The 72,089-nt window shown below is 47.2% G+C and overlaps 1 long non-coding RNA gene and 1 pseudogene across 1 annotated transcript; both read left to right on the plus strand.

The window, feature by feature from the left end:
• Positions 1-9,978: 9,978 nt before the first annotated feature.
• LOC144768304 (uncharacterized) lies at positions 9,979-29,282 on the plus strand. Its single transcript, XR_013598526.1, has 3 exons — positions 9,979-10,089; positions 26,484-26,753; positions 28,255-29,282. It is a non-coding gene; the product is annotated as an uncharacterized LOC144768304 (long non-coding RNA).
• Positions 29,283-42,035: 12,753 nt separating this feature from the next.
• Positions 42,036-44,974, plus strand: LOC144768309 (large ribosomal subunit protein uL30-like; annotated as a pseudogene).
• Positions 44,975-72,089: the final 27,115 nt, after the last annotated feature.

The raw sequence follows: 72,089 nt of genomic DNA on the forward strand, positions 1-72,089 counted from the left end.
ACATCCTACCACCAGAGGGCATCCATGGCCTACCTGACATACAAGAGCCTGGTGAGTACACAACCAATATACCCAATATCGTGTCGCAATATACACACACATCACCGTTAAGGGGACAGTGAAACCATGCACTGATAGCAAAGGCCCAGTAAACAAAAGTCAATCAGCCCAAGAAGTGTATGTTAGTCAGACAAACACAATAATGGCCACATCATAGTGATTTGTAACTGTGATATGACATGTACAAACCTACCAACAAATAGGGCAAGGCAGTGGCAATAATCTGAGTTAACACTGTCAGACATCCCTGTCACCACAACCAATATCTCACAGTGAAGCTGACTGACAGGAAGGAATAGTGGGTATGCTTGTGAAGTGTGTGTATACCAAAGCATGATGGTGTTGTTGTGACAGATAATGCACCCCCTCACAATTGCACCATCAACACCTCCCTGAACAACGCTCACCTCAGAGGGGTTGGAAATGGGCTGGCAAGTACTCTGGGAGTGGGCTCTGTTGTGGGCAGCACAAAGCCCTGCTGGGAATTGGCCACCACCAAACAACAGAACTCCACTGTCAGCCACCTTGTCAGCACAGGCACACCCCCTCACAGGGACGCAGAGTCAGAAGGAGAGAAGTGAGGGCATGCTGGGAAGGGGGTGTAGCCAAGAGCATGCTGGGACTTGCAGTCACTCACAATACCCACCCACCCAAATGGCCCAGCAAGCTCACACTGAACCATGCTCACCTCACAGGGGGCGTGGGGGATGGGGGAGTCTGACAAGAACTCTGTGACTGGGCACTGTTGTGGGGAATACAAAGCTCCACTGGGAATTGGCCACCAACAAACACCAGGACTCCACTGTCAGCCATCTTGTCAACACAGGCACACTCCCTCACAGGGAAGCAGAGTCATAAGGAGGGAAGTGAGGGGATGCTGGGAAGGGGGTGTAGCCAGGAGCATGCTGGGACTTGCAGTCACTCACAAACCTCCACAACCTACATGGCCCAGCATGCCCACACAGCACCATGCTCACCTCAGAGGGGCTGGAAATGGGATGGCAAGTACTCTGGGACTGGGCTATGTTGTGGACAGCACAAGGCCCTGCTGGGAATTGGCCACCACCAAACAACAGAACTCCACTGTCAGCCATCTTGTCAGCACAGGCACACATCCTCACTGGGAAGCAGAGTCAAATGTTAACAGGGATCACACTCCTGTGTCAGCCACCTGATGGCCCTTGAGTAACAATTAAACTAACTAAACTGATAACTTTATTTCGGTCAGTGACCATAAAAGCACAGGTAAAATATGTACATACAATAAAATACATAAATAATTAAGAACCAGTAGTTAAAACATAATTAAACAGTCAGTTATCAAGAAAGTGATCTTCATTAGAGTTAATATTTCAGTTAATCAAGGTGGACCTTCTCCGCCACATGCCGTGCAAAAAGCGGGAGACCGAAAACAAAATTACGGGAGAAGTATCATATTTTAAAATTCTAACAGCTTGAGCACAATGTTTTGGTCCCAGATTCCTGCATAATGGTACCAGCCAGGCTCTCCGAATTGTGCTATAAGCGGGGCAGAAAAACAAAACATGGGCAATGTCTTCTTTGCTATTATTACAGACTGGGCAAGTTCCCTCCTCTGACCTGCCCATTTGCAGGTCAATGACCCAAGCGGCAGGCTGCCATGCCTGAGTTGTGTATATAGTTTTCTTGCTAAGGGAGGTTCAATTTGGTCCGAGAATTCCTCCCTTCTGGGCACAAGTTTCACCTGCAAAAATTCCAAGGACATCCTGCCCATACTTGGCAGGCGTTGCAGCAAACTAAGGTTATAGTGCCTCAGACGGGCCAACAGCTCAGTTCTCCGCACCACAAGGCAACTCTCCGCCGGGGACTCCCATATTTGGGGCATTCCTATTCGATGGGCAGTAGATTTAATGTGGAGCAGCCATGGTACTTTCTTACTCTTCAACGACCCCCAGACAGCAGCGAACTCAGCTCTGTAGTCCGCAAGCTCAGGTACTGTCCAGAGCCTTCTCCAATACAGGAGGGGTCGGGCCGCTACTAGTTCAGAGATGGGCTCCACGCCTAAGTCGAGTATCAAGGGTAAGAGCGGGGTATTATGGGGTAGACCAATCGTATTTCTCATAAAGGCCCGTTCAACCCTAAGGAGGCTGATTGTGCTTGAATGTCCCCAAAGTTCAGCACCGTAGGTTACAGCAGGTCTAGCTTGAGCATTGTAAATTTCAAGCACTGGGGAGACTGGCTTAAAATGCGTTATTCGGTGGAACTTACCAATGCCCCCTGATATCTGTGCGAGCTTTAGGGTAGATTTGGCTACCTGGGGGCCCCAGCCAAAATCCTCAGTCAAAGTGACCCCCAGGTATACAAAAGTTCTCACCCTTTCGAGCGGGGTACCGTTTAACGTAGGGCTAGGGCGGGTGCGTTTCAGGGGACCGAAGATCATAAATTTTGTTTTTTCTAAATTAATCTCGAGTCCCCGCGAGGCGCAGAATGAAACGAACCCGTCCAAAACCCTCTGGATGCCTGTTGATGTTCGCGACAACAATAAGGTGTTGTCTGCGAACATCAGAGCAGGCACCCTCCCTGACGCCAACCAGGGGGCGTCGTTATCCCTGACTCTATTTAGTTCCCCCACCAAACCGTTTATATAGAGACTAAAGAGCGTGGGTGCCAGGGCGCAGCCCTGGCGTACGCCTCTAGATACTGGGAAACGTGGGGATAGTTCCCCGTTCTTCCCGCACCTCACCCGGGCATAGTTCCCTTCGTGTAACCGCTTCAGGACATCCAGAAGGTAGAGAGGAAGGCCAAGATCTTTTAAGACCCTCCAAAGACTCTCCCTCGGCACAAGGTCGAAAGCGGCCCGCAAGTCAACGAAGACCAAGTAGAGGCTGCCACCCTCAATACCTATGGTCTTCCAATAGAGGACCTGCAGCCTGAAAAGTTGGTCCATGGTTGAAATCCCAGATCTAAAGCCAGCCTGAAGGGTAGTCATTACTTCCTGTTCCTCCGCCTATCCCAGTATTCTATCCAGGAGTATCCGGCCCATCAGTTTCTGGGCAGTGTCCAGGAGACTTATGGGTCTATAATTTGACGGCTCAAGAGGGGACCCCTTCTTAAAAATTGGGACAATTTCGGCCCCCGCCCATGTGTCAGGTATCTTTGCCCCCAGTAAGACTGCGTTAAATAGTACGGTTAAGTATGGAGCCCAGATCTTTGGCTGGGAACGGAAGAGATCACCTGGTACCCTGTCGAGGCCTGGCGCTTTATTAGGAAGTTGTCTAATAATCGCAGTCTCCACCTCCTTGGCCGAGATACTCTCACCTCTTCTCATGGCCATTCTCATCTCAATGTCCCTGTGTTCTAGCTGGTATCCCGTGCCCGAGGCCCCCCGCAGTCGACACTCGTGCGGGGGGTCTTGGCCAGGAGAATTCCAGGAGGAACCTTCAGGCTCTGGAATCCCAGACCTATCTAGATGGTCACTATGTCCGATCACAGGGCCAGTGTAGAGTGCAGAGAAATGCGCCTCCCACATTGAGGGGGGTATATTTGGTAGAAGGGTCCCCCCACCAGCGTCTGTACCAGAATTTACTAATGCCCAGAATAGTTTAGCATCTTTAGTCGCAAGGGCACCTATGAGTTCTTCCCACCTATCTTCTTCCCACTCTCTTTTACCCCTAATCAGCTCCTTTTTGTAGATTTGTCTAGCTGCCCTAATATTCTCTCTATCTTTAACCTTAATCGCCGCAAGGAGCTCCTTTTTCGAGTTCCTACACGCATCGTTGAACATGGGGTGTGTTTTTGGGACATACTTCTTAATTCTACTTATCGGGTAGAACACATCCCCTAGTGCCTCAACCAGCTGTTTGTGCGTATCTAGCGCCTGCTGCCAACTAGGCGAGACACCCATCTGCTCTATAAAAGGGATAGCGAGTTGGTAGATTTTGGCAAGCTTCGAAGTTGAGTCAACAAGGTGGGGCCACTTGACCCTCCTTCTATTGTTGGTCAGCATAAGAGGAAGTGTAACAATGACCATGTACATGGAAATCCGTACATGAGCTGGGTATGTGCACACATCAACATGCACATTGAAAGGCTTCATGTTGGCAGGACAATGTGCTACCACAACATCAATCTCTGGCTGTGACAACTGAAGACAATGCAGTGTTCAGGCATGCATCTTGACGTCACGTTGCAAATGTCAAGTATATCAAACATTGTTACAAAGATCAAGGAGGGGTAAATGGTCTACTCCTCCTGTGCAACCTGGTTCATAACTGATTGTGTTGCCTCCATTGAAAGCCTCACATATGTACGCATGCGTATTGCATGATATCATGCTTTTCCGCGGTGCACAGACATAATATCGACTCCAAAATATCGTTTGGACAGAATATCGAGTTTTAAATATCGTTTGGAGAAAATATCGACAGGACAGAATATCGACAGCCAAAATATCGTTTTTAAGGTAAGTGAAGTAATATCGACTGTAAATAATATAGAAAGTGAAAATATCCAAGTATATAATCTAGATAGTAAAAAATATCGTTTTTTAAATAATATGTAATTATTTATAGTGTTTTTATGTTATAATATGTGTGAAAAGTGTCATTTTATGTTATAATTATTTTTAATTAATGATTTTTTTTAATTATTGTGTAATTTTATTCTGTAGCGGGTTGTGGGTTTATAGGGGAATAGGGTGGGAAGTAATTTAATTATAATTAATTAAATATGTAAATTTATTAATTGGTAGTAATAATTAATTAATTGGTAATTAAATAATATATGTTAATTATTTAAAATTTAATTGGTAATTAATTTAATTTAATTTATTAATTGCTAATTATGTAAATTAAAATAATGTATTTCCTGTAGCAGGTTGTGGGTTTATAGGGGAATAGGGTGGGAAGTAATTTAATTATAATTAATTAAATATGTAAATTTATTAATTGGTAGTAATAATTGATTAATTGGTAATTAAATAATATATGTTAATTATTTAAAATTTAATTGGTAACTAATTTAATTTAATTTATTAATTGCTAATTATGTAAATTAAAATAATGTATTTCCTGTAGCGGGTTGTGGGTTTATAGGGGAATAGGGTGGGAAGTAATTTAATTATAATTAATTAAATATGTAAATTTATTAATTGGTAGTAATAATTAATTAATTGGTAATTAAATAATATATGTTAATTATTTAAAATTTAATTGGTAATTAATTTAATTTAATTTATTAATTGCTAATTATGTAAATTAAAATAATGTATTTCCTGTAGCGGGTTGTGGGTTTATAGGGGAATTGGGTGGGAAGTAATTTAATTATTATTTATTAAATATGTAAATGTATTAATTGGTAGTAATATTTAATTAATTGGTAATTAAATAATATTTGTTGATTAATTAAAATGTAATTGGTAATTAATTTAATTTAATTGATTAATTGCTAATTATGTTAAATTAAAGGGGTATTTTTAGGGTTCAGGGTCAGTTTTTAGTTTTTGGGTAAAGGGGTATTTTTAGGGTTCAGGGTCAGTTTTTAGTTTTTGGGTAAAGGGGTATTTTTAGGGTTCAGGGTCAGTTTTTAGTTTTTGGGTAAAGGGGTATTTTTAGGGTTCAGGGTCAGTTTTTAGTTTTTGGGTAAAGGGGTATTTTTAGGGTTCAGGGTCAGTTTTGGGTTTTTGGGTAAAGGGGTATTTTTAGGGTTCAGGGTCAGTTTTTAGTTTTTGGGTAAAGGGGTATTTTTAGGGTTCAGGGTCAGTTTTTAGTTTTTGGGTAAAGGGGTATTTTTAGGGTTCAGGGTCAGTTTTGGGTTTTTGGGTAAAGGGTTTTTTTAGGGTTCAGGGTCAGTTTTGGGTTTTTGGGGTACAGGGGTACAGTGTAAAAATAAAGTAAAATTAAATTTACATTAATTTAATTTAATGAAATTAAATTAAATTATATTTAAATAATTTTAAATAATTTAAATAAAAAAAATTATTATATACTTACCAATACTTACGTTGTAATGGTAGTGCGTTGTAAAAGTTGCGTTGTAACGTCATATATCCACTGTTGCACTCTTTGCAGTGAGAATAGTAATTTTTACTCTTTTGTATTTGTACGTTAATAATATTGGCTATTATTTAATTAAATTTTGTTACTATATATATATATGTTTTAAGAAATATGATTAAAAAAATATTATTTTTTTACTTTCATTAATTATTTAATTATTAAAAGGTATTTAAGTATTGTTAATTATATTTTAGTAATTAATTTTTTATATTAATGTAATTAAACATTGTTTTTATTAAAGTCGATATTTTTTACAACTATATTTTTGTAAACGATATTTTGTACTCGATATTGGTGTACTTACCTGTTTGTACATACAAACTCGATATTTTGGTTGTAGATATTTTTTCCTCGATATTTTGGGTTGTCGATATTTTGGCAGTCGATATTATTTCAGTGATCCCTTTTCCGCATCAGTGTGCTGTAGCAGCAGCATCATTGGCTCCCCCTTGTTGCAAATATGCTGTTCCTCTACCTGGAGGTAACCTGGCTGGTTCCCCAGTAGTGCCCAGAGGACAAAACTGAGAGTGTGTGTTTGTGCTCAAGTGCTGTGAGTCAAAAACACACACAACACCCAAAGGCAAAATTAAAATTTTGAACATTGTGATGTATGAAGTTACAAACAAAGGTGTTGTGTGTGTGGATCCAGCTACTGATCCACCGCACCAGGGTTGGTCAACATGTAGCAGCCCCATGTCATCCTAGAGCTAATATCTCCTCTGGACACTACTGGGAAAGCAGCCAGTCTGCCTCCAGGTGGAGGCCCATCATATTTGCAGTAAAGGTGAACCAAAGTAAATGCAGCAACAGTACACTGAGGCGGCAATCCAAGAAGCACGGCCCCATTCCTGTATACGTATAGGAGTGAATTTACTAAGGAATGAAATCATGTACATACCATGGCTGCACAGGATGAGTGATCCCTTGCCCCCTCCTTCATTGCTAGTACTACCCATTACAAGATGAATGTATCAGTACCTCTTCCTCCCTCCCTGTTCCAACCATTGATGTCTCTGTAGGAGAGTAGGGTCTGCTTCCTATAGTCACCCCCACTTTTTGCTTTGCTTTACTGGTTTTCGACTTAGATATAGCTGTGGGCCTGCTAATCAGACCCACAGCACAGAAGCACTCTCTCTAAATTTACATCATGTACTCTAGGTACATCCATAATTGGGAATTGGTTCGCCTTGTCAGCCCCTGTAGAAGTGTACCCTAGGTACTAAGGGCATAGGTGTAACCAAGGCCTACCAGGGGCTGCAGCATTTATTATGCCACCCCTGGCTGGCCACTCAAATAGACACAACTGGCTGATCACTCAGCTGGGGCAAGGTCGTGTAATCACCCCTTGCTTAGGTATAGTATTCCTATACCTACTTATATATAGACACATAGTAACCTGTGAGTCACTCCTATGGCAGGCCTTAACAATCCTGGAGGCAGATTGCTTGGTTATGTGTGAGATGGTGCTCTAGCATGAGCTGAGCCTGTCTGCAGCTTTCGGAACCATGTCCTTATAGCTGTTCTATGATATCGCCATACCATATACCCTTAAGTGCATTATAATCCTCGCGGTTAATGCTAACTTTGGTTTGGCTTTATCCAAACATGTCGTGTAAGGTGTCATACGCTTTGGAATACTACTCCCTCGCCAATTCTGGTGACGGAGGTAGCATTCCACCCTTCTAGAGGGAGAACACATGTTGTTGCTGACTATCCCGATTAAAATTAACCAGAGCCCCAGCGTAACAAAATGGACGCTGCTGCCACCGACACAAGTCTGACCTCCTGCTGCTGGGAGTCCTTCCAGTCACGGAGGTTTGGACAATAGGTTTCCTGCCTGGGGAGGTGCGAGCACCACCCCAGACAGGACTTTGTGTATTGGGACAGGGAGGGATGAATAGAATGAGACACTGCCTGGGGCACACTAGGTGCTCCTTGCATACCCCAGTTCAAACCGGTTGCTGGGGCACTCCAGCCCCAGCTCTGGCGTGAAACTGGACAAAGGTAAGGGGGTGTAACCACCCCCCTTCCTGGCCCCACCCTTCCTGGTCCCACCCATAGGAGGGACCTAGAAAGTAATCCAGCCCCTTTTAGTTGTATAAAGGTAGGAGATGAGTCCTGAGACTTTAGATTAATCCTGAATCTAAACGTGACACGAAACTCTGGACCTTCGACATTTTGCTGAAGCTGAAGACTGAAGAATCTCCCTTGTGGCCAAGGAGTGACCACCCTGGGCAACCAGGCACCATCCAGCAAATCAACGGCTTGCTTTGTCGACGTTCCCGCCGGAACCCGAGCACAGAGCCTGACAAGACCCAGACCTCTCTAAGACCTCTCTTCACGACTGCAGCATAGCTGAGATCCGTGGAGGCGACGAGACACGTGGGACCGGACATCTTGGAAAGCCTGCAACTTGCTAACTGTGCAGCTCCTGAGGCATCCTCGAAGCTGTGCACTGGGGATGGAGAAACCCCGAACCCGAGCTCCACCTGCACCGAAGACCAGCCCTCCACACTCCACGAGTTCTGCGTGGGGCCCTTCTGCTTGTGTTCTGCTCGATGCATTGTCTGGTTGGTAGCCTGTTGGCTAGTAGCCTCTGTCACGACAATCCTTTTTATCCACCTCGCTGGTCTGGTTGCTCCAGACTGGCCCTTGCTTCCCTGCAAAGGAGAAGCACCTCCGACCTTGCTGGTCTGCACCAGAAGCCTTTGTTGTATCCTGCGTGGGTTGCCTTTGCCAAGGCTTGTTGACTCCAATCCGGCAGTCGACCCCTTCATCTGCGAGAACCTTCGTGGGACAGCTCCTCTCCAGCACCTGGTCGTCGTCGACGCCTCCTGGTCCGCGTGGGTGCAAAGACTAGCTTCAAGACAGCACCTGATTGCTCCTCGACATCGTCTGGTTCCATCCTGGTTCCACCCGGTCACTGGCTAGTGACTCAGACTCTGTCCCCTCTGCTTTCAGGTCTTCTTCATCCTCTATTCACCCTTGGATCCACCCGGACATCTTCCTCCTGGTCGCCTGCAGCATCTTATCTTCAGGTCTCCATAGGATCCAACGACGAAACCCGACACATCTTCACACCTATGCACCCGCCGTCTGTGGGTGAGGTAACGCGAGTACTTCGGTGCTCCCAAGGATATTGACTAGCCAAGTGTCTAAGTCTCTAGTTGTTTCCTCCTAGCTAAACTGGAAGTGTCCTAAATCCGTCCAAATCTAACTTCTAAGTTCCCATTGACTTTGTATTGAATCCCGTGTGTGTGTAAAGACACTGCACGCGCCGCCTGTGGGCCTCCCACTTCTAAACTATTGTTAAGACAGTGTAGCCCCAGCGATTCCCTAGGCCCTAGGCCTTTCCTTTTCTCGTGTTGTGGTACTTATACCACTTTCTTAATATATGGTTTGCTTAGCCCCTAGGGCCTAACCGTAAATTGTGCAACTTAACATATAATAACTAAGTGTCTTGTTATGTGCTTTGGCCTCTGACCTCATAAAGAGTTCAGAGGAGTGTGTGAGAAATAAATACATATATATTTTATATATATCCTATGTGGTGTCCTTTAATTAGATATTCAAGGGGTTACATATGGTAAAACACCTGGCTTTACACGCCCTCTAGAGTCTTTTAGCCTAAGACTGTTCTGTCCACGCTACCACTAGGAAAGCTGGTCTAGCGGCATCATTTTATGCATTGAAATTGTTTTGTTTTAAGTTATGCACAGCAAGCCATTTGTCAGCCAGATTAACACTCCTTAGGTATTTCACACCTTTTTTGTTTATTTTATTTCACCTCCGTTCTTTCCAACATGGCCACCAGTTTCCCTTAGACGTTTAGTCCGTTTTTTGTATCGACGCCCCGGGATGCACACCACTTCCGGGTTTCTATCAAGTTCAAATATCAACCCTGCGTTAGCGTTCTCCACCGCAGGAGAAGCCCCTGAATTTCGTTCCTCCGGGCACACGAATCCATTTAGACGACACGTTTTTTCGTCATGAAGTAAGTTATGATAGTCTACCTGTCCTATCCTGCAGAGAAATACCCGGTATGTTTTTCTTTCAAGTTTTTTTATAATTGTTATTCACACATCATTAGGATCCCATTAGCTTTTCTGCTGAGCATGTTATTCTCGTAAAAACGTAATGACTATGACTTGTTGATTCATTATGTTTATTAGCGTTTTTTTAAGTGTGTTACTTTCACCAACAGAGCTCCTGGAAAAAGGGCTACGCCCGAAATGCATTGGAGCAGTTGTATTTTCACAGAAGAATCATGTTTGAGAAAAAATGAGTTAATATTGATCAATTGAATTTATTTTCAACAATAAAGAGCACGCTAAGAACTGAACATTTGAACTTTACTTAATTATATTTGGAGTCAGTCTGTTGTAGACGAACCACTACAGAGTGCTTATTCAACAGGGACGCATTAACGTAGTTTTTGCGCTAATCCACTGACTTACAACCATCACCATAAGGGTTGTTTGGACTGGTGCAAGGTGATCACTAGAATAGTGAGCATCATATACCAGGCCGACTTCTCACATTGGTGTGCAGCGGTTGAGATTAGAGCTTGCTGTTGTTTTACCACTTGTAATCTTGAGATATCATTTGAAAGATCACATAGGTACCTATAGGTACATATAAAAACAAGTCTTAGTATACATACGTTCTACTGAACTTAGCTGTTGTAGAGCAAAGGGCCTAGCACACCCTGACTACAACTCCTAGAAAGGTTCTGTAGGAAAACAAATATTGTAGGTAGGTGCAACACCACACCTCACTAGAAACCATGTCTCAGACAGTGAACCCCAGTGGCAGATCCCTTGAGGACTGCTTCGAAATATGAAGCCTTAGCTTTCCAAGAATTGAGACAACTATGTACTTCTAGAAGGCTAAAACAGGGTTCAAACCCTACCCTCAGATTCCTGGTTGAGCTCTTAGAAGAGTATGATGCTCAACAAATACCTAACTCAGGTGCTTCAGGTAGTGGAGATGAAGTTCTTCCCTCCACAGATGATACTATTGAACCAGAGGAAGAAGAGGAGGTAGTGGAGGAAGATTCTGAGGTAAACAGCCAGGTCCCAGTCAGAAGCCTTAGCCAGGCTAACCTAAGCATACATGGGAGTCAGTATGGGCCACCTCCATACAGACCCCCAAGTGGGCTTAACCAGAGGCAGAGGAGAGGAAGATCCCACTCAAGGGAATCTCTCCAATCTCAAGCTTCAAATGGCTCTCATGGCCCTGCTCAGAGAGAGATGACCTCTCCTCAGAGAAGAGAACATGAAGCCAGAATGAGAGAGGCTGCTCTGAGGATTGAGAGGCAAGAATTTGAAGTTGCCTTGGCCAAAGAGAAGCTTGCTCGTGCTAGAGAGCACAGAGAGAGTGGGTTAGAACCCACTGGTGGCAGCAATATCACTAAGGATAAAGATAGGTCCTATGAGAATAGAAACCTAAGCAAGATTGTGCCCCCTACAAAGAAGGGGATGACATCCACAAATGGATAACTGCTTTGGAGAGGGCCTGCAAAGTGCAGCAGGTACCCCAAAGTCAGTGGGCAGCAATCTTATGGCTCTCCTTTTCAGAAAAAGGTAGAGACAAGCTCCTCACAGTTAGTGATGGGGATGCTAACAACTACTCTGTCCTGAAGAGTGCTCTGATTGATGGGTTTGGCCTAAACACTGAACAATATAGGTTGTTGTTCAGGGATACCCAGAAGACACAGACTCAGGACTGGACTTATTTTGTTGATTGTGCCACTAAAGAGCAAATACTTAATAATTGTCAAAACCAGTTACTGCATCAACACCTGGTTGACTCTGATCTGGCCTCTCCCCAAGAATTGGGAAAGAAGGCAGACAAATGGGTCAACCAGGATTAAGCAGAAAAACCAGAACCAGGGAAGTGATCCGAAAAAGGCAGACCAGAAGGGTAATGAGCAGAAACCAACGGTCAAGAAGTCTTCACCAGGCCCCCAAAAGGCACAGGGGGAGGGTGGCTCCAAAACGAACAAACAGAAACAAGAAGGCCCAAAGAAGCCTTGGTGTGGATACTGTAAATCAGTCTCTCACTCGTTTAGTGAGTGCACCAAGAAGGGCACAGCACCAACCACCATTGCCCCTAAGGCAACTGTTCTCCCTAGTCCAGCTGTTAGTGGTGGTTCCCAGCAAAAGGGTGTAGTAGGGTTGACCCTGGGAACTGAGGTGGACTCTGGCCTAGTCAGAGTACCAACTCAGGCTGTTCTTGTCTGTGATGGGGACATAGCAATGTCCTCTACTGTAAGTCCCAGTAATCTGAGCAAGTACAGGCAGACACATTTTATTAATGACAAGATGGCTCAGGCCTACAGGGACACATGTGCCAGTGTCACCATGGTGACACCTAACTTTGTGGACTCTGACCAGATCATACTAGGTGAGACCTACCTAGTGACCAACGCTAGCAATGCCACTACCTCCCATAGTATGGCAGTTGTTAACTTCTCCTGGGGAGGGGTAACTGGCCTCAAAAGAGTTATGGTGAGTTCAGACCTTCCAGTAGAGTGTCTGTTAGGAAATGATCTTGAAACCTCAGTCTGGTCTGAGGTGGAGTATAGGACCCATGCAGAAATGCTGGGAATATCAGTGCATGTCCTTGCTGTGACCAGGTCACAGGCCAAAAAGTGCTTACCTGAACAGGTGCTGGATCTTGGAACAATATACCAGACACCACCCAAGAGAAAGAGCAAGAGGGTTAAGGCAGTGCCTTCCCCCTTGCCTCAGGTTGAGGATTAGCCCTCCCAGGAGGATGATTCTGAGAACCAAGAGGGAACTGTCGTAGAAGAGCTTGAGCCTGATCAGGTTGAGTTTCTTGGGACAGGGGGAGCTTCAAGGGCAGATCTGAGGCAGGCACAATTAGACAGTTCCTCTCTTGAACCCCTCAGACAGCAACCTGCTGCTGAGGCTACTGGGAATGCACAAGGTACCCATAAAGTGTATTGGGATGATGGGCTCCTTTATTCAGAGGCTAGATACCTCCAAGCCTGGAGCTTCCAGGAGGTTGGTTATACCTCTGCAATTTAGGGGCTTCCTTCTTACCTTGGCCCATGATATTCCCTTAGCAGGACACCTGGGCCAGAACAAGACTTGGGACAGACTTGTCCCTCACTTTCACTGGCCCCACATGTCAGAAGATACCAAGGAGTTTTGTCGCTCCTGTGTTGCCTGCCAAGCCAGTGGCAAATCAGGTGGCACAACAAAGGCCCCCCTCATACCACTACCTGTGGTGGGGGTACCCTTTGGAAGAGTGGGGATAGACATTGTAGGACCAATGGACCCCCAAACAGCTTCTGGGCACAGATTTATACTGGTGGTAGTGGATCATGCCACCAGGTATCCAGAAGCTATTCCCCTGAGGACCACAACAGCTCCTGTTGTGGCTAGGGCCCTACTTGGAGTTTTCTCCAGAGTGGGGTTTCCAAAGGAGGTTGCCTCTGACAGAGGTGCCAATTTCATGTCAGGATATTTGACTGCAATGTCGAAGGAGTGTGGTGTCAACTATAAGTTTACCACCCCCTATCACCCACAGTGTAATGGGCTTGTGAAGAGATTCAACAAGATCCTCAAAAGGATGATAAAAGGGTTACCAGAAAAGCTGAGGCGAAGATGGGACATCCTTTTACCCTGCCTTCTGTTTGCTTACAGAGAGGTCCCACAAAAGGGGGTTGGCTACAGCCCTTTTGAGCTTTTGTTTGGGCATCCTGTAAGGAGGCCCCTATGTCTTGTGAAGTAAGGATGGGAGTTACCTAAGCCTAAGCACGACATAGTGGACTATGTACTTGGTCTCCGCTCCAGGATGGCTGAGTATATGGAGAAGGCTTCTAAAAACCGTGAGGCTAGCCAAGAACTTCAGAAAGCTTGGCATGACCAAAAGGCTGTGCTGACTGTGTACCAGCCAGGACAGAAAGTGTGGGTGTTGGAGCCAGTGGCCCCAGCAGCACTCGAGGACAAATGGTCTGGGCCCCATACAATAGTTGAACAGAAGTCACCTACTTGGTGGACCTTGGGATTCCCAGAAGCCCCCGCAGGGTGCTTCATGTCAACAGACTCAAAGCATTTGTCAACAGGGCAGACATGGGCTTGCTCATGGCTACAGATGAGGGGCAGGAGGAAGAGAGTGACCCTCTCCCAGACCTGCTTACTCAGAACCCTAATGATGGTTCAGTAGATGGTGTGGTCTTTGCTGACAGCCTCTCTGAACATCAGCAACAGGACTGCAGACAAGTTCTTCAGTCCTTCAGACATCTGTTTTCCCTGACCCCAAGTCAGACAAGCTGGTGCACCCAGGAGGTGGACACTGGTGACAGTCTGCCTGTCAAGAGTAAAATCTACAGGTAACCTGACCATGTCATGGACTGCATTAGACAATGAGAAAATGGAAAGTCGCACAGCTAAGTTCAATGTAAAGATTAACATATGTGGATTCACTGTTTTATAGTTCGTGAGGTATGCTGCCCAGGAGGAGTCTCTTGTCTGGGACGTCCAGTAAACTATGAAATCGTGCTACCAATTGGAAATTAGAAGCATCCCCTGGCGCTCCACTCTCTGATAAATTCAAATAGATTCAAAGAAAAGTTCATACAATGTTTTGATTCAACGGAATCATATTTTATGCATAGATTCAAGTTGTCAAGTATTTCATTCAGATTGTAAAGTTCATTGGGTAATGTTCAAAATCACAAACAACACATTTTCACGTCCGATGCATTTCGGGCTACTTGCCCTTCATCCGGGACAACAGCTAGAAGCAAGACAAAAAATACTATTCAAATCGCTGTGAATATCATCTATACTGCAAAACATTTACATTTCATGTCGTGTGTATAACTAAAACTGCAAAAAGTGCCCGTGAACGTAGTGCTCTCCCCTGATGTGCGAGCATGCAAGACTTAAACGGAACCATCATAAACTCACGTGTTGTTCACTACGATCTCACTCGAACTTTGCGAATGATGCTGGGGGTTAAGCAAGGATACAGATAAATATACAATTTGAGCTGAGAGGTTATAACAAAAGACTTGACTGCCCTGGTTTAGTTAACTTACTTTATGTACGCATAGCGTCTCCTGTGTGTGTCGAGCGAATTCTGGATCACGTCTGGCGCGAAGCAGTTCAAAAAATGGTAGCCATTCATGTCAAGTATAAGATACCTGTGTGTATGCAATTTCAAGTAAGACATAGCGTGATTGGGTGAAGTGCCGATCATGTGATCGGAAGTCCACCAATCGGTGGTAAACATTGTGAAATATAAACAAAAAGACGTGTAGATCGATTGCAAAGGTAAATACACATTAAAGTAAACACATGATGATTAAAATGTACTTGGATGCACAGATCAGCCGCCAATAAATTCCAACAACGGAAAAAGGTCATAAAGAGTTATAGTCATTATTATAGATAACATGCAAATTCGATGCGGTCATTGAGACCGTTCGGTTTACTGGAGTTCAGTAAATAAATCCAATGATTCTCTCTTTGAAGGAGAAAGCGGTTATTGTCTCTGCCTTCAAACTTTTCAACAATTTCAAGAACCACGTACTGAAGTTGAGAGATGTTGTGGTTCGCTTCAGAAAAATTAGTCGCTACTGTAGATTTCAAGTTTTTGGTTCTTATGTTCGACTTGTGCTCGTTGAGTCTGATTTTTATTTTGCGTTCGGTCTTGCCGACATATACTTTGCCGCACGGGCATTTCAACATGTATATCAAATTGGATGTATCGCAGGTCGCATTCACTTTCAATTTAATTTTGTAACCCTTCATTGGATGAACTATTTGGTTTCCTCTCATTATGTTGTTGCAGTTGCCACATTGCAAACAAGGGAGGGTTCCACGATATTGTTTGGAATCAACTGTAGTAGATTTCAGCATTTCCCCAAAATTTCTATTTCTGGTGAAAGCAAAAATAGGAGGATTATCAAAGGCCTGTTTGAAGTCAGGTTCTGCTTTGAGGATATTCCAGTGATTCTTAATGATTTTTTTGAAGTTGAAACTCGCAGTGGAGTATTTAGACACTACTGTCATTCTAGCTAACTGAGGTTTATGTTTGATAGTCAGTAGATCACTTCTTCGTAGAACTTCTACTTTCTGTTCGGCTTCATTAATTAAGGTCTCTGGATACCCTCTTGTACGAAATCTTTCGCCCATCTCTCTGATGGTGATTTTTGCTTTTTCTGAGTTTGATGTAATGCGTTTTACCCGCTATCATTTGGGATAGCGGTAGGTGTCTTTTGGTGCATTAAAACTTCCAGAATGCAGTATGATGAAATCGCAAAAAGCACGGAAGCAAGAGCTGAAATATTCGCTTTTGATGAAGAGGAAGCTTCCAGAATCTATTCACTCATTGGAGAACAGATCAACCCCACTTCTTCCAATAAAACTAAGGAACAAAACCTCAAACAGTTATTATATTTATCTAAAAGACACGTTAATCAGAAACTGCATGCCAATACATTGATCAAATATCATAAACTTCAACGCATACCGAGGGGACTGCGCATTGCCTTAAAACCTTCTTTTTGTAAGAATTCACAAAAGTTTCGAGACAAATGGTATGCCGTGTTGAACAAGTGCTCTCTTGATCTTATATTACTAATTATAGAAGAACTTTCTGGTATCTTAAACGAACTAAAAAAGGAGATAGAAGAAACCACAGAAGAACTTTCATCTATGCTAACAAGGGAGGAACTTGATACTCTTTTGAAGGATGTCAAAGAACAGATTGACGAACACACGCAAGACATAAACGAAAGAAAAATCCGTAAGTTTAGGCGTGACACACTCGACTACAAGTTAGGCGAGGTGTACACATGGGCGGATGTTTACGCCCAAAGATGCAGAAATCGCCCCTACACTCCCTACACGGACACTTCCTCCTCAGGAAGTGATATGTCGAATAAACCATCTTCTACCAGAATGCAACCACCCAAAAAGGGTCCCATTAACCTTCAAGGTGAATCACAGAGAGAGGGTATGCCATCAACATCCAACACTTCTAATGTTTCGGAAGTGCCTTTTTTAGAATGCGGTTTACAAGAAACCGAAGACTCAAGAGGGGAAAAAGAAGGGCCTCACACAAGAAGTGTGACCTCCAAAGAAAAGGAGAAAGTAACTACCAAGGAGAAGGAGAAGAAAAAACAGACGAACAGAAACAACTAGTCATTAACATCTCAAATTACAGGCTAAAAGAGGAGGAACTAAGATTACTTCAAAAAGGAACATCTTTTGTCCCTACGACCAGGACCAACGCTTTAGAATTGGAAATTAGTTTCTTTAAACTAATGCGCAAATTAAGATTGCGACATTTCTTCAACAACATGTCCACAAAACCGATGATACAGAACCAGATCAACTCAGAGGTTTAAGACCCAAAAGTACCTTCATGGCGCCCATGAGCCATAAGACGCTCGATCTTTTTAAAAGATTGGTCAGACAGGATCTTTTGAAAATCAACTGCCAAAAGAAACGTCAAAACAACGTTACCAACAAAGATCTTGGTATCCTGAAAAGACTATCAACTAACAAAGACATTGTTTGCACCAAAGCCGACAAGGGGGGCGGATTAGTCATCATGAACACCACCATGTACAAACAGAAAATACAAGAACACATCAGTGACAAGAATACTTATGCACTTCTCGAGTGCAATCCCACCAATGAATATTTGTCGATACTCACAGATCTTGTCAACAAAGCAACAAATGAGGGTACCATCAATGAAAGAACAAGCAAATTTCTAAAGACTACACACCCAAAGAGTCCTTCATTTTACATGATGCCAAAAGTCCACAAGAACTTATTTGACCCTCCACTCCGTCCAATTGTATCAACAAGAAACAGTTTACACGAACCGATCGGCCAGTTCATTGATCGGTTAATGCAACCAACGGCACAAAACATGGTGACATATATCCGAGATACCACGGATTTCTTATCAAAGCTAAACGCTCTGGAATTGAACGATCAAGAACAATTGGTACTCTGCACCGCAGACGTTAAGTCACTATACACGTCGATCCCTCACGGATTGGGCATTGAAGCTATGGAAGAGGCTATACTTACCACTGACTATGATCCAAAACTACAAGCTTTCCTTATGGATTGACCATTTTCACGCTGTACCACAGTTACTTCAAGTACGACAACACCTGGTATCAACAACTGATTGGAACAAGCATGGGCAATAGCGCAGCACCGGTATATGCGAACCTGTTCATGAAATCATATGAAACACAACACATTTTAAAGGATCCACGTTGGACAGAGAATCTCAAAATGTTCGTACGTTACATCGACGAGGTTTTTATCTTATGGAAAACTCGACGGACTCATTAGAACAGGCATTAATGGAACTAAACAGGAAAGAGGAAAGGATACAATTCACTTGGGAGATCTCTACAGAGTCTATTACTTTCTTAGACGTACGAGTGAATCTACTTGAAAATAAAATCGAAACTGAAATGTTCCGGAAAGACACTGACAGGAACAATACCCTTCATTACTATAGTTTCCATCAAGAATCTTTAAAAAGACACCTACCGCTATCTCAAATGATGCGGGTAAAACGCATTACATCAAACTCAGAAAAAGCAAAAATCACCATCAGAGAGATGGGCGAAAGATTTTGTACAAGAGGGTATCCAGAGACCTTAATTAATGAAGCCGAACAGAAAGTAGAAGTTCTACGAAGAAGTGATCTACTGACTATCAAACATAAACCTCAGTTAGATAGAATGACAGTAGTGTCTAAATACTCCACTGCGAGTTTCAACTTCAAAAAAATCATTAAGAATCACTGGAATATCCTCAAAGCAGAACCTGACTTCAAACAGGCCTTTGATAATCCTCCTATTTTTGCTTTCACCAGAAATAGAAATTTTGGGGAAATGCTGAAATCTACTACAGTTGATTCCAAACAATATCGTGGAACCCGCCCTTGTTTGCAATGTGGCAACTGCAACAACATAATGAGAGGAAACCAAATAGTTCATCCAATGAAGGGTTACAAAATTAAATTGAAAGTGAATGCGACCTGCGATACATCCAATTTGATATACATGTTGAAATGCCCGTGCGGCAAAGTATATGTCGGCAAGACCGAACGCAAAATAAAAATCAGACTCAACGAGCACAAGTCGAACATAAGAACTAAAAACTTGAAATCTACAGTAGCGACTCATTTTTCTGAAGCGAACCACAACATCTCTCAACTTCAGTACGTGGTTCTTGAAATTGTTGAAAAGTTACAAGGCAGAGACAATAACCGCTTTCTCCTTCAAAGAGAGAATCATTGGATTTATTTACTGAACTCCAGTAAACCGAACGGTCTCAATGACCGCATCGAATTTGCATGTTATCTATAATAATGACTATAACTCTTTATGACCTTTTTCCGTTGTTGGAATTTATTGGCGGCTGATCTGTGCATCCAAGTACATTTTAATCATCATGTGTTTACTTTAATGTGTATTTACCTTTGCAATCGATCTACACGTCTTTTTGTTTATATTTCACAATGTTTACCACCGATTGGTGGACATCCGATCACATGATCGGCACTTCACCCAATCACGCTATGTCTTACTTGAAATAGCATACTCACAGGTATCTTATACTTGACATGAATGGCTACCATTTTTTTAACTGCTTCGTGCCGACGTGATCCAGAATTCGCTCGACACACACAGGAGACGCTATGCGTACATAAAGTAAGTTAACTAAACCAGGGCAGTCAAGTCTTTTGTAATAACCTCTCAGCTCAAATTGTATATTTATCTGTATCCTTGCTTAACCCCCAGCATCATTCGCAAAGTTCGAGTGAGATCGTAGTGAACAACATGTGAGTTTATGATGGTTCCATTTAAGTCTTGCATGCTCGCACATCAGGGGAGAGCACTACGTTCACGGGCACTTTTTGCAGTTTTAGTTATACACACGACATGAAATGTAAATGTTTTGCAGTATAGATGATATTCACAGCGATTTGAATAGTATTTTTTGTCTTGCTTCTAGCTGTTGTCCCGGATGAAGGGCAAGTAGCCCGAAATGCATCGGACGTGAAAATGTGTTGTTTGTGATTTTGAACATTACCCAATGAACTTTACAATCTGAATGAAATACTTGACAACTTGAATCTATGCATAAAATATGATTCAGTTGAATCAAAACATTGTATGAACTTTTCTTTGAATCTATTTGAATTTATCAGAGAGTGGAGCGCCAGGGGATGCTTCTAATTTCCAATTGGTAGCACGATTTCATAGGGACTGCATTAGGACAGAGGTCCAAAAGATGTTGGAGCTGGGAGTTATTGAGCCCTCAGAGAGCCCTTGGGCCAGTCCAGTAGTCCTGGTGCCAAAACCTCACACCCAAGATGGTAAGAGACAGATGAGGTTTTGTGTGGACTACAGAGGTCTCAATGCTGTCACTAGGACAGATGTCCACCCCATCCCCAGGGCAGATGAGCTCATTGATAGATTGGCTTCTGCCAAGTTCTTGAGCACATTTGACCTGACAGCAGGCTACTGGCAACCCGATTAGCTGAGGATGCAAAAGCCAAGACAGCATTTTCGACCCCAGGAGGAAATTATCAATTTGTGGTAATGCCATTTGGTTTGAAGAATACACCTGCCACTTTCCAAAGGCTGGTTAATCACGTTCTCACAGGACTGGAAGACTATTGTGCAGCTTATCTAGATTGTATTGCTGTCTTTAGCTCCACCTGGGAGGATCACCTGGTCCACCTGAGGAATGTTTTAGAGGCCCTGCAAAAGGCAGGCCTCACTATCTAGGCTACCAAGTGCCAGATAGGGCAGAGCAAGGCTGTGTATCTGGGCCACCTGGTAGGTGGGGGTCAGGTTCAGCCACTGGAGAGCAAGATCCAGACCATCAGAGACTGGACTCCTCCAACCACCCAGACACAGGTCAGAGCTTTCTTGGGCCTGTCTGGGTACTACAGGAAGTTTGTTAAAAACTAAGGGTCCATTGTGACACCACTGAATGATTTAACTTCTAAAAAGATGCCAAAGAAAGTTCAGTGGACAGTTAGCTGTCAAAAGGCATTTGATGACCTGAAGCAGGCCATGTGTACTGCACCTATTCTGAAAAGTCCAGATTACTCCAAAGAGTTCATAGTCCAAACAGATGATTCTGAGTTGGGTGTGAGAGCTGTACTTTCACAACTGAATATAGATGGTCAAGACCAGCCCGTTGCCTTCAGAAGCAGAAGGCTGACCCCTAGGGAGAAACGTTGGTCAGCTATAGAGAGGGAGGCCTTTGCTGTGGTTTGGGCCCTGAAGAAGCTGAGGCCATACTTGTTTGGCACTCACTTCAAGATTCAGACCGACCACAAGCCCCTCCTATGGCTAAATCCGATGAAGGGTGAAAACCCCAAACTTCTTAGGTGGTCCATTTCCCTACAGGGGATGGACTTTACAGTGGAACATAGACCTGGGACTGACCATGCAAACGCAGATGGACTCTCCAGATATTTCCACTTAGAACATGAAGACACTTCCAGTATACCACGGCGAAAAGATCCTCAAATTAACAGCTTTTGCTGATGATATTGCGATATATACAACAGACATAAATAAGGCAATACCTGAAATAATTGAAGAAGCGACAAAATTCGGCAATGTATCAGGATACAAATTGAATGTGAGCAAAACACAAATTATTGCTAATTATCCTCCAGAAGAACCTATATATGATATATGCCAAAATGCTACTTATTTAGGAATTAAATTAGCTGCCAATGTTGAGAGCATATTAAATATGAATTATGAATCTTCATTAAAAGAAATTGCTTTAACTCTCAAAAAGTGGCATAAGATTCCACTCAGCTTAGTAGGGCGACTTAATTTGATAAAAATGAAGATACTACCTAAAATACTCTATCTATTTAGGGCTATACCTTTACAACCTAATAAACTTTTTTTTTTAAACTAGATGGCATATGTAGCAGTTTCTTATGGGGGTTTAAGAAAGCTCGTAGGGCTATAAAATTTCTGGAATTACCAATAGCAAAAGGCGGTCTCACTTTTCCTGATTTTAATTTGTACTTTTTAGCAACTTTCTTTCGTCGAATAAGAAGCTTAATGAAAAACGAAAGTCCTCTATTTTTCCATCAATACATGTTGGGGCCAGATAGTAACCAATTCTTGTTTCGCGTGCACGATCCGAACTATTTCAAGCGCGTTAAATTTAAGACGGCTAAACATATTAAAAAAATTTGGGATCAAATCTTGTCTATTGATAAAAGCACCATTTTTAATGCTGAACTTAGACTCTGGAACAATCCAGGTCTTCCTGGTATTTTTTCAGACAGGACAGGAAACCGCTGGATCAGACACGGTATTAATACACTGGGAGATCTCTATGATTCTAAAGGAATTTTAGATTTTGAAAGACTGAAACTAACAAATGGTCTAACAAACGATATGTACTTTAAATACATGCAAATAAGAGACTTCTTCGTTTGTAAAATGAAAATAACTGAAATAACTCAGTCGGACGTATTAGCCTGTCTATATTCAGAAAAAAACAAATCATTAATTAGCTTGGGCTATCAACATCTAGCTAACGGCAAGTGTGACGACACAATCAAAATTGCAACTAAATGGTCTGGTAGACTTAATATGGAAATTAATCCTACACAGATTGCAGCGGCATTATCCCACATAAACACTATAGTACACTCTTCCAATCTTAGACTACAACTCTATAGAACAATCACACAATTATACTACACACCACAAAGAATATCCACTTGGACTCAGGGGAATTCAGCAACTGATAAAAATAAATGTCCAAAATGCGATCTATACGCAGCCGGATTAGAACATATGCTGTTTTCTTGCCCGAAATTATCTATATATTGGAAAGGGATAATGGAGGTCTTAAAACATAAACAAATCACAACTCCGGTGCTTTCTGCATACTTTGTCCTTTTAGATATCCAAGAAACTAACTGTTTGAATAAGGACCTTTTAACTATACTTTTTGCATGTGCTAGATTAGTTATAGCTAGAACATGGATATCTAAGGATCCTCCTAATGTTTCAGAATGGTGCGCTCTGGTCAGCGAAATAAGAATCATGGAACTTACATTAGCGAAACATAGAGGCCCAAAAGCTTTTAAGAAAAAGGAAAAGATATGGAAACACTTTTTTGAACCTTAAAATGTTTCTTATCTGTGACTATCTACTGTGACTATCTACTGTTAAGTCTAGCACAATATACAACTATTTAATATGTACAGTATAGCTTCCCCTTTTGTTTTGTTTTCTCTTTTTTCTGTTGCTCTTTTGATAGCTAAAGATTTACTTTATATTCTGGTATACTATTGATATGTGAACTGAAGTGTTATTTTTTTCTCTTCTTGCAATAATAAATATATTTGAAAATGAGAACATGAAGACACAACTGGTCAAGGTTAGTCTAATCTCCCTAACTTGGGGTGGGGTGTTGTATAGAAGAGTAGGGTCTGCTTCCTATGGTCACCCCCACTTTTTGCTTTGCTTTACTAGTTTTCGACTTAGATATGGCTGTGGGCCTGCTAATCAGACCCACAGCACACATGCACTCTCTCTAAATGTACATCATGTACTCTAGGTACATCCACAATTGGGAATTGGTTCACCTTGTCAGCCCCTGTAGAAGTGTACCCTAGGTACTCAGGCCGTAGGTGTAACCAAGGCATACCAGGGGCTGCAGCATGTATTATGCCACCCCTGGCTGGCCACTCAAATAGACACAACTGGCTGATCACTCAGCTGGGGCAAGGTCGTGTAATCACCCCTTGCTTAGGTATAGTATTCCTATACCTACTTATATATAGACACAAAGTAACCTGTAAGTCACTCCTATGGCAGGCCTTAACAATCCTGGAGTCAGAGTGCTTGGTTATGTGTGAGATGGTGCTCTAGCATGAGCTGAGCCTGTCTGCAGCTTTCGGAACCATGTCCTTATAGCTGTTCTATGATATCGCCATAACATATACTCTTAAGTGCATTATAATCCTTGCGGTTAATGCTAACTTTGGTTTGGCTTTATCCAAACATGTCGTGTAAGGTGTCATACGCTTTGGAATAGTACCCCCTCGCCAATTCTGGTGACGGGGGTAGCATTCCACCCTTCTAGAGGGAGAAGACATGTTGTTGCTGACTATCCCAGTTAAAATTAACCAGAGCCCCAGCGTCACAAAATGGACGCTGCTGCCACCGACACAAGTCTGACCTCCTGCTGCTGGGAGTCCTTCCAGTCACGGAGGTTTGGACAATAGGTTTCCTGCCTGACAGGACTTTGTGTATTGGGACAGGGAGGGCTGAATAGGATGAGACAATGCCTGGGGCACACTAGGTGCTCCTTGCATACCCCAGTTCAAACCGGTTGCTGGGGCACTCCAGGCCCAGCTCTGTAGCGAAACTGGACAAAGGAAAGGGGGTGTAACCACCCCCCTTCCTGGTCTCACCCACACGAGGGACCTAGAAAGTAATCCAGCCCCTTTTAGTTGTATAAAGGTAGGAGCTGAGTCCTGAGACTTTAGATTAATCCTGAATCAAAACATGATACGAAGCTCTGGACCTTCAACATTCTGCTGAAGCTGAAGCTGAAGACTAAACAATCTCCCTTGTGGCCAAGGAGTGACCACCCTGGGCAACCAGGCACCATCCACCAAATCAACGGCTTGCTTTGTCGACGTTCCCACCGGAACCCGAGCACAGAGTCTGACAAGACCCAGACTTCCAGACCTCTCTGAGACCTCTCTTCACGACTGCAGCATAGCTGAGATCCGTGGAGGCGACGAGACACGTGGGACCGGACATTGAGGAAAGCCTGCAACTTGCTAACTGTGCAGCTCCTGAGGCATCCTCAAAGCTGTGCACTCGGGATTGAGAAACCCCGAACCCGAGCTCCACCTGCACCGAAGACCAGCCCTCCACACTCCACGAGTTCTGCGTGGGGCCCTTCTGCTTGTGTTCTGCTCGATGCGTGTTCCGGTTGCTGGCCCGTTGTCTAGTAGCCTCTGTGATGACAATCCTTTTTATCCACCTCGCTGGTCTAGTTGCTCCAGACTGGCCCTTGCTTCCCTGCAAAGGTGAAGCACCTCAGAGCTTGCTGGTCTGCACCAGAAGCCTTTGTTGTATCCTGCAAGGGTTGCCTTTGCCAATGCTTGTTGACTCCAATCCGGCAGTTGACCCCTCTATCTGCGAGAACCTTCAAGGGACAGCTCCTCTCCAGCACCTGGTCGTCGTCGACGCCTCCTGGTCCGCGTGACTGCAAAGACAAGCTTCAAGACAGCACCTGATTGCTCCTCGACATCGTCTGGTTCCACTCGGTCACTGGCTAGTGACTCAGACTCTGTCCCCTCTGCTTTCAGGTCTTCTTCATCCTCGATCCACCCGGACATCTTCCTCCTGGTCGCCTGCAGCATCTTTTCTTTAGGTCTCCATAGGATCCAACGACGAAACCCGACACATCTTCACACCTATGCACCCGCCGTCTGCGGGTGAGGTAACGCGAGTACTTCGGTGCTCCCAAGAGTATTGACTATCCAAGTGTCTAAGTCTCTAGTTGGTTCCTCCTAGCTACACCGGAAGTGTCCTAAATCCTTCTAAATCTAACTTCTAAGTTCCCATTGACTTTGCATTGAATCCCGCGTGTGTGTAAAGACACTGCACGCGCCGCCTGTGGGCCTCCCACTTCTAAACTATTGTTAAGACAGTGTAGCCCCAGCGATTCCCTAGGCTCTAGGCCTTTCCTTTTCTCGTGACGTGGTACTTATACCACTTTCTTAATATATGGTTTGCTTTGCCCCTAGGGCCTAACACTACATGCTACATGCTACCGACCACTTTCCCAAATCCACTGCTGCTGCTGCCTGTGCTTCCTCTGGGTTCTGCAATGGCACGTATTTTGGAGAGGGCCCCAACATTCACTGAGGAGGAGAACCAGGCCCTGCTGGATGGGGTCCTCCTAGAATACAGCAAGCTGTGTGGGAAACCAGGGGAGCAGGTGATTGTGCAGTCCACTGCCTATCATTTTATGCAAGTTGTATGATTAAAAGTAATAGAAGTGTGCACAGCAGTGTGAGGCATATGCACTGAGTACTTTCAGCTACCTATTTAAGTGGGTGCATGTGATGAACAGGTGTCCTGCTGCAGTGGTGCAGGAGTGCTAGCCTTAAATTTATAGCCAGTTTTGCCATGTCAGACCTACAGCACAAATGCACATTCATATGGGCCCACTACCTGTGTACCTCTTTTAGCTTTGTGATGACTACATGTATTCTTAACTGTATGCAGCACAATTATGTGGAATGTGTGGTAATGTCCTCTTCACTTTGTCATCCTCACAGGTTGATGCCCAGCAGAAGCAAGAAATCTGGCTGACCATCGCCCGGGCAGTGTGATCAGTGGGGGTCTACAAGTGTGGATCCACAACTGCCAGAAGAGATGGCAGGACCTACGTGGCTGGACCCGGAGGATTGCGAGGGTCCAGCTGAAGCTGTCGCCTCCTCACCGTAGGGGCGGACACCTGACCCTGACCCCCCACAGGCTCAGGATTCTGGCGGTGGACTTCCTGGACATGGATGGGCAACTGAAGGCCAGACAGCAGCAAGGAGGGGGTAAGTCCATGCCTGATCTGTGAACATGTCTGATGTGCAATTTGCAGTCTTTTGGCCTGGTCATACTCCCACATTACGTTGGTCTTGGACTCATGTCCCTCAATTGTGTCAGTCACACTCCTCATCTGTTCCACACTTGTGGCCCCTACAGTCTGTGACTTTTTTTAACTTGGGCACTGTGTCCCTTCATTCAGCTATGCGGAGGGTCCTGCACAGCATATGTTACTGGGACTCTGATGTGTGCATTGTGGGTGGGTCTATTCTTTGCACTATACCTGGTCTCCGACATGTGTCCTGTGTGTGCCTTTCATAGGTGTTCAAATTGCTGGTCTGGGTCACAACATGTGTGATGGGGTTCTTAAAACATGCACAAGCATCAGGTGAGTCCATGTAATGTCCTCAGGAGTATGTTTAGGAAGTATGTCACACTTGCCCAGACACCAGCCTACTGTCCAGGCCAATACACTGTTTTAGGTTTACCTGGTCAGTCATGCCCACTCCACAGTATTGGGAGAGTCCGTACTCACACTCACGTGTATGGACCAATTGATTGTGCTTCCTGAAATGTGCCATCAGGTGTCTGACACAATGTCATTGTGTTGTGGCTTCCTTTTTGTGACAACTGGTGTGTTGAGGATTTTAGTGTCAGCAGGACATCTGAGTTGTGACAATGGTGATCATACCTGTGCAACATATAGGGGTGTGGTCAGTTGAATGTGCACAATGCTGTATTCAAGAGTGACTTTCACGCAGCTGTGTGCCATTGTCAGCAGACTGTGAGGTGCTCATATGTAGTTGTGTTTGCAGTCACTCATACGTCAGATTTGAGTGATGTAGGTTCATCATAGTCCAAGAACAGTGTGTGGCAGGGGACAGAGTGGTGCACTTGTCAGCTGCAGAGTTTGGTATGGGCCTGCCCTATGAATGTGACGCAGTGCAGACTGAAGTTGTCCGTATGCATTGCCCCATGACATGTAACAGTGAAGACTGACTTACCATGCATGTCCGAGCCAGGGCATTGACTTGAGAAGAGGGATCCTGCATTGGAGTCAGAGGTGCTCCATGCACCCCATTGTGTCATTAACTTTCAGGACGTAAGGACATCATTGTGTGTTGTGCTGCTAGGCATCACAAGATTGTGAAATGTGAGTCTGGGCATATATTCATCCAGACCCCTGTACTGAGTGATTGGCATGCGATGTGATGTATGTCAATAGTACTGTACTTCTACATGCTCAACAACTGTGTATGTGGTGCATGTGTGCACTTTCGGGTATTATCAGCCAGCATGCAACAGACATATGGGTACAGGTCCAGGAGGGATTTGTGTGCCATGGTTGATGTTCAGACTGGCTACTGCTCTATGTACACCTATGTGTGCATTTTGAGCACATATCAGCTAAGGATGCCAGTGCATGGCCTGTGAAGTGGTGTATTTACAGTATTGTGTGCAGTAAGTGCAGGCAACTAATGTGGTTGTTCTTTTCCTACTTATATGCAGATACATCCAAGGGCACAGGAGACAGCGCCACGGAACAGGAGAAGCCGCAGAGCCAGCCTGGGCCAGCGACTGAGGAGTCTGAGGGACCCAGTGGAATGGAGGATGAGGGGAGCCACACCGAGGATTCCTCAGTGCTATCCACCTCAGCTGAAGGCCACAGCAGCTCGGCGGATGACTCCCTTGTGGGGCAGGTGTCAGCAGCCAGGAAACAACGGATAGTGAGGCTCTCCCCACCAACGCCACCACCACCCTCCCTACGGCTCCCATCCCAGAGGTCCGTGGCAGCTCCCATGTTCGGGAGCATGTCTACTTCCTGCCAGGCACCGCAACCCATGCCCCTCTGTATGTATGTATCTATCAGAAATCCTGAGTGTGGAGTCTGAGGACCTACTTAAACAGATCCATGTAGGGCAGACATTAATGCTGAGTGTCCTCCATGCACACACCGATCTGTTGACACAACTGGTATCGTTCATGGAGGGCATCTCATCTGGCATGTCTGCCCTAAAGAGGACCAATCAGTCCATGGCCTCCTCACTGATGGCAGCAGTATCCCTCCTACAGCAGTCCCTGACCCCTTCAGCCTCAGTCCAAACAACTAATACTAGCACCCTACCTGTCCCCAGCACACACACACCTGCTTGGTCACACAAACACACAGACACAGACAGCACACAATCACCCAAAAATAAGTCTAAAAGTGCACACAAGCTAAGTCAGGGGACTGATACCACACACACAGGGGATGGGTCGCATACACACACAGGCATCCACAAACACTCCGCAGTCCTCAGATTCCTCTCCCTCCAAGAGCCCTTCCCTTGCCTCACCTGCAACCCCATCTCCTAAGAAGCTCTTCCTGTGTGACCTAGGCCTCTTCCCCTCAGATCCAGCTGATCCTGACTACAGGGGGAAGGGGAAGTCCACACACACAGAGAAGAGTGCCCCTCACACCCGGACACCCTCCCCTAAGCGCATGCAGACTGAGGCCCCCAACCGCAAGTCACCCCATACCCAGGAGAGCAAGACCCCACCCCCACCCCCACCCCCCAGCTCCAATGCAAAGTCTCCTTCCTCCATCCCCCAGGTCAGCACACCACAGATTCCCCCGCCACTCACTGTCCCAGGTTCCCCCACCCACAGATACATCATCCCCGAAATGCTCAGGCCCTCCCCAACTCCCACTTGCTCTTCCACTGACACCACCACCAGTCTGTCTGTTGCTGCAACTACTGTGGGGAGTGTGTCCCACCCAGCTGTCCTGCCAACCTCACCTGTACCCCTTTCCACTCCCATGGTGTTAGGCACTGCAGTGGAGTCCACACCCACCCAGTCTGACATGGGCCCTGCAGTGGGGACCATGTCCACTACACCTGACCTGCCCACTGCAGTGGTTCCAGCATCCACCCAATCAGATTTGTGCCCCACAGTTGTGACGGCACAACCCATGTGAGACCCCTCCACTGCAGCTGCCACTGACTCTCCTGCACCCAGCACCCCTTCACAACCTCCTTCTGCTGAGCCCTGATCCTGTCCCTGCGGTGCCTGGCCTGGCCCATGTATGCCCCTCAGAGTGGATTTCCCCAGTCCTTATCAGTGCAGGCAAGCAATGGGTGACAGGTGTCACTCACACCATCATTGGACTTTGGATTTTCAAAAGGACATTGGACTACATTTCATTGTTGATTTTCCCTTCCAGATGGCAGATTGCTGATTAAAGCATTTTTTGTTCTCCTTGTGCATTTGCTTGAGCTGTAGATTTTGTTGATGCTGTTTAGCCTGACCTTGGTGTGATGATGCAGGATTTACAAATGTCTGTTACTGAGGTGTTGATGTGGTGTACTACATGTGGCCCATGAGATGTGTTTCATGTTCAGGTTGGTATCCATGTCATCGTTTGCAGCTGAGTGGGTGTGTCATGATTAACTAATTTAGCACAGGGATGGTAACATTTTATTGGCATGGCCACATCTGTGGCTTGCACCCATGCACATATGATGTGCTTCACAATGTCCAATTTGACAGTTTCCCTGACTGTTGTGCCATCTCCACTGTACATGCAGGTGTGGGCATCATTGGTGTAAAGTCAACTGTGACCTCCTGTGCAACTTGGTACACATATGTATTGTCTATGTGCATGTGTCCTAAGGGGCAATACCGTACCCAGGCATATGTCACCGGTGCCTACATTGGGTGGTAGATGAAGGTTGACTGTACAGGTTTTGTGCTGACATGCCCAGGAATCATACATACTGTTTGGCATGTGCTGCTATTTCCATGATGACACCTACCTTGTTTTCACTATGATGATGGGTGATTTTCACCCTTTGCCACAATGCTCAACTTTAGTTGCAGTTTGTGTCCACACATTTTACATTGGATGTACACACTGATGGGGTTTTTTCACACACTGGTCCAGTGTTATTTCAAAGCTTGACTTGTGTAGCCCACACTCTGGTGTTGTTCACACATGTGATGGTAGTTACTTTGTGTGTCATGAATCAAAATCACTGTTGGGGGAATTTGTTAGGCACCAAACACTGTTGGCATGATGTTGTTGTGAAATGTATTTGGCTGACATGCCTGTGGTTGATGTTTGACAATGTGTGTCGCATCATCCTCCCTATGGGTGGGGGTGTCAATATTGTCTGCCACGCTGAGGCAGTATTGATAGGTAACATGCCCCTGAGGGTGAGGTGGCATCAGTGATAGGCAACATGACACATATGGGTGGGGTGGCATCAGTGATAGGCAACATGACACATTTGGGTGGAGTGGCAGTGGGGGTGGGTAACATGCCCCTATGGGTGGGGTGGCATCAGTGATAGGCAACATGACACATACAGGTGGGGTGGCATCAGTGATAGGCAACATGACACATATGGGTGGGGTGGCATCAGTGATAGGCAACATGACACATATGGGTGGGGTGGCATCAGTGATAGGCAACATGACACATATGGGTGGGGTGGCATTGGGGGTGGGTAACATGCCCCTATGGGTGAGGTGGCATCAGTGATAGGCAACATGACACATATGGGTGGGGTGGCATCAGTGATAGGCAACATGACACATATGGGTGCGGTGGCATCAGTGATAGGCAACATGCCCCTATAGGTGAGATGGCATCAGCGATAGGCAACATGACACATAAGGGTGGGGTGACATCAGTGATAGGCAACATGGCACATATGGGTGGGATGGCATCAATGATAGGCAACATGACACATATGGGTGGGGTGGCAGTGGGGGTGGGTAACATGCCCCTATGGATGGGGTGGCATCAGTGATAGGCAACATGACACATATGGGTGGGGTGGCATCAGTGATAGGCAACATGACACATATGGGTGGGGTGGCATCAGTGATAGGCAACATGATACATATGGGTGGGGTGACAGTGGGGGTGGGTAACATGCCCCTATGGGTGGGATTCAAAAAGGGGGGGTGGTGATGGACAGAGTATCTGAATTAAGCAGAACACTCCTACCCAGTCAAAAGATCAGGGCTTGATCCATCACCGTTTTTTAGCTCACTGCACCATCCCAGTTCAGAACCTGGCTACATGCAAATTAGTCTGTCCCTGGCCCAGTGCATCATGGGAACAGGGCAGACCAAACTACCAAGCCAATTCTTTACTGGAAAGGAAACAAGCTTCCGGGGACCGGTTTCTGGCATTACAGCCGTCTTCGGCCCAGGTTTGCTTGAATCCTGATGGTGCAGTGAGCAAGGGACTCACATCTGAGCATACCCTTCCACGCTTGTGGTGGCCAAAACAATTCAAAAAGGGGGGTGGTGATGGACAGAGTATCTGAATTAAGCAGAACACTCCTACCCAGTCAAAAGATCAGGGCTTGATCCATCACCGTTTTTTAGCTCACTGCACCATCCCAGTTCAGAACCTGGCTACATGCAAATTAGTCTGTCCCTGGCCCAGTGCATCATGGGAACAGGGCAGACCAAACTACCAAGCCAATTCTTTACTGGAAAGGAAACAAGCTTCCGGAGACCGGTTTCTGGCATTACAGCCGTCACATACGGGTGGGGTGGCATCAGTAATAGGCAACATGACACATATGGGTGGGGTGGCATCAGTGATAGGCAACATGCCCCTATGGGTGGGATGGTTTCAGTGAAAGGCAACATGACACATATGGGAGGGGTGGCATCAGTGATAGGCAACATGACAAATATGGGTGGGGTGGCATTGGGGGTGGGTACCATGCCCCTATGGGTGGGGTGGCATCAGTGAATGGCAACATGACACATATGGGTGGGGTGGCATCAGTGATAGGCAACATGCCCCTATGGGTGGGGTGGCATCATTGATAGGCAACATGCCCCTATGGGTGGGGTGGCAGTAGTGGTGGCCATGGGTTCCTTAAGGATGGGGACAGGGTCTGACTCCCAGGATTTGTTTGTCGGGTTGGTGTCTGACTTACCGTCTGCGCTGTCCGCGTCTGTTCCTGGTCCGGTCATATATGTACAGGACTGGTATGACCTGCGCGATTGGATTCATGCTCCGTCTCGATCCGTTGCTGACTGCTCCGGTTCGAATCCGTGGTTTGGCATAATGGAGCAAATCGGAGTTGATATGCAGCTCTTCTGGGTGCTGTGACGTGCTGTAGGTGGTGACCCGTCCGGTACGTAGGAACTGCGCATCGTACTTGACTGGCCGGAAGTAGCAGTGTTTATGTTGCCCTGCGGCGCGGATTGGGTGTTTTCGGGTCAGGCTCGGACGGAAATTGATGATGGAGTCGGAGCATGCGGATCGGTCAGGAATTTGGAACTTTTCCGCATCGTACTTCCTCACCCGGACGGTCCCGATCCTGGTACGGTTCGGCCGTAAGGTAAGGCTACTAACACGTCTCGGAGGGCTGACCGACCGAGATCGGAATCGACCCCTTAAAAGTGTTCTTTCAAAAGACTACCCGGACAACTTTCTCTTTTTTTTTTTTTTTTGTAAATGTTTTTTTGGGGTTTTTCAGGTTAAACATATTGCCTCAGAAGCAACAACATTTATAATCTCCAGTGCATGCTGTCTACATTCATTGCAGTAGGTTGACAAAACTTATACCAATACATCACAGTCAGTATTACCGCAGTACAAGAAGCAGGCAACCCCTCGCCGTATATAGACTTATCAGTCCGCCTTCTTCGCACGTTTTGTCATGGACTGACATCTTGTGCTTCCCCACAGACGACATTACTGTTCAAAGTCTTGTTGTTCGCCTCCATGTGCTCTGAAACCTTATACAACTATGTGGAAACTCCCCCCCCACCCCCTAAACCCGTTCCCCCACATCCACCCCCTCACCCCCTCTGCTGCCGGGTCTGTAAAAAAAGAAAAAAACAAAGGATAGAAGGTGTAAAGGTCCGGGTCTCGTATCCCCTATGGTGAGTCGCCCTGTGTCCCTTCATCCAGAACCGGAGCCTCTCTCCGCTCTATGAGCTCCGACTCCAAGCTGTCCTGTGTCGATTGAGTGTCCCGTCCCACCAATTATTGGATCATCATCCCCCAGGACAACAGGACCTCAGGTAGTTTGCCATCCCTCCTAGTGTTGCGCATGTGTCCTTTCTCAGCCAATGCCCATTCCCGGAGGTCTGCCCTACATTTCAACAACGTCGGGCCCTGCGGGGACAACCAGTGGATTGCAATACGACGCCGGGCTGTGACCAGGCCTAACATTAGGAATCGTCTGCTTACTTTTCATTTGGGATCCCGGGGGATCAAGCCTAGGAGGCAAGCACGCAGGTCCATGTCCACTATCCACCCCGTCACCCTTGCCAGAACCTCCAAAACTAAACCCCAGTACGACTGGAGCACAGGACATGCCCAGACCATGTGTATAAAATCCGCTTGTGCACTACGACATCTTGGGCAGTGAGAGTCTCCGTCGCTATCAATGGCTTGAAGCCGTTTGGGCGAGAGGTACGTCATGTGTATGATATTATACTGGATTTGCTTAAAGCGGTTGCTCACTGACACCTTTCTCACACTTTCATGTATTTTGTCCCACTCTCGGGAGGTAATCTCCTGCGGACACGCCTGCTGCCATTTGTCCTCCACCGCCAAGGGCCGCAACTTTTTGTCCTCCCGCAGTGCCCTGTATAAGTGAGTCACAAACTTACGCCCCCCCCGCCATCGCCAACATAGTAACCAGAGTGCGGGTGTGCTCTGGAGCCTCTGGAAACGACGGCCAGAGCTGTCTCGCTGTCGCCGCTAGTTTAGCATAGTGAAGGAATTGTCCTGGACCCAACTCAAAGGAGGACACTGCCTCCTGGTACGTAATAAATCTACCGTCTAGGTAGAGGTCAGCCAACCACAGAGAAGGGGGACCCCACATCAATTGAAGGCAGGTAGTGGGGGAAAGAATACAGATCAAGGCAAAGGAGAATTACCTGCCTAAAATATTAGAAAGATAGGCCTCAAAAAGGTCCAACTATACTTGTGCTAACCTTGAACCACATAGGAGATTCTTGAACACATATTTACAAAGGTATAAAAAGATTTTTTTATTTTATATGACACTGTTTATCCATTTCATAAACATAATCCAGGTTAGTTCATTGCATGTAGATCATAAATATTAGATACAAAGAAATTACACAAAAATACAAAAAAATAATTCAGTTACATCCTCACCATGGCCCACACATCATACAACACTATCATACCAACATGCATACAATTCAAATCAAGCACATCCAACAAATTCATATATTACTCCACAAAGATGTTACAATAAATGATCAATTGGGGACAGTTGGTATAGAATCCCGAGTCATTCAGATATTCCTCAGATGGTAAAGAACGCCAACGCACGTTTCGGTGTTAGGCCCCAGCCGGGGCTACACCTTCATCAGGGCAGGAGTGAGGGGTGCACAGGAAAAAGGACGTCTGTAAAGGAAGTATTGGTACATTTTAAATTCAAGAAATTTTCAAATGAGGTTTCAAGGTAGGCTACATCAATCGAAAAAACATTAAAAGAGAGACTCCCAGGAATTTACATTATCAGGGTCAAGAGAAGAAATCTAAGCACAAGGAGAGAACAGTGGCTTCATTCAAATTGAGGAGTGCAAGGGGAAATGGACAACAATCAGAAAACGCACCCAGAGCAATAGGTTAAACCACCACCTCAAGAACATTCCAGATAGGACATAAGGGTGCAGGAAACCAGGTAGGACGTGAGTATGTCATGCAGAAATGCTACTAATTGAGAGTAGATACCTTTCTTCTACAGACGGGTTCCTAGTGAGATATCTCGGGATAGAGCTAGCCTTGGATTTGATAATCACATCAACAGATGGGAGGTCAGCAAACATCAGGCAGCCCCCCTCCTTCCACTTGTCCATTGACATGACCTGTTCAATTTGGCCAAAGGGTGGCAGTAACCAAAGATCCATGTCGGGGGCGAACGGTCTGTTGCGGATCAAGCGCCGTAATACTCAGTCCCATATCGAGGCCACCAACCCCGCTGCCAGAGCAGCGCTCCCAAATGTCGGTTCCCATATGTACCGACCATCAGGGACCTCTCCCAGGAGCGGTCCGTATCCATCCATGCGATCGCATGTTGTAATTGTGATGCAAAATAATAAAGTTCCAGGTCCGGGACTTCCAAACCCCCAGCGCCCCATCTACGCTTTAGGACCTCTAGACTCACCCTACACAGCTTCCCGTTCCATAATAGGAGAACTAGTAAGGAATCCAGGTCTCGGAAAACTGGTGCGGCAGCTCATAGAAGGACCCTTGCATTGTATACAGACAGCGTGGGAGGACCACCATTTTGATTAGGGCGATCTTCCCCATCAGGGAGAGCTTAAAAGTATTCCAAAAGGCGATACTCCCCTTCAGACCCTTGATTATCCTACCCATATTGTGTTGGAAGAAGGAAGACGGGTCCCGTCCAATCCAGATCCTGAGATAACAAAGTGTATCTTCCACCCAGGGGAGTCCTATCGCCGGGCGTTGGACCCCCTCCCAGTCAGAATCTTCCCCGAGCGCGTAGAGCTGTGATTTTGCGCTATTCACCACAAGACCAGAAGCCGCCGCAAACTGCAACAAAGCGGCCATCAAGGTCGGCAACGACCGCGTAGGCTGCTTTAAATATATCAGCGCGTCGTCCGCATACAGGGACACCACGTGCTTCACCTACCCCACTCGAATGCCCTGACCCTCCAGAACCTTGCGGAGATAACATGCCAGCGGCTCTATCGCCAGGGCAAATAGTAAGGGCGAGAGCGGGCACCCCTGCCGCGTCCCCCTCGTTATGGGTATTTCATCGGATACATAACGCCCCGTGCGGATCCTGGCCACTGGTCGGGTGTAAGGCAGTTGCATCCACTTTACAAACCCCTTCCCCAATCGAATTTTCAAAAGCACCCTCCAGAGGTACGTCCATCGGATGGAGTCGAACACGTTTTCGATATCAAGGAATACTAGTGTGTTATGTTGGGCATGTCCCCCCAAGGCCTGCATGACATGGGCCAGACGACGAATATTCCATAACGTATTCCAGCCTGGAATAAAACCTGATTGGTCCTCGTGGACCAGTCGCCTAAGGTAGGGGAGGAGCCTACTGGCCAGCACCTTGCTGACAATTTTCAGGTCCACGTTCAGCATAGATATGGGCCTATACGATCCGGGGAGAAGCGGGTCCTTGCCCTGGTCGTAGGCCTTCGTTGCAATTTCCAAGAGTTTCGGGACCAAAATCCCCTTAAACTCCTTGTATAGTTCAGTGGCTCAGCCGTCCATCCCTGGGGACTTCGCCGTCTGCAGATGGGCTATTGCGGCTCGTATTTCCTCTTCCCGAAGGGGCCCTCCTAGTTCCTCATGACTGTCCGCGTCTACACAGGGGAGCTGCACCCCCTCAAGGAAGGCTTCTATGCCCTCAGGATCCGCCGAAGACCGGGACTTTACGAATTTATTGAGTGGAATAGAGTTGGTTAAGCTGTCCCATGGTTTGGAACTGGTATGATCACGAAAGCCTAACTGTCCTATGTATTGATCTAAAAAACTGTCAGTTCCTTTCTCTTTTCTTTCTTCTTTTTTCTATAAATAGAACCCTTTGGTATCAGTGACGGTGGACCTATTCATGGGGGATCTCACCCCTTTTTTTGCTTACTTGACCTCCAGAATTGAAGAAATGGGGAGGGCTGCATATGCTTTTGAAGAACTTTATTTATAAACTTTATTTGATTTATTTTTTATTTTTTTAAACTGGGTCTTTGTTCAACAGCCTTTCTAATATTGATATGATGGTGTGACAATGAGTAATATGTAGACGGGTTATGGTCGCTGCCGGTATTTGGAGATTGGCTTTAAAGGTGTATTCTTTGATCCGTGTTTGTCTCCATTGTAATATGGCGCTGCCCTTTTGCCTGGCCAGGTCTGTTTAGACCGGAGTTAAGAGGGTCGCTCATAAGGGTAGAAATCGGCATACGACTGTAAGAGATAGTTGTCCGGTTAGTCTTCTGAAAGAACACTTTTAAATGTGATCGTTACCGAAAACTTTGAAACTTTTGTTTATAGGTTTACATATGACTTTCCCGACTGAAGATGGCACTCTAAATATCGCGTTAATTATGTATACACGTGACTATACGCGAAAGGGTTTAAACATTCAGCCCGGCACTGGGAAGCCACAGGAGGAGACAATATGCTCCGTGAGGCCCCTGGTGGTAAGGAGTGTGGGGGGTTAAGATTGATTGAGTTTTATCTATTATGGTAGCGCAATAACGCAGACTCAGCGGGAGACTCCCTCTCTGTTAGGTGCTGGCGAAAGGTGCACGAGTTATGTACCGACCTGTGTGTAGGAATCAAATGCTGGTAGCGGCGTTTGTGAACTAAAACATAGGATCCATCGGCACGGCCATGCCATTATGTGCGCAAACTGTGCCCGCTACTGTTGACATTTTTAATAGGGAATTGTTGAATGTTGAAGATCCGTGCCAAAGGTCACATTATGAAGCAAAAATAACTGGTAATACGATGCTGGCCTTGTATGGCGTATGATTATAAATAGCACGTTTAGGCTGCATGGTATAAGTTAAGTTTTACGCTATAGATATGTGAACTTGAAACACTTCAATTTCTCTCCGGGTTTTGGTCTAGATTGACACACGTCTGAAGGGTTAATCTAATAGGAGGACTCACATATGGAGTTTGTCCACTGGACCTCAACTGCAAAAGCTGGTATGAGAGACAGAGGCTAACTGAGGGTAATTATGATTAACATCAATTTATAATACAGAACTTCTTGGGATTAGCAGTAGGGAGGTTGACGGAGTGTGTTTTGTGTTTTTACAATTGACAGTCTACCAGAACGGCGTGTCCAACACTGGTGATTTTGGCAAAGTGTCTGGCCCTGAAGAATTTGGCCCAAATTTTCGTGGCAAAGAAACATGTTGGCATTTGGGAGCGGTATGCATGAATAGCAACCTGCCTATTTTAATTTGACAGTTGACACTTAGTGAATAATAAGGTGATTGCGATAAGAGTGTGCCTGCCAATTTTAATCACATTTGGTCACAACGTGGAGTGTGATCTTCTGTCACTTCACTGCACCTGCATTTCTCTATTTTATCTTTCTTTGGACACTTTTTCTTTTGGACAAAATGACCACCGATGATGAGAAAAGTGGGCATATCTGGTGAGTACCTACCAGTTACCCCGTTGGTGGTGCGCCCGTGAGGTGTCATTTTGTCCTTTCACATTTTTTCACAATATTTGTGTTCTTTATAGCTTCCTGCTTGTTCAGGAAAACATTTGGGTACTGAATGTACTTGGAATTTGGGGAACAAGTTTTCAGTTCTACCTGTTCTTGTAGACTGTCTTTTGAAAAAAAGTGCTTTTAATGAGAGGCAGAAAAACGTTTTGCAACTACCTCACAAGAAAAAAAAACAGAGGAGTAAATGTAATGTAGAAAACTACAGTAACATGCACACGTTTTATAGGTATTAATATAAAAATAGATGCCTCAGAGACCAGGTCTTGGTGCATATATGATTTTTGAGTGGAGGTCGACCTGTGGTTTCTTTTCCCTCTGTGCTCCTCTTTGAATATAAAAGGAATTTGAGGACCTGAAGCAGGCCATGTGCACTTCTCCCATTCTGTAAAGTCTTGATTACTCCAAAACCTTCATTGTCCAGACAGATGCTTGTGAGATAGGGGTAGGTGCTGTATTATCACAACTTTATGCAGAGGGCCGGGACCAATCAATAGCTTTTATAAGCAGAAGGTTGACCCCCAGGGAGAAACACTGGTTAGCTATTGAGAGGGAGGCCTTTGCTGCTGTTGTCTGCGCCCTGAAGAAGTTGAGGGAGTACCTGTTTGGCACTCACTTCATTGTTCATACAGACCATAACCCTGTCTTACGGCTTAACTAAATGAAGGGTGAAAACCCCAAACTTTTAAGGTGGTCCATTTCCCTACAGGGGATGGACTTTTTAGCGGTACATAGGCCTGGGAGTAACCATGCAAATGCAGATGGACTCTTCAGATATTCCCACTTAGAAAATGAAGACTCAACTGCGCAAGGTTAGTCTCATCTTTTTACTTTGGGGTGGGACATATAAAAGTAGGATCTGCTTTCATGGCTACCTCCACGTTTTGCTTGGTGTCAGTATGTTTTTGACATAGTATGCTGGGATCCTGCTAATCAGGACCCCAACAACTGTGCCTTCTCCCCTAAATTGATATTGTAAGTGCTTTGGTACCTCCATAATTGGCTACTGGTGTACCCTTATAAGTTCCTAGTATATGATACTAAGGAACCCAAGGCACAGGTATACCAGGGGTCTCCCATGGGCTGAAGCTTGTATTGTGCCACCCACAGGAGCCCACTTACACTGTGACAACAGGCCTGCCATTGCTGCCTATGTGAGTTGGCGCTTGCATCTCTCACGACAGATATACGTTTCCTTATATCTGAGGTCTTTACTCTTAAAACCTATAAGTCACCCCTATGGCAGGCTCTTCAGTCCTGAGGGCAGGGTGCTTGGTTATAAGTATGAGGGTGCCCCTGCATGAGCAGGAAACCCCTACAAACCCCGGAGTCAATTCTCCAGGCTTTTGTGAGTGCGGTCATCTATTTTTAGGCATATAGTGGACATCAGTCATTACGAAATGTCTAACTATATTGTGGCTGCACAGAATCCAGTCATGTTTGGTATTAAACATGTTGGAATCATACCCCAATACTAACTCCAGTGCTGGAAGTATGATCCCATGTACTGAGGAGCCCTTAGGGGACCCCATGTACTCCCTTTGACAGGCTTTCAGGGCCTGCAAACAAGCTAGTGCTGCTGACGACCACAGACACAATTCTGCCCTCCTGCTGCTCAGCCAAGCTCAAGCAGGGGATGGTAGAACAATAGATTGCCTGTCACAGAGAGGTGTGACCAACTCGCAGACTGGATTTAGCGTATTGGGCTAGGGTGGGGGCATTTGCCAGCACCACCAGACAGCTTTGAAGGGCACATTTGGTGCCCTCCTTGCATACTCCAGTTTGAACCAGTTCAGTTACCCTTGGTTCCGACTCTGGCGCGAAACGGGACAAAGGACATGGGAGTATCCTCCCCTCTATCCAGCCCCTCCTCTGGGAAGGAGCCCGAGTCGTTCCAACCCTTTCCTTAGAATACTAAAGGTCTCCCCTGTGGGTGGGTCTTCAGATTCATCGTGGGACAAGACTCGACCCTGAAAGTATGTTGCTCTTCAATTGTCTGGACACTTGGCCTTTCTGGACTTCGACTGGAACCGAGACTAAACCAAGGAACACTCCTGCTGCTCCTGGTCTCACTGCTTCTCAAGTCTTCTTTGTCATCTGTGTTTGTGCTTCATCTAGGTTCTTCAACAGACCTGTGTGGATCAAGGACACCCAAAGAAATCTCCTGTCGAGTGACGGAGTCAGTCCCATGCACCTGAAAGCATCGCAATGAGGCAGACTGGTCTCTGCTCCTGTTGCCCTACGGACTTCTCGAGGCCAGTAACACAGGTGGTAGTTCTGCTGCTCCCTAGAGTCCTGACTTGTTTTCGCATCAATTTTGAGGACAGTATCTTTCGTTGGGCAGCTGGGACCCAACCCCTGTGCACCATGTTGTCATGCAGCTGCCAAAGTTTGTTGGCTCTGCCCTCCAGAGATCTTTGGGCTACAAGGAGCTCCAGCCTCCAGCACCTAAATTCCTGAAGAACAGAGTCCTCCTCCCTGCATCTCCTGCATGTTTGGTGAGCTACTTGAGGTCCTCTTGCAACTCATGAGCCTTTGTCCCGTGGATCCTCCTGAGGGTCCTCTCTTGCTTCAGTGAGCTTCCCTGCTTGCTCTGGGCCTGCTTTGACTCTCTTGTAGTTGGTTAGTCCCTCAGACCTTGGTGGTCCCAACGTTTGCTCCTTTTCGTCTTCCACGCCAGGTGCAGCTACCAAGGCATGTTGGTGCTCCTACCGGACACCGACCACCTAGACCTAGACACCCATATATGACGTGGGACAGCTCGTGAACAGCTCCTGGTCTTCCTCAGCATCGTCTGATCCTCACAGCTGCAGCCACTAAGTCACCATCGCCTCCTCAGAACCTCCCAACATCGGTGGGCATCGTGTTTCCGGCCTCCTGGTCACTTCCAAGTGACATAGACTCAGTCCCCTCTGCTTACAGACTCTTCACTTCAAGAATCAACCCTTGGATTCCACCGGACTCGCAGTCTTCTCCAGAGGCATCTTCTTCGAAGTCTCCCATGACATCACTTCAATCCTATGCACCCGGCTTCCCTGGTGCAGGTAGCTCTTTTCCGGTGGTGAACATGGCGGGCACAGAAGAGAAGAAGTTGCCGTCCATTCCTGAAAGCATTTTAAAAAAGCGAAAGGATTATGCAGCCCACCACGTGGACATTAGCCGCGGAACTAGACAGGGATGTCCATTGTCCCCTATATTATTTGCGCTAACGCTGGAACCACTAGCTTGTAAAATTAGACCAAAGCACCCGGAAACGGCATTACAATTTAACCTTCGCCCTATAGGAATATCACTATATGCGGATGACATGGTGCTGTATACACGCTATCCAGACGTCAATCTGAACCCGTTGATAAGGGAATACATTAGATATGAACAATACTCTGGCCTAAGTATAAATTGGTATAAATCGGTGGCGATACCCCTGCCGGTGGAGACTCCACAGCCCACGCTGGATTATCCACTGAAATGGGACACTGGTCCAGTGAATTATTTAGGGATCTGGGTGCACCGAGATCCAAAAGTGGTACTCAAAGAAAATTATGGGGTAGCAATGACCAAACTGGAGGAAACAGAAAAATGGAATAAACTGCCTTTATCGATAGCAGACAGAATTGCCCTACAGAAAATGATAGTATTGCCTCAATTCTTATATTTATTCTGGAATATACCGATTTGGCTCACGAACGCTTTCTTCACACGGCTGCGATCCGCACTACAATGGCTTACAAGGGCAGGTAGGCAACCACGGGTAAGCTGGAAGACACTCACGAAACCCTATCACCTGGGAGGGTTCGCAGCTCCGGATCTACAGTTATACTATTACTGTGCACAAGCATAACATGCTCATTATTGGTTACAACCTCACGCACATATACCCCACATAGCAGTGGAAACGGACATTGTCCATCCGAACCGTCTAACGCAATACATTGTAGATCCTGTCAGTTATTATGCCAATGACGTGATGCAGCCGGTTAAATGCACATCAAGGGCCTGGCACACTTTGGCATCACGAGCAGGTAAACTGCCGCTCTATGCTCCGGCACTTCCACTGGCGAATCACCCTAAATTGTCCGTCACAAATTAACAGAAAATGAGAACTGTACTGGGAGATATGGGAATATTGACAATGAGCTCGTTGTTTCCACACAATGAGTTTATCCCATTTCAAAGCCCATCCCTCTGTGCCCACCAAACGCCCTTAACAATGTTTGCATATTATAGATTGCGAGTTCCGATAAAAGACCTATATGACACTTTCCCGGCTGAACCTCCGACGCTGCAAGCCCTACAGATCTTGTTAACGGTGCCAACGCGATCGAAATTAGTCACTTGATTGTACACGGCATCCCAAAATGAACAAAGGGAGGAAGTAAATACCTCGCAAAAGAGATGGGTGGAACAGACGGGAATGACAATATCGGAAGAGGATTGGGGATATAGCTGTGGGCAGTTGAAGTTACTCACTCCAAATGGTAATTTGCGCATTATCCATTTTAAATTTTTACATCAGACGTATTACACACAGGTCAAGCTGCAAAAGTATGGCCTCAGAGCAGATGATAAATGTCAACGTTGCTCCGCTCCCCGCGCTGACTTCTTACACATGGCGTGGACGTGCCCTGCTCTCAACAAGTATTGGCAAGAGGTGACGAATGCACACACACACATGTTAACTGGACACATCCCACATTCCCCACTGGTATGCCTCTTGGGTAGTTACAAACTGAAACAGATTAGGAGAAGGAAGCTGCTGGCGGTTGCACTTTTACTTGCAAAACGGTATATAGCCATTAAGTGGGGTAGCAAACACCCGCCCAGATTTAAGGACTGGTTGACTGACATGCTTTATTGTAAGGAAACGCTGGGCACATATGAGGAGGAACTACCTCAGGCCTCCAGACCAATGGATTTCTGGCAACATCTTGTAGAATACTTACAGCAACAACAAGATGACCAGTAGACTGTATCTAGATTGTGAGCCAAATACTGGTGAGGATTACTGCACCCGAGGGTTGGACTTGGTACATAGCCCCGCATGTAAATGTCGCACCGTACTTCTGTACAATGTATAACTAAATCTGTCAGGTGTCCTAAACTAATATTGACTATATAGATCTAGCGAGTGTTCGAAAATGTCGTTTAAGGTAACTGCTTCATATTTACAATCGCCCCTAAATGTAATGAAAAGATGTGATTGGAGAACTTGGTACACAACTGTATAATTGCTGCAAACCCTCTGTGTCTTGATGCTGCTTTGGTGAAATAAAAAAATAAAAAAACGGATTATGCAGCCATGGAGGCCAGACAAATTAAGAAGACGGTGGCTCTAAAGAAGCTTTGGAAATCACAAAGGAAGCTTATTTACAAGAGAGCAGAGGCCTATCACAAGGAGTACAGACAGATGTAAAGACGTGAAATCAGAATGAACAGAATGGCTCGCAAGGCCGGCAATTACTATGTTCCTGCCCAACCAAAATTGGCCTTTGTAATCAGGATCAGAGGTATCAATGGTATCAGTCCCAAAGTGCGTAAAGTTTTGCAGCTTCTTCGTCTAAGGCAGATTTTCAATGGAACTTTTGTAAAGCTGAATAAGGCTTCAATTAACATGCTGAAGATTGTGGAACCATACGTTGCCTGGGGGTATCCCAACCTTAAGTCTGTGCCTGAGCTGATCTACAAACGTGGTTACCTCAAGATTCAAAAGCAGCCTATTCCCCTGACTGATAACTCTCTTATTGAGAATCAACTTGGGACTTGTGGTATCATCTGTGTTGAAGATCTTATGCATGAAATTTACACCGTTGGCAAGAACTTCAAGATGGCCAACAACGTCCTCCCCAAGAGGTGGAATGAATAAGAAGACTACTCACTTTGTGGAAGGTGGAGATGCTGGTAACAGGGAAGACCAGATTAACAGGTTCATAAAAAGGATGAACTAATGGTGCCCCATTGATGCTTCCACACTTGCTCATTCATCACGTTCGTCTGTTGAAACTTCGGTTGGTGCAGGTAACCTGGTTCCTGGGGCATCCATGGGTGGGGCGGATCTCCAACCTTTATGTTTTGAGAGTTTTATAGAGCTCGAACTAGACCTGAGACATCGAGTATCAGAGCGCTTTACATGAGCACCAGTTTCGTTATACGAGGACACATTCATTTTTTTTTTTTGTTAGGCATGGGAAGATTATGTGATTTGCCCAGAATCACAGGATGTTGAGCGTCGTTGCCAAAACTCGAGCATGGTTCCCCAGCTTCGAGGTCGACCACTCTAGCCATAACGCTACATCCTCTCCCCTAACCTTCTGTCTTCCAAAGGGTTTCTTTGGAGTTCTCTGGAAAGGGTCCTTCTAATTTACAACTGCAATTGCGACTTCTCCGTTGACTTCCATTGGGCACGCAGCTGTGTTTCCTCTCTGCACACAGCCTCGGTGGGGTTCCTGGGTACTTACCTCGGGTGGTTCCCTGTGTTCCCAGCTCTTCTGGATCTTCTGGTCCAAGTTCAGTTCTCCATTGCAGTTCGCATTCCACCTCCTTAATGTACGGTTTGGTCTCTCCATGGATACCAGTGTATATTTGTGCTGCTTACCTGTTTATTTCAAAGAATTCTTGTGTGTTGTGTTGATATCTCCAGGTAGGCAATATACCAAAGTGTTAGTGATAGTGTTTGTAATAAATAATACCTACTTTTTATAAACACTGTGTGGTTTCTTTTCATCGAGCTTCACTACAAATGAAAATTGGTTAAACAAATGGCATTACACTCCTTTAAGATAAGCCTGAAGGCTGCTCTCCACAGCTACCACTTTTAGAGCTTTCAAAGGTTATCAAAGACTACTAAAATCACCATAAGGGTTGTATGAATTAGTGCAAGGTGCATCACTTAAATAAGTGTGCACCATATACTAAGCTACACCATTTCTATCACAATTCTGGGAAGGGGTGCTGAAGACTCTGGGGAAAGTGCTGGTCTAGAGGTTCCATAGGGAACAAAACTAATCTTAATCTATATTGCAGATGATGTAGAAGGTAATAGATGTCAAAAGGCACTGCTTTGGTTGGGACTGCTTGTGGCCAAGAGAGACATTGCACAGGAGGGGCATAACCTGGGATGGGTGGGTAAAGTACATGTATTTCTGCAAGGGCCCGGACCATACAGTATATCAGGCTAAATGGTGTCCCCATAAACACTTAAAGATTTGGAAAGACTGGTCAGAACACCAAGGGATTCATATAGAACCTTCCCATCTAAGCCCTGGACCATAGATAATGAGTTGCACTCCTTTGAGACCCGGAGGTGGGATGTTCCTCTGCATTTCTGATGCATAGGCGTAATGCTCAGAACAGAATCTTATGGTTATTATGACCATTGGTTTGTTTATTTATTTTATATTAAGTGCCAGACCTGGCTTTTGTTTTGACTAAAGCTCTAATAATTTTTTTTCTTAAAACAGAGTAGTGACTGGAGGATGAAATCTGAGAGTGACATGCTCGTACAAGGGTCCTGTCTATGGGATAGGGTAGGAGCCCTGTCTGTGAGAACGTGCAGGAGTGTTGGCTGTGGAAAGATGTGGGAGCACTGGCTGTGGGATGGCGAATGAATGCTGGCTGTGGAACGGTGAAGGAGTGTCAGCAGTGGGATATGCTGAAGAGGAATGCTGAAGTACTCCACATGGAACCACAGTTGGTGGCCTGAACTCGGACCCACACCAACCTACCTAGCGGGCAACTTCAGCATCATCCTCGACAGCCGACTGACCAAGAAACGACAAGTCAACGCAGTTGTCTCCTCCTTCTTTCACACACTTTGCATGCTCCACAAAATCTTCAGATGGATTCCAACCAGCACCGGAAAAAAAGTCACTCAGGCCCTCATCACCAGAGGCCTTGACTACGGCAAAGCCCTCTTTGATGGCATCTCCAACCAGCTCCTCAGAAGACTCCAGACCATACAGACACGGCAGCCTGACTCATGCTGGACCACCTAAAACAAACCTACCTTGTCACCCACCTGAGAGACCTCCACTGGCTCTAAATCCAGAAGAGATGTCAGTTCAAGATCCTCATGCATACCTACAAAGCCCTCCATGACCTAGGACCTGCCTACATCAACCACTTACTGAACTTCCAACAACCCACTAGACACCTACACTCCTCTTCAATCACCCTCGCACACCCCCCCATATCTGTCGTAGCTGCAGTGGTGGCTGCTCCTTCTCCTACATCCCTGACAAGACCTGGAACAACGCAGTGTAGAAAACTTATTGGCATGTTATTCAACACAATGGGAGGGAGAAGTGGCAGAAAAACAATAATAATAAGACACAATGATTATAAAAACCCATATCATTTAATAGGTATCATGATGATCACTTTAAAAACACTTAAAAAAAACACATAAGTATAAATCAATAATGTTCAAAAAGTCAAAAACATTCATATGCAACATACAACAGATAAGTTAAAAATATATTATCACAGTGGCAATGTGTATTTATTCGACGCGCGTTTCGGCGTTTATAAGGAACGCCTTCTTCAGGAGCCACAAATATTATCTAAATAGCTGATCGTCTAATCACCTCACAGTGCACCTTTGAAAATGGAACGCTAGTATATGCGTTTAACCAAGTTGCTCGACATTCTTAAGGGTTGTGTTTCAAACTACCGGATCTGTAAACAGGAACAGAAAAAATAACTGTTGCTGTATTAGAGAGCGAGTTTGGAGTTTGCCGTCGTAGTCAAGCTCTACAAGATATGTCCCCACGTCACAGTTATGTTTCGAGAGCGGATTAGCTGTCGGTAGGAAACATTCTTGTGGTGACACAGGAGAAATTGAAGTTAGTCGTTACAGTGGACGCATGGAAAGGTATGTTCACACGCCACGTCAGTACGCCGGGAAGTTATTCCGGTCCGTGTATAAAGTCCTCGGGAGCCGCGGAATGTTTCTCTGCTGGCGTCCCGCAGCCGTTGTAAAAATCCACTCAAGACCTGGAACAACCTCACCCTCTAGCTCCGTACAGCCTCCTCATTAGCAGACTTCCGAAACAAACTCAAGACCTGGCACTTTGAATGAGAGACAGTGCCCAAATACCTCTAGGGGTGACAGTGATGCAATTTACAAATGCTGTTTGATTGATTGATTGATTGAATGATTGAATGCTTGCTGTGGGCTATTTTAGGAGTCCAGGCTTTGTGATGGTAACAGAGCAGTGGCTGTGAGATGGAAACAAAGCTTTGTCTGTGGGGTGATATGGGAGCTTTTACTGTGGGTTAGAGTGAAAGTGTGGGCTGTGCATGGTGAAAGAACACTCAATATGGGATGATGTAGAAGCGTTGCTTTGGGGTGATAAAAGGGCACTGGCTATGGGAGGATGAAATGCAGCTGGATGTGGAATGATGAAATAGCTAGCTAGGGATGAGGTAGGAGCATTGTCTGTAGGATAGTAAAGGAACACTACGTAGCAATGCAGGTTTTGTGATGGTGAAGGATTGCTGACTGTGGAATGGTGAGTGAGTGTTCGCTGTGGAATTGTGAAGGAGAGCTGGCTGAGGAACGCTGAAGGAAGGCCGGCAGAGGGTTGATAAAAGAGCACTGAATGTTGGATGGTAAAAGAGATTTAGCTGCTGGATTGTGTCGGAGTGTTCGCTATCTGTTTGTGAAAGTTTGCTGTGAGATGTTGTCTGGCCGTGGGATGGTGTACAAACGCTGTTTGTGGTGGTGAAAAAATGTTAGCTGCTGGATACGGGATGGTGTGAAGGGCTGGCACTGAGAAGGTGAAGAAGCACTGGCTGTGGGATGGTGAAGGAGAGCTGACTGTAGGATGGTAAAGGAATGCTGTCTGTTGGTTAGTGCAGGGGCGCAGGCTTTGTGATGGGAGCACTGCGTGGTGGAGGAGAGTTGGCTGTGGGATGTTAAATGAGAATTCTCTGTGGGACGGTGGAGGTGCGTTAGTAAAGGAAGGTTGGGTGTGGGATGGTGTTGGATCGCTGGTTGTTTGATGACAATGGAGTTGTTGGGTTCTTTTGAGTGGTACAGACGGACACAGGATATACATTAGTGAAGTCAAGTGTTAAAGTTTATGCTTCTTGATGTTAGACAGCACAACAACAATCCCCACCAACAGGTCCAGGCGTCAGCCACCAACTGACCACCTGGAACCTGGCATCGGAATTCAAAATACCCAAATTCTACGTTTGCACATTCGGTTACATTCCACTCCTAACTACGCTCTAGACAAAACTTAACATAACATAACAGAAGTTCTGGCTGTAGGGTGAACGTAGGAGTGCTAGTTGTAGGGTGAGTGAAGGTGTGCTGATTCTCAGGCTGATGAAGGGATCCTGGCCGTAGGTTTAGTGTAGGACTGCTGGCTGTAGCGTGAGTGTAGGCATACTCAGAGTACAAGGAGCGGGCAGTAGCTTAGCAGTGGGTGTGGATAGAGCAGAGTCAGTGCTTGTGCCCTGTGCTTCAATCTGCACCCACACACATTCACTCACCTGCAGCGATGGCACCCACGAGTGGAATCAGCAGAAGACGGACGGGATAGTTCCAGGGAGCGATGATGAGCACCACCCCGAATGGATCCTTCTGAATATAAGCAGTGTCTAGAGTTGTTGCCTGGAAGAAGAAATATAAAGTTTACAGCTCCAAATTTCCATTATCACTTCCCAGCCCTGTTTGCACACTCCTCTAAATAAGTCCATCTTAAAAGATATGATTTGGCCAGAAATGTTGATTATAATGTATGATTCACTGGCCTAATGCAAAATGATGAGGGCCCCTACAGAATGTGATAAAAGGCCTTGGCGTCTCCCTTATCTCATGATAGTTATTTGCCTTGGGCTGAATGTGTCCCACCTGAATGATTCCCGCTCACCACCTGCACAGCATGGGCTGCAGGGGCCCGTGTTAAGCCCCTGGGGTGATTACTAGTCATACTGTATTTGAGTTGCAATCCCTCTACCATCACTAGTGTCACTTAAGAGAGACAGTTTGGAGAATGGGATGAAATAGTCGATAGCTTTGAAGCACAAATGGTAAATATCGGTATAGGAACACACCCGGGGTAGTCTTTCTACTCTTACTCCTAGCTACAGGTGCAGATAGTTAATCCAATTAGCAAGCATATAAAAACGAACAAGAAACTCCAGCTCTTTCTACCGGAGTACGAGGACGGTGCAACAGGTACAAGGCAGGCTCTGACCAGAAAAGCTGTGAGTATGACAACCTCCAAGCAACAATCTCTGGGTAAGCGCTTTTCCCTCCTTACAGGTCTCTAACTCCCAGTGGCCAACATTATTTCCCTACAGGGTCAACCCCTTACCGCTTCACTCCTGGAAGCATTGGCTGCAAAATCTAAGCGTAAAAGTGTTTACTTACGCCCCATCACACTTTGTATCTTATGTATATGTGTGATACCTGTGTTTTAGCGACACCACCCCCAATTATTTGCGACAATCACAATAATGGTACCACCAGTGCCATTACACTTTTGCCGACTGTAGTCTACCCACTGAGCACTGTAGATTCGGCATTCTATGTATATGACTATGTGGCGAAGACGCCTATTTGACTCTCCTCTTCTTACATGTTTTGTCTATGTCTTCAATGTTGTCGGTACAGGCATATATGAGAAGGGAATCCCCCCTCTCACACTTAGAGAAACACCTTAGTGAGTGTAACACATAGCCTGGATTACACTCCTTTTGAACCTGCACTACACTCTATTTTAAACAGGTCCTGAGGAAAGCCAGATTTAGTTTAAGGCACTGGCTGAAACATGTCGACCAACTGATGGATGTAGGAGGTAGTAACTCACCTCCCTTAAACATCCCCAAGCCTTATTTTAACCGCTGACGTGGGCCCAGTTATTAAAATGTAATTTACCCTCGGGTACTGGGACCCTCGCCAAGCCGTTTTAACTCACGTTTCATTTTACACCTCACACTGCACTCTCAGTAAAATCCCAGCTCCGCTGTAATCAGGCGTCGCAGCACACCCAGGACACATTAGGTGTCACTGGGTGGGCCCGATGATGAAGCATGCCACCAACCAGGTTGGTGGGTGAGGGCTTCATGAACTCACCAACGAGGTGCCCATGACATTTCTAATCAGAGTCCTAACAATATTGGTCATATTTAAGCTAGTCTCTTTTGATAACACAAATATCGGTATCTACCATGCATACTGCCCAGTAACCGCCTACTACCACTGGACCCAATGAAAAGGTCTTAGGAAGCTGGAAGCTTAAAAAACAGACTCTATACAGATAGTGAGTGCTATAAAAAACTTTGAAAGGACCTCTAACACGTTAGGAAAGTAACTGGGTTTGGAAGAAAACAGAAGAAGATATGGTTCCATGTGTATGTTTTAACTAGGGAACTAGGATACTTGACATCTATTTTCGGCCTTACGACTTCACCTAAATATGCTGGAGGTAAATGTTGTATTTTAAAGCTGGGCAGGGCCCACCCTACAGTGACAGTTGCCTTGGACAGGTAGTTCCTTAACCCTACTATTAGAATCACAGCTTTCTCTGGTCTAGTTGGAAACTGGAACCAGGAGGGACAGCTTGTAATAAGAGCACCCATTTGACCACTTGAATGTTAATTTACATTATACATTTTATAGTACGTAAAGTAGTATCACAGTAGTACTTCTCATGTACTACATGAAGCTATTAACAAATCAGTTTATGAATACCTCTGCCTCCAACTCTACTTTCTTTTTTATGCAGAGAGATCGCCCACATCTAAACATAGAACTTCGGTAAAAATGTGGGACTGACCACAGAGCGTTGTAGAGAATGATTACTCAAAAATGGGAGGGCCTTAGGGAGGGTTATGCTAATATAAGCTCACATCCACAAAATAGTAAGACCACTGCTATTCAAAAATTACACTTCTGAAGTTGATTTGACCCTGAAAGTAGCAAAACAGGCTCAAATGTACTTCAGTGCACCCTTGAAGTGGGTCACAGAATTCCCAAAAGAAGAAGACTGATGTTCCAAAGAAACCCTGGTGCCAATACTGTAAACGTAAGACTCACTGGTTTAGTGAGTGCACCAAGAAAGGCCCAGCCCCTACCACTACAGCCCCTAAGGCACCTGCACCCCCTAGTACAGTCAGTAGTGGTAGTGTACCCCCCAAGGCTATAGTTGGGTTAACCCTGGGAACTGAGGTAGGTTCTGACTTAGTCAGAATACCTACTCAGGCTGTTCTTGTCTGTAGTGGGGACATGGATATGACCCCTACTGTCAGTCCCAGTACTCTGGGCAAGTACACGCAAACGCCTTTAATCAATGGAAAAATGGCTCAGGCCTACAGGGACACATGTGCCAGTGTCACTATGGTGACACCAGCCTTTGTGACCCTGATCAGATCATAATAGGTTCAGACTACCTAGTGACAAATGCTAGCAACGTCACTACCAATCACAGTATAGCAGTTGTTAACTTCTCCTGGGGAGGGGTAACTGGCCTCAAAAGGGTTGTAGTTAGTTCAGACCTCCCAGTGGAATGCCTTTTGGGCAATGATTTGGAATCCTCCCTATGGTCAGAAGTGGAGTATAGGACTCATGTGGAAATGTTAGGTGTGTCAGCACATGTCCTTGCTGTGACCAGGTCACAGGCCAGAAAATGGCCAGCTGAACAAGTGCTGGATCCTGGAACAATGGACCAGACACTACCTAAGAGGAAGAGCAGTAGGGTTAAGGCAGTGCCTTCCCCCCTCCCTCAGATTGAGGATCAGCCCTGTCTGGAGGCTGACCCCGAGACCCCAGAAGGAACTGTCCTAGAAGAACTTGAACCTGAACAGGTTGAGTTTCTTGGGACAGGGGGACCTTCCAGGGCAGACTTGAGGCAGGCACAGTTAGACTGTTCCTCCCTTGAACCCCTCAGACAGCAAGCTGCTGCTGAGGCTGCAGGGAATGCTACAGGTACCCACAAGGTTTACTGGGATGAAGGACTCCTATACTCTGAGGCAAGAGACCCCAAGCCTAGTGCTACCAGGAGGCTGGTCATCCCCTTGTCTCTTAGAGGTTTCCTTCTTACCTTAGCCCATGAGATTCCCCTTGCAGGACACTTAGGCCAGAACAAGACTTGGGACAGGCTTGTCCCTCACTTTCACTGGCCACACATGTCTGAGGACACAAAAGAGTTTTGTCGCTCATGTGTCACCTGTCAAGCCAGTGGCAAATCAGGTGGCACAACAAAGGCCCCCCTTATACCACTACCTGTGGTGGGGGTGCCCTTTGAAAGAGTGGGGATAGCCATTGTTGGACCAATGGACCCCCAACAGCATCTGGGCACAGGTTTATACTGGTGGTAGTGGATCATGCCACCAGGTATCCAGAAGCTATTCCCCTTAGGACCACTACAGCTCCGGTTGTAGCCAGGGCCCTACTTGGAGTTTTCTCCAGAGTGAGGTTTCCTAAGGAGGTTGTCTCTGACAGGGGTGCAAACTTCATGTCAGGCTACTTGACTGTAATGTGGAAGGAGTGTGGCTTAAATTACAAATTCACCACACCCTATCACCCACAGTGGAATGGGTGTGTGGAGAGATTCAACAAGACCCTAAAAGAGATTATAAAAGGGTTACCTGAAAAGCTTAGGCGAAGATGGGACATCATTTTACCCTGCCTCCTGTTTGCTTACAGAGAGGTCCCACAGAAGGGGGTTGGCTACAGCCCTTTTGAGCTTCTGTTTGGGCATCCTGTAAGAGGACCCCTATTTCTTGTAAAGAAAGGATGGGAGTTACCTCTCAAAAAGCCTAAGCTTGACATAGTGGACTATGTACTTGGTCTCCGCTCCAGGATGGCAGAGTACATGGAGAAGGCATCCAAAAACCTTGAGGCCAGCCAAGTACTTCAAAAAGCTTGGCATGACCAAAAGGCTGTCCTAACTGTTTACCAGCCAGGACAGAAGGTGTGGGTGTTGGAGCCAGTGGCCCCAGCAGCTCTCCAAGACAAATGGTCTGGACCCCATACCATCATTGAGCAAAAGGGAGAGGTCACCTACCTGGTGGACCTTGGAACTCAGAGGAGCCCCCACAGGGTGCTTCATGTTAACCGGCTCAAGGCATTTGTCGACCGGGAGGACATGGGCTTGCTCATGGCCACAGATGAGGGACAGGAGGAAGAGAGTGACCCTCTCCCAGACCTGCTCACTCAGAACCCTGATGATGGGTCAGTAGATGGTGTAGTGTTTTCTGACAGCCTCTCTGAGCATCAACAAAAGGATTGCAAACAGGTTCTTTAATCCTTTAGACAAATGTTCTCAATGACACCCAGTCAGACAAACTGGTGCACCCATAAGGTGGACACTGGTAACAGTCTGCCTGTCAAGAGTAAAATCTACAGGCAACCTGACCATGTCAGGGACTGCATAAAGAAAGAAGTACAAAAGATGTTGGAATTGGGAGTCATTGAACCCTCAGAGAGCCCTTGGGCTAGTCCTGTAGTTGTAGTGCCAAAACCTCACACCCAGGATGGTAAGAGAGAGATGAGGTTTTGTGTAGACTACAGGGGTCTCAATGCTGACATTAGGACAGATGCCCATCCAATACCTAGGGCGGATGAAATCATAGATAAATTGGCTTCTGCCAAATTCTTGAGTACATTTGACCTAACAGCTGGTTATTGGCAAATCAGGTTAGCTGAGGAAGCCAAGGCCAAAACAGCATTTTCTACCCCAGGAGGTCTTTACCAGTTTGTGGTGATGCCCTTTGGTTTGAAAAATGCACCTGCCACTTTTCAAAGGTTGGTGAATCAAGTTCTCACTGGGTTGGATGACTTTTGTGCAGCATATCTAGATGATATTGCTGTCTTCAGCTCCACCTGGGAGGATCACCTGATCCACCTGAGGAAAGTTTTGGAGGCCCTGCAGAAGGCAGGCCTCACTATCAAGGCCACCAAGTGCCAGATAGGGCAGAGTCAGGTTGTGTACCTGGGCCACCTTGTAGATGGAGGCCAGGTTCAACCATTGGAGAGCAAGATACAGGCCATAAAGGACTGGGCTCCTCCAACCACCCAGACACAGGTCAGAGCTTTCTTGGGCCTGTCTGGTTACTATAGGAAGTTTGTCAGAAATTATGGGTCCATTGTGTCACCACTTAATGACTTGACAAGCAAGAAAATGCCAAAGAAAGTTCAGTGGACAGTTAGCTGTCAAAAGGCATTCGATGACCTGAAGCAGGCCATGTGTACTGCACCTATTCTCAAGAGTCCAGACTACTCCAAAACCTTCATTGTCCAAACAGATGCTTCTGAGTTGGGTGTGGGAGCTGTTCTATCTCAGCTGAATATTGATGGTCATGACCAGCCCATTGCTTTTATAAGTAGAAGGCTGACCCCTAGAGAGAAACGTTGGTCAGCCTTTGAGAGGGACGCCATTGCTGTGGTTTGGGCCCTGAAGAAGTTGAGGCCATACTTGTTTGGAACTCACTTCAAGATTCAGACCGACCACAAGCCCCTCTTGTGGCTAAATCAAATGAAGGGTGAAAACCCCAAACTTCTTAGGTGGCCCATTTCCCTACAAGGGATGGACTTTACAGTGGAGCACAGACCAGGGACTGACCATGGCAATGCAGATGGTCTCTCCAGGTATTTCCACTTAGAACAGGAAGACTCACCTGGTCAAGGTTAGTTTAATGTCCCTAAGTTTGGGGGGGTATGCAGGAGAGTAGGGTCTGCAATCCTATGGTCACCCCAGATTTTTGCTTTTTGCTTCACTGGTTTACGACTTTCCCTGCCTGTGGTCCTGCTAATCAGACCCACAGCCTAGCTGTTCTCTCTCTAAGTTGACACACATGTACTTTAGGTGCATTTACCAATTGGTACTGGGCCACCTTATCAGCCCCTGTACAGTGTACCTTAGGTACCCAGGGCATAGGTGTACCCAGGGTCTACCAGGGGCTGAAGCATGTATTATGCCACCCCTGGCTGGCCATCTAAACAGACACAACTGGCTGGTAAGACAGCTGGGGCAAGGGGGTGTAATCACCCTTCGCTGTAGATATAGTATACCTATATCAAACCCTAAAATGGACACATATACTCCTATCAGTCACTCCTATGGCAGGCCTTATCAATCCTGAGGGCAGAGTGCTTGAAATTATGTGAGATGGTGCTCTGGCATGAGCTGAGCCCATTTGCAGCTTGCGGAACCAAGTCCTTATAGCTGTTCCATGATAACGCTATACCATATAATCTTAAGTGCATTATAATCCTCGCGGTTAAATGCTAACTTTGGCATAGCATTATCAAAACATGTCGAGTAAGGTGTCATACGAATTGGAATACTAACCCCTCGCCAATGCTGGCGACGGGGTTAGCATTCCACCCTTCTAGAGGGACACGACATGTATGTAACTGTAAACCCCGGTTAAAGTTAACTCAAGCCTCAGCATCACAAAATGGATGCTGCCACCACAGACACAAGTCTGACCTCCTGCTGCTGGGAATCCTTCCAGCGAGGGAGGCCTGGACAAAGGGTTTCCTGCCTTGGGAGGTGCTATCACCACCGCAGACAGGATTTTGTGTATTGAGGTAGGGAGGGCTGAAAGGAATGAGACATGCCTGGGGCACACAAGGTGTTCCTGTGCATACCCCGGTTCAAACCAGTTTCTGGGGCACTCCAGCCCCAGCTCTGGCGCGAAACCGGACAAAGGATGGGGGGTGTAACCACCCCCCTTCCTGGTCCCAGCCAGGGGAGGGACCTAGTCTCTAGTACAGCCCCCTTTAGCAGGATAAAGGTAGGAGCTGGTCCCATTCCAAATTAGATTTATCCTGAACTACTCTACAAGAAGAAACTCTGGACTTCGATGTTCTGCTCCACAGAAGACTGAAGAATCTCCCTTGTGGGCAAGGAGTGTCCACCTTGCAACTGCAGGCACCATCAGGCGTCCTAGCAGTTCACTTTGTCGTCCTTCCTGCCGGAACCTGCGTGGGGCCCTTTTTCTTGATTGCTGCTCGACGCGTTGTCTGTTCATTTGCCGGCTGTCTAGTGGCCTCCTAGACGACGATACAAATAACAAGGGAGGGAGGGAGAGGAGAAGTGGATCCTGTCTCTCCTATCGTTATGCATAAACAAAAGAGAATCCACAAAATGGGACAGGGTGGACCCTACAATGGAGGGGAGCACCCAGTGTGGTTTAAATACCCCTCAAACACCAAAAGGCCCCTTGGTGTCATGCTTCATCATCGGGGTCTTCGCAAACCTCTACGGAATGCGGCGTGCTACGACTCACGGCTACGCAGGAGCACTTTAAGGTGAGCTATGTGTAAACGTGTGTGAGGGTAGGAAAATATGAGTGAAGGTGAAGAGAAAGGTTTAAAAAATACCTGGCTCGTGGGCTAACACAAAAATATTTTATTTAAACCCCGGCTGGTATTGTTAAAAAGTGCAAGGGTGGCGGCCTTTACTAGTTAGGGTCGTCGTCGGAGCCACGTTGAGGGGAGGAAGTCGAGCAGGCTATGCTGTAACCGTCGCCACAGTAGGCAGGACAGCTGACCCCCAATATCACGCATCGGGCTCATGAGGTTATTAAACTTGTGATCATAAGTTCCTATTTCTCGCCAATTGGGCGCAACGAACTTGTATCAATTTGATAGGTGCATTACACCTAGACTTATTTTTGTAGAGCACACTTTTTAAATCTACATCCATGTGAGTAAGGTGGGGATACTTAGTGCATATCCTTGTCCTGAAGAAGGAGTTCTTTACTCCGAAACATGTTGACGACGCACTTGTGAGGTTGCCTTACCCTTAAAGTTACTGATTACAAAGGATTGTATAATCTAATTATGAGAGAGCAAGTCTTAAATAATTGTCAGAACCAGTTATTGCACCAGCACCTGGTAGACTCTGATCTGACCTCTCCACAAGAATTGGGTAAGAGGGCCGACAAATGGGTGAGAACCAGGAGTAGGCCTAAGAACCAAGGTGGTGACCAAAAGAAGGAATCAACCAAGCCTCAAGAGAAGGGTGGGAATAAATCTACAGATGAAACCACATCAGGGCCCCAAAAATCCTCTGAGGGGGGTGGGTCCCAGAATCCTTCCAACACCCAGAAGAAACCTTATTGCTATGCCTGCAAACAGGTAGGTCATTGGAAAACTGACAGCAGTTGCCCAAAGAACCACAATAAGGAGAACATACCCCCAAGTAACATTCCCAACCCTCCTGCTACTACTAGTAGTAATCCCCCAGGTGGTGGGAGTGCCCCCAAGAATTTGGGTGGCTTTACTTTGGGAGTTCCTGGGGACTCTGGCCTAACCAGGTCCCCTAACTCAGATACTCTTGTCTGTGAGACTGGCATTGGGTTTGCCAACTTCACTGATTGTCCCAACACTTTGGACAAGTACAGACAGGAGCTCCTCATCAATGGTCTGAAAGTTGAGGCCTATAGAGACACAGGGGCTAGCATCACCATGGTGACTGAAAGCCTAGTCCCCTCAAGGCAACGTATACCTGGTGCCACATACCAGGTGACAAACATTGATGGAGTGCAGAAAAATCATCCCATAGCAGTGGTAAATCTCAGCTGGGGAGGTATCACTGGCCCCAAGAGAGTGGCAGTGTCATCAAACTTGCCTGTAGATTGCCTACTGGGGAATGATTTAGAGATCTCAGCCTGGGCTGAGGTAGAACAAGAAACCTATTCTAAAATGGTAAATCTTCCTGAACAGGTTAGGAGGGCTGTGCCAGTCTCAGCCCAATCTCAAGTAGATTCCTTCCCTGAAAAAGTTAGCAGGGCTGTGATGGTAACAGCCCATACCCAAACTGAGTCCCTTCCTGAAAAGGTTGGTGGGGTTGTGATGGCCACAGCCCAAACTCAGACTGATAATAGTGTTGTGAAGCCTGAAACTATGGATTACTCCACTCAAACAGAGAGCATTGAGGAGGAAGAGAAATCTCCCTCCCACCAGACATTAGGAAAGGATCAGCCTCCTCAGGGAACTGACCTTACCCCGTGTGAAGAAACTGCCCCAGAGGTAGTCAGGCCTAGCCTGGCAGAACCCCTCATGTCAGTGGACCCTTCCAATGTGGGACCCAGTCTGAAGCAGGTAACCTGCCCCTCTCTACCCTGCCTCAGTCAGCCCAGGGCTGTGGAGGCCAGTGGTGGACCCCAAAGGGCCCCCTGTCCAAAAGAACTCCCCAATCAGCAGATTAAGGGCACTGAAGCTAGTAGTCCTAGCCAAGTGAGAATAAAACAAAATTCGGAGGGATCCCCCTTAAAATTAGTTAGGGACCTCCCACAGATGGACACTGTTGGGCACAGCCAAACCTGGGACCTAAAGGCCCCAAACCTGACCTGTCCCTCCAGTAAGCCAAACAGAGGGACCCAGCCTCCAGCTTTAGGTAGCCAGAGGTTGACCCTGAGAGCACGGTGCAACTCAGTCCTTGAAAGACAGGCATGTATGGTGGATAGTGATTGGAGGAAGTTGAGCCCAACATTAGTGGAGCCTCACTTCAGTACTCCATACCAGCACCAGCCTTTTACTTTGCCAAAACACACCACAGGTAGAGATTCCCTATGGTGGAGACCCTCAGATACCCTTAGGGTGAGGGATTGCTTAGTGGACCATGGGAAGGGGGTAACCATGCCAGTGCATGTACCTCCTCATATGGCCACTCAGGCAATATAGGCTTACCTGGTCAAGGATAGCCTTATCTCCTTTCGTTTGGGGGGGTTGTGTAGGAAGGTTGATATCTGACTATGGTTACCCCCAACTTTTTGCCTGGTGGTTTGCTGGTTTTTGACTTAGTTGGCCTGGGATCCTGCTATTCAGGACCCCCGCCTTCCTGCTCTCTCTGTTAAAATGGACTCCATGTATCCTAGGTACATATCTAATTGGATACTGAGTCACCTTATCAGTCCCTGTACAGTATGCCTTAGGTATCCAGGGCATAGGTGTACCCGGGGCCTACCAGGGGCTGCAGCATGTATTATGCCACCCCTGGCTGGCCACCCAAATCTGACACAACTGGCTGCACGACAGCTGGGGCAAGGTGGTGTAAACACCCTTTGCTTTAGACATAGTATTCCAATATCTAACCCTAAAATGGACACATATATTCCTATCAGTCACTCCTATGGCAGGCCTTATCAATCCTGAAGGCAGAGTGCTTGGAATTATGTGAGATGGTGCTCTGGCATGAGCTGAGCCCATTTGCAGCTTGCGGAACCAAGTCCTTATAGCTGTTCCATGATAACGCTATACCATATACTCTTAAGTGCATTATAATCCTTGCGGTTAAATGCTAACTTTGGCATAGCATTATCAAAACATGTCGAGTAAGGTGTCATACGAATTGGAATACTAACCCCTCGCCAATGCTGGCGACGGGGTTAGCATTCCACCCTTCTAGAGGGACACGACATGTATGTAACTGTAAACCCCGGTTAAAGTTAACTCAAGCCTCAGCATCACAAAATGGATGCTGCCATCACAGACACAAGTCTGACCTCCTGCTGCTGGGAGTCCTTCCAGCGAGGGAGGCTTGGACAAAGGGTTTCCTGCCTTGGGAGGTGCTAGCACCACCCCAGACAGGATTTTGTGTATTAGGTAGGCCAAGGCTGAAAGGAATGAGACATGCCTGGGGCACACAAGGTGCCCTGTGCATACACCGGTTCCAACCAGTTGCTGGGGCACTCCAGCCCCAGCTCTGGCGGGAAACTGGACAAAGGATAGGGGGTGTAACCACCCCCCTTCCTGGTCCCACACAGGGGAGGGACCTAGTCGTAGTGCAGCCCCCTTTAGGAGAATAAAGGTAGGAGCTGGTCCCATTCCAGATTAGATTACTCTTGACAACTTCCACGAAGAACTCTTGACCTTCGACCTCCTGATCATCAGAAGACTGAAGAATCTCCCCTATGGTCAGGGAGTGACCATCCTGCTTCGCAGGCACCATCAAGCTCCTGTGCGGTTTGCTGCAAAGTCCTTCCAGCCCGGAATCCGACGACCCAGCTCGACAAGACCCGGACCTCCAGACCTCTCTGACCTCTACCCAAATCCACAGCACAGCTGAGACCCATGGGTGCGACGAGCAACGTGGAGACGGCCATCTTGAAGAAACCTACACAGCGCTTCCAGCACGACCCCCGAGTGACCCTCGTGTAAGTGCATCAGGGTTTGAGAAGCCCTACACCGACACAGCTCCTGCACCAAAGACAGCCCCCCAGCATCCACGTGATCTGCGTGGGGCCCTTTTGCCTGGTTGCTGCTTGTCCTGTTGTCTGGTCACTTGCCGGCTGGCTAGTGACCTCTGAGACGACGACCCAAAGAATTCGACTCTGCTAGTCTGGTCCCCCAGACTGGCCCTTGCTTCCTTGTAAAAGAGGAGCACCCCGGACCCTCCTGGTCCGCACCAGATGCCATCTTTGTTCCACCGCGTGGCTTGCATTAGCCAAGGCCTGTTGTCCAGATCGACGATCCGACACCGCCAACCGCAGCAGACTACGTGGGACAGCTCGTGCCTCCAGCCTGGTCGTGAAGAGCAGCTCCTGGTCCTCGCAGCTACAGAGAGAAACGACCCCTCCTTCACCTGAACTCGGCAACAGCTCCTGGTTCCCTCCTGGTTCCAGCACCGTCACTGGCTAGTGACCAAGACTCTGTCCCCTTCCTTTTCAGGACTCCCATCTTCCTAGTTCCATCCTTGGAACCACCGGACTCCTCCATCTGGCTGCCTGCCAGCAACTTCTTGTTTCAGGCATCACCGGGATCAACGCTGCAAACCCGACACTACTTCAGCCCTATGCACCCGCAGCCTGTGGGTTAGGTAACTAAAGCTTCTAGGTACTGAAGTCTGTGTGCACTATCCTAGTGTTCAGGTCCACTGTTGTTTTCCCTCCATCCAGCCGGGTTCGTCCGGAATCCGTAACTTTGTAAACTGTTGCATCCATAGACGTTGGTATGCATCCCGCGTGAGAGTTTCCACTCTGCACGTGAGTCCCGTGGGCCTCCTGCTCCGTACTTACCTAGTTCGTAGCGTAGTCCCAGCGATCCTCCAGCCTCTGGATCTCTTAACAGTACTTTCTTTCCTCGCATTCCATTGTATTGAGTATATGGTTTGTCGTGCCCCTAAGGCACATGTGTAAATATTGTGCGAACTCGTATTTCCTTTTTAGTATTGTCAGGTGCTTAGCCCTCTGACCTCATAAAGAGTTCAGAGGTGTTGTTGTTAATAAATAGACGGTTTATTTTCATAACTACCTGTGTGGTGTCCTCTCATTTGGTATTCAAGGGGTTATATTGTGGTAAAACAGCTGGCTTCACATGCCAAAAGAGATTAGCCTAAAAGACTGCTTTTGTCCACGCTACTAGGATAGCTGGTCTATAAGGTTGGCTTTACAACCAATCACCATAAGGGTTGTTTGGACTGATACAAGGTGATCACTAGAACTAGTGAGCATCATATATCAGGCCAACTTCTCACACTCCCTACCTATGCTCCGGCTCCATTCCGATGGAGGCTACAACCCTCTGCATTGTTAGACCCAGTATTTAAGGAAGGTGTAAGGAAGGCTATAGAAAATTATTTTGAAGACAATACTGGGTCTGTGCAGAGTGTAGGTGTCGTCTGGGAGGCGTTTAAGGTGACCATTAGAGGGGCTTGCATAGGTCTACAAGCAGGGGTACGTAAGTCGTTACGGGATTCCATGATACGGCTGGAGTGTGAATTGGCGAGGCTAGAGCGACAGAATGAAGAGGCCCCTGCGGCAGCAACCTTGGCTGCAATACTCTCGCACGTGACCGAGTATAACAAATTGGCGGAGCATGAAGTGTGCCATGTATCACGTCGCTGTAAAGCTAGGTACTACGGTGAAGTTGGTAGGCCCGGGCGAGCGTTAGCTGAGAGAATTATAGAACCTTGGGCTAGATATTGCGGGTACAGGCACTTACGGACGGTGACAGGACCATTACAGATACTGCCGATATACTAGAACACTTTGTTCAATACTATAAGGCAATGTATGGGAGCAAGAAAACAGCTAACGAAGAGGAAATTGCACAAAACCTGGATGATGTTGCCTTAGTGTGGTTGTCTAAAGGACAACAAGATTTTCTAATGCACCGTATCACAGCTGCAGAGCTTAAGGATGCAATTGCGACGTTGCCAAATGGAAAAGCGGCGGGCACAGACGGCTACCACCTGAATTTTATAAGGAATACGCTGATTTGTTACTACAGCATCTCGCAGCCATGTACATAGAGGCGTTTGAGCAGCAACGGTTGCCTGATACGCTCAGAGAGGCGTTGCTTGTCGCCTTTATGAAACCGGGCAAATCACCTGACAAATGCGAGTCGTATAGGCCGCTATCGTTGATGAATACTGATGTAAAAATAATCGCTAAGGTCCTTGCAACGCGACTGCGCCTTTTACTTAATGTTATGGTACTCCCGGATCAGTCGGGATTTATTCCCACAAGATCTACGGCGCATAATTTGAGGGCGCTATTTGCGGTGTGGCATCTTCTGAAGCCGGAACTTCCAGCGTTGGCAGTTCTGCTAGATGCCGCAAAGGCGTTTGATTCGATTGCATGGACTTATATGTTTGCTGTGATGCACCGGATGGGATTACCTTATTTTTTCACCAGCTGGATTCAGTTGCTCTATACAGATCCGGTTGCTCTATACAGATCCGGTGGCCCGAGTGCGGGTGAATGGCCATGTTTTCAATTCAAAGGGGCATTCGACAGGGATGTTTGCTTTCACCCTTGATATTCACGCTCGTACTAGCATGTGTGTTAAGACAGAGGCATGCTGGGTCAGCATTGAGATTCTATCAGATGCCGTTGGCCGTGTCCATGTATGCGGCCTATATGGTCCTGTATATTAGATAACCAGCGCAGTATCTTGAACAAGTTGTCCGGGAATACATCCGTTTCGAATGGTTTTCGGGCTTGGCCATCAATTGGAGTAAATCTATAATACTACCTCTCACCCGATGTACGGTGCCATTCACGTTAAATTATCCCCTGGAATGGGCCTCTGACCCTCTGTGGTACCTCGGTATTTGGGTACACCAGGATACGCAAGAAATTTTTAGGACCAACCATGGTGTGGCGGTGTCTAAGCTTGAGGACAAAGTGGCTCGGTGGATACGGCTGCCCCTGACGTTTGCAGACAGGGTTGCCTTAATTAAAATGGTGGTGTTGCCGAAATTTTTATATTTATTTGTTAATGTTCCTATTATTTTGATGTAGGAAGGTGGATATCTGACTATGGTTACCCCCAACACTTTGCCTGGTGTTTTGCTGGTTTTTGACTTAGTTGGCCTGGGATCCTGCTATTCAGGACCCCAGGCTTCCTGCTCTCTCTGTTAAAATGGACTCCATGTACCCTAGGTACATATCCAATTGGTACTGGGCCACCTTATCAGTCCCTGTACCCAGGGCATGGGTGTACCCAGGGCCTACCAGGGGCTGAAGCATGTATTATGCCACCCCTGGCTGGCCATCTAAATCTGACACAACTGGCTGCATGACAGCTGGGGCAAGGTGGTGTAAACACCCTTTGCTGTAGATATAGTATACCTATATCTAACCCTAAAATGGACACATATATTCCTATCAGTCACTCCTATGGAAGGCCTTATCAATCCTGAAGGCAGAGTGCTTGGAATTATGTGAGATGGTGCTCTAGCATGAGCTGAGCCCGTTTGCAGCTTGCGGAACAAAGTCCTAATTGCTGTTCCATGATAACGCTATACCATATACTCTTAAGTGCATTATCAACCTCGCGGTTAAATGCTAACTCTGGTATAACATTATCAAAACATGTCGAGTAAGGTGTCATACGATTTGGAATACTACCCCCTCGCCAATTCTGGCGACGGGGGTAGCATTCCACCCTTCTAGAGGGACACGACATGTATGTAACTGTGAACCCCGGTTAAAGTTAACTCGAGCCTTAGCATCACAAAATGGATGCTGCCACCACAGACACAAGTCTGACCTCCTGCTGCTGGGAGTCCTTCCAGCGAGGATGGCCTGGACAAAGGGTTTCCTGCCTTGGGAGGTGCTAGCACCACCCCAGACAGGATTTTGTGTATTGAGGTAGGGAGGCCTGAAAGGAATGAGACATGCCTGGGGCACACAAGGTGCCCTGTGCATACACCGGTTCAAACCAGTTGCTGGGGCATCCCTGCCCCAGCTCTGGCGGGAAACCGGACAAAGGATAGGGGGTGTAACCACCCCCCTTCCTGGTCCCACCCAGGGGAGGGACCTAGTCAGTAGTGCAGCCCCCTTTAGGAGAATAAAGGTAGGAGCTGGTCCCATTCCAAATTAGATTATCCTGAACTATTCATCAAGAAGAAACTCTGGCCTTCGACGTTCTGCTCCACAGAAGACTGAAGAATCTCCCTTGTGGACAAGGAGTGTCCACCCTGCAACTGCAGGCACCATCAAGCGTCCAGTGGCTTCACTTTGTCGTCTTCCCTCGAGGATCCAGACTTCAGAGCCCGACGAGACCCAGATTCCCAGACCTCTCCGACCTCAACCTACATCTACAGCAAAGCTGAGACCCGTGGGTGCGACGAGACACGTGGGACCGGCCATCTTGTACGAACCTGCACTTCGCTTCCAGCACGACTCCCGAGGTAAACTCGACTAAGTGCTTTGGGGACTGAGAAGCCCCAGCCCTGAGCAGCCCCTGCACCGAAGATCAGCCCTCCAGCATCCACGAGATCTGCGTGGGGCCCTTCTGCTTGTTTGCTGCTCGACGCGTTGTCTGGTCACTTGCCAGCTGGCTAGTGGCCTCGTAGACGACGAACCTTTGAATCTTCACAGCTGGTCTGGTTGCTCCAGACTGGCCCTTGCTCCCTTCCAAAAGAGGGGCACCCCGGACTCTCCTAGTCCGCACCAGACGCTTTCTTCACTCACCGCGTGGGTTGCCTTTGCCAAGGCCTGTTGAGTCCAATCCCGGATCCGACACCGCCGTCAGCGAGAGCCTGCGTGGGACAGCTCGTGCCTCCATCCTGGTCGTCGAAGACACCTCCTGGTCCACGTGGCTGCAGAGTCAAGCGTCCACTCTTCACCTGATCACGACGACGACATCTGGTTCCTTCCTGGTTCCACTCCAGTCACTGGCTAGTGACTGTGAACATTGTCCCCTCTGCTTTCAGGTCGCCTTCTTCAACAATCCACCCTTGGATTGCACCGGACATCTTCCTCCTGGTCGCCTGCAGCATCTTTTCTTTCAGGCTCCATTGACTTCAACGCGAGAACCCGACGCACTTTGACACCTATGCACCCGCGGCCCGTGGGTGAGGTAACAAGAGCATTTCGGTGCTCAAGGGTAGTTTAACTGTCCTAGTGTCCAGTTCCACAGTCGTTTTAGTCCTACCTAGTCAGGATTGTCCGTACTCACCTTTAACTTGAACTGTACTGTCCATAGACGTTGTTACGCATCTCGCGTGTGAGTTCACACTCTGCACACGCGTTCCGTGGGCCTCCTATTACTTACCTGAAGTTAGTGTAGCGTGGTCCCATCGATCCTACAGCCTCTGGACAGCTCCATTCCTTTTATCGACTTTCACATTCCACTTACTTAGTATATGGTTTGTCGTGCCCCTAGGGCACCATTGTAATTTTGTGCAACTTGTAGTATTTTTCGTAAGAGATTGTCATGTGCTTAGCCCTCTGACCTCATAAAGAGTTCAGAGGTGTTGTTATTAATAAATATACTGTTTATTTTCATAACAACCTGTGTGGTGTCCTTTCACTTGGTATTCAAGGGGTTATATTGTGGTAAAACAGCTGGCTTCACATGCCAAAAGAGTTTAGCCTAAGACTGCTTTGTCCATGCTACTATTAGGATAGCTGGTCTATAAGGTTGACTTACAACCAATCACCATAAGGGTTGTTTGGACTGATACAAGGTGATCACTAGAACTAGTGAGCATCATATATCAGGCCAACTTCTCACATTTGACACAACACTTTCTTAAGACACTGCGCTCAATACTGATTATTCATTATAAGTTTCTGCACCAAATGTACTATACCCCTGCCCAGCTGCATAAGTATGGCTTGAGAGGGGGGCATGGCTTAGCAAAATGGCCGGCTAGACGCGTTCTCGTCCAGCTCCTGCCCTAGTGCTCCCTAAATCCTGCATTATCCTGGCACATTTCTGATATTATTGATGCTCCCGAGGTGAGGAGCCCCCCCCCGACCTCGGATGTGGTCCCTGACCGAGTGATTCACCGGCGACGACTGCGGGGGACCCGGTGGCTCGCGGCGAGCATAACTGCATCAGTGTTTAGAAGATGGCGGCCGCCGCGCGGTGACACAACCCCACCGGCCCGCTGGTGGACTGCGGGATCGCGGGTGTCTGCGGGGGTGACCGGACGGCTCCGCTTCGGTCCGCGAGGGGCCCTACGCACCGGCGCCCCCCCCCCCCCTGAAGAGGGCAAGATGCACCAGCCCCTGCAGAGGACAGCGGGGACAATCAGCGCGACTGTGTGCAGCTGGCAGTGGAGGCGCCCCGGTCCCGGAGTGAGTACCTGTGGGTCATAGAGGTGGTGCGGCCTGCACACGTGCCTGAGGCCCCGTGAACGTCGCGGAACCCATAGTTGGCAGGGTGCAGGCAGATTCTAACTTGCTTGGGGGCCCCCGTCTCTCCCTCGGCCCTCCATCCGGCGGGGGGATTAGCGCCTATATTGAAGCCCCTTCTGCCGGGGCGACCAGGGGATAACCGGCTGAGACGCGGGGGTGGACCGCCCCCCCTGGCTGGCTGAGGCTGGAAGAAACCTTGGAGCCACCTCTGTTGGAGCCGATAGGCCGCACGGAGACTGGACTGCTGGACCTTGACTGCTGGAACCACCACCCCTCGCCCCCCCCTGATCCTGGGCGGCGCGACACCGGGAGAGCTCCCGCAGCAACACTAGTGTGACCAGAGTCCGTTTTTGACAGTACCCTGTGGCCGGACCAGGTGGTACGGGGACTAATACCACCAGGGCTGCTCTGCGCTACGTAAGGGGGAGCCGCTGGGACCCCGAAATATCTTTTGTGAAGAGCCCAGCGAGGAGCCCTCGGACGCCCCTATTATTATGGGAAAGGACCGACCAATAAGGGGAGCCCAAACAAATAAGATTGTGCAGTACATGGTCCCGGGCCCTCCGGCGGCGGAGCGCCCCGGCCTAGATCGAAGGATGGAGGCCCACCCAGACACAGCCGCCCAGGACAAGGCCGATATTTTGGCGGTGATTCGCAACTCCAGGGTGGCGCTGGAGGGCAAGATGGACGGCATGGCCATGGATATTAACCATTTACGCCTTGACCTCCGGAAAGTAGCGGACAGGGTCACCACCACGGAGGGGGATCTAACCGAATTGCAAACGGAGGTCCGCCAGCTGAAGGAGACAGTGGCGGCTCTCCAGGAACACACTGCCCGACTGGAAGATCGGGCTGAGGATGCAGAAGGCCGGTCCCGGAGGAACAATCTTCGCTTCCTGGGGTTTCCCGAACGCACGGAAGCGCCGGCGGCGGACCTCTTCCTTGAGGATTGGATTGGCAAGGCCTTCCCAAACCTGCGCCTGTCCAAAATGTTTGCAATAGAGAGGGCCCATAGAACCCAGGGGCCGCCGCCAAATCCAGGATCCCCATCTAGGGCCATAATAGTCCGGTTCTTCAACTTCAGAGACTGGGACATGATCCTACAACATATCCACAAGACCGGGCCGCCCAGGTATGATAATCAGGACATCCACATTTTTCCGGACTATACTAGAAAGGTGCAGAACCTCCGGAATGATTTCCTGCAAGTTAAGCGACGAATGCGGAGCCACAATGTCAAGTACGGTCTGATTTTCCCAGCCCGGCTCAACACGACGCTGGAACGCTTTTTTTGACTGCCCTACGGACGCGGAGGATTGGATGGACTCCTTGGGCCTGGAGGACCACGACCACACGCAGGGCTGGCAGGAGCAAAAACGGCGGAATGCCAGACGACGGAGCCAACGACGCAGTAAGGGTGGCAGCCCCTGGGAGGACGCGCTGTCACAGAGAACGGACGTATCACTGTGGGCCCGGATGGTACCCTCCGGGCGGAACTAGTGGGAATCTCGACCCAGAACCAATTCTCCCCACTCTGTTTGGTGCAGGAAACGCAATCAGACTCGGGAGGTACCGCCGGCCCGGCTGCTGAACCTCCACAGGTCACCTTACTGGTAAATCTGATGGGCCGTATCTGATGCAGGGGGGTCATGGACGCTGTGAGTATTTTTCTATACCTTAACTAGTGGGGATCTGTATAGCCTGATGGACTGGAAAAGGGGCTGTTCCCCGGAATGCTTGGAGTGACATGAAGAGGGGAGGGGGGAGCTGTAGACCTGTTGATTACAGTGACTATATAACTGTGCCAAGCTTCAACTTCAAGAGGCCGATTGTGGAGTGCCGTGCGGCCGGCTAGGCCTCGGCCGGGCAGAGCTGCACGGCTCCAGGCAGTTGGCTGAAGGTTCATTTACAGGGGGAGGGGACGGGTTTTCCTTTTTGTCTTTTGGACTACTACGTACTTAAGTGCTCAGTTCTTAAAAAACAAAATAGGGGGAAAAAGCAACAAAGAAAGTTGGTTTCTATGTTCTAATTGTGATTTGAATAGGGAGGGTCTGTGGGGGGGAGCGTTCTTTGGGGCGGGGTTCGAGGTCTCCTGACCAGGTTCGGATTGGGAGATGCGGTACTACCGCCTGTGGGGGGGAAATGTTGGGGTTCCTTGTTTTGGTCCAAAGAGGGATGCTGCCGGGTCATTTTACACTCTTGCTTTGTGTTGTTTAAGTTATCTGCTTTTTAGTGGGTCATGTCATGCTGTAGAGGAGATTCCAATGGGTACCAGGTGGGAGCTACGAAGTAGAAAAGTGCTAACTCATGACAGGTGATACATGTAAATACAAACTACTGACATGGAATGTTAGAGGGCTCAATAATATGGTTAAGCGGATTAGAGTAGCCACCTATCTCTGGCGCTATGGGGTCAGCTTTGCTTTCCTCCAGGAAACACACCTTTGGGGGGATTGCCTTAAATATGTCCAGCGTGGATGGCGTGTTCAGTTTATCGCCACATCTTACTCTGGGTTTGCCAAGGGGGCTCTAATTTGGGTGGCGCCGGGGGTCCCCTTTAAAGCCATACACACAAAATTGGATCCGGAGGCCAGGTTTGTACTCGTGGTAGGTAATCTGGATGGCCGTAGCGTTTGCCTGGTGAACGTTTATGCCCCGAATATGGATGATGGTGAGTTTTTGGGTCAAGTGCTGGGACAGTTAGATATAGACCCAGACACGGAGCTCCTGATGGCGGGGGATTTTAACTGTGCACTCGATGGGAATCTCAATAGATGCCCCCCAAAGTTAGACGCGAAACCTAAAATGAGAGATGCAATGGCCCAGATGCTCCAAAGTTATGACCTCATAGATGTGTGGAGGCACCGCAACCCTACTCGTCGGGTGTATTCGTGCTACACTCCTGCTGCCAACACGCACAGTAGACTGGATTACTTTTTCCTTCAGGGCAGGGTTATGGACCGGGTAGACGAGATCCATTATTTGGCGCGCTACCTATCTGATCATTCTCCGCTCCTACTCACATATTTGGTGGGCGGACCACGGCCCAAGATCCCGCTCTGGAGACTCGATACGGAGGCCTAGAAGTGAACTGGGGGTCAGCTAACACAAGGGCGACTGAATGGGACGCCATGAAGGTGGTCCTACGGGGGACATGTATATCCACGGAGGTTGGGGTAAAACGGGTGCTGGAACTGGAACTCCGACAGCACGAGGACCGCTTGGCGGAGATGGAAAGAGACTTCCCCACAGACAAGGAGCAACGGCCTGAATGGACGGCTACACGGCAGCAGTTGGGAGACGCCTGGGCCTCGCTTGGCAAATTTAACAGGACAGCCTGCAGGCCGAGATGGTACATGGAGGGCGACAAAGCTGGAAGACTATTAGCGCGTCTGATACGGGCAGAGACCCAACCTCACCCGATTTTGGCACTGCAGAATGAATCGGGCCAGATGGTATTATACCCAGCAGGCGATAAACGAGGTGTTCCGATCCCATTCATGTAAAATATACTCGGAATCGCAGCCGTTGGCGGGCGTCGAGAACATAGAGGAGTACCTCGAGGGGATACAGCCACCCGAGATTGAAGCGAATAGCCAGGAGGACCTGGGGGGGGCCACTCCGGGAGGAGGAACTGCGTGCTGCAATAGCCCACCTGCAGACAGCGAAAACCCCTGGGATGGACGGTTTAGCGGCCGAACTATATAAAGAGTTCAAGGGGGTTCTGGTTCCCAAACTCCATGAGGTGGCAATGGAAGCCTACGACCGGGGCTTGCTCCCAGGCTCCATGCGGGCAGCGAAGATCGTAATGATCTCCAAGCCGGGTAAGGATCCTCTCCTTCCCGGTTCCTATAGACCCATATCCATGTTGAACGTGGACTTGAAGATCATCAGCCAGGTGCTGGCTTCCAGACTCCTCCCCTACCTTCGACGCTTGGTCCATGATGACCAGTCTGGGTTTATCCCGGGCCGGAACACCTTGCGGAATATCCGTCGCCTGGCCCACGTCATGCGAACTCTAGCGGGACAGGCCAAACAAAGCACGCTGGTCTTTCTGGATATCGAACAAGCGTTCGACTCGATTCGCTGTGCCTACCTCCGGAAGGTGCTTTTAAAAATGGGCCTGGGGGAAGGATTTGTAAAATGGGTTCAGTTACTGTATACCAGACCTGTGGCCAGAGTCCGCACGGGTCGAAGGGTCTTAGATGAGATACCCATATCGAGGGGAACACGTCAGGGGTGCCCCCTCTTCCCCCTGCTCTTTGCCCTGGCGATGGAGCCGTTGGCATGTCATCTTCGCACGGTACTACAGGGCCGGGGTATCCGAGTAGGGACAGTGGAGCATGTGGTGTCCTTATATGCAGATGACGCCTTGGTCTATCTGAATCAACCGACGCAGTCGCTGCCCGTCCTGCTGTCCGAGCTGTTGCTCTTCGCGGCTGCTTCTGGCCTTGTAGTAAATAGGGCGAAGTCCCAGCTTTATGCGATTGGGGAGCAGTCTGAATGGGGGGGGGTCCAGCGCCCGGAGATGGGACTCCCATGGGT

The sequence above is a fragment of the Lissotriton helveticus genome, chromosome 1_1, assembly GCF_964261635.1.
Source record: "Lissotriton helveticus chromosome 1_1, aLisHel1.1, whole genome shotgun sequence".
NCBI classification, from domain to species: domain Eukaryota; kingdom Metazoa; phylum Chordata; class Amphibia; order Caudata; family Salamandridae; genus Lissotriton; species Lissotriton helveticus.